The 72,089-nt window shown below is 47.2% G+C and overlaps 1 protein-coding gene and 1 pseudogene across 6 annotated transcripts; one reads left to right on the top strand and one right to left on the bottom strand.

The window, feature by feature from the left end:
- Nucleotides 1–14,511: 14,511 nt before the first annotated feature.
- On the bottom strand, nt 14,512–71,031 carry LOC135054475 (zinc finger protein ZFP2-like). Of its 6 annotated transcripts, none has more exons than XM_063957574.1 (7): nt 70,403–71,031; nt 57,738–57,861; nt 39,009–39,211; nt 36,270–36,348; nt 36,056–36,153; nt 35,025–35,898; nt 14,512–17,787 (listed from the first exon to the last, which is right to left on the bottom strand). In XM_063957574.1, exons 4-7 carry the CDS (start codon nt 36,301–36,303, stop codon nt 16,370–16,372), a joined length of 2,424 nt encoding a protein of 807 aa, XP_063813644.1. In that variant the 5' UTR covers nt 36,304–36,348; nt 39,009–39,211; nt 57,738–57,861; nt 70,403–71,031; the 3' UTR covers nt 14,512–16,369. The 6 variants fall into 6 exon arrangements, with proteins under 6 accessions (XP_063813644.1, XP_063813645.1, XP_063813643.1 ...); XM_063957575.1 differs by having other exon boundaries at nt 39,009–39,208; XM_063957573.1 differs by lacking the exon at nt 57,738–57,861.
- On the top strand, nt 25,685–25,803 carry LOC134897357 (5S ribosomal RNA; annotated as a pseudogene).
- Nucleotides 71,032–72,089: the final 1,058 nt, after the last annotated feature.

The raw sequence follows: 72,089 nt of genomic DNA, 5'->3' as shown, positions 1-72,089 counted from the left end.
CCCAGCCTGCAGCCTGACCCTAAGTGACTAACCCTAACACAGTCCCCCCTGCAGCCTAACCCTTCCTCTAGTGCCCAAACCTACACACACACACACACACACACACACACACACACACACACACAGCCTATCCCTCCCCCTCTACTCCACTAACCCTCCCAGCCCGCAGCCTGACCCTAACCCTTAGTGACTAACCCTAACAGTCCCCCCTGCAGCCTAACCCTTCCTCTAGTGCCCAAACCTACACACACACACGCACACACACACAGCCTAACCCTCCCTCTACTCCACTAACCCTCCCAGCCCACAGCCTGACCCTAACCCTTAGTGACTAACCCTAACACAGTCCCCCCTGCAGCCTAACCCTTCCTCTAGTGCCCAATCCTACTCACACACACACACACACACACACACACACACACACACACACACACACACACACACACACACAGCCTAACCCTCCCTCTACTCCACTAACCCTCCCAGCCCACAGCCTGACCCTAACCCTTAGTGCCTAACCCTAACAGTGCCCCCCTGCAGCCTTACCATTCCTCTAGTACCCAAACCTACCCACACACCCACAGCCTAACCCTATCCCTCTACTCCAACCCTAACCCTCCCAGCCCAGTCTGACCCTAACCATTAGTGCCTAACCCTAACACAGTCCCCCCTGCAGCCTAACCCTTCCTCTAGTGCCCAATCCTACACACACCACAGCCTAACCCTCCCCTTCTACTCCACTAACCCTAACCCTCCCAGCCCACAGCCTGACCCTAACCCTTAGTGCCTAACCCTAACACAGCCCTCCCTGCAGCCTAACCCTTCCTCTAGTGCCCAAACCTACTCACACACCCACAGCCTAACCCTCCCCCTCTACTTCACTAACCCTAACCCTCCCAGCCCACAGCCTGACCCTAACCCTTAGTGCCTAGCCCTAACACAGTGCCCCCTGCAGCCTATCCCTTGCTCTAGTGCCCAAACCTACCCACACACTCACAGCCTAACCCTCCTCCTCTACTCCACTAACCCTAACCCTCCCAGCCCACAGCCTGACCCTAACCCTTAGTGCCTAACCCTAACACAGCCCTCCCTGCAGCCTAACCCTTCCTCTAGTGCCAAAACCTACTCACACACCCACAGCCTAACCCTCCCCCTCTACTTCACTAACCCTAACCATCCCTGCCCACAGCCTGACCCTAACCCTTAGTGCCTAACCCTAACACAGCACCCCCTGCAGGATAACCCTTCCTCTAGTGCCCAAACCTACTCACACACCCACAGCATAACCCTCCCCCTCTACTCCACTAACCCTCCCAGCCCACAGCTGGACCCTATGTTATGATACCAGTACGTCTGACCAGAGGAGATCTTATGACGGAGGTCAGAGTACTGGAAGGGAATGCTGGTTACGGGAGCAGGAAAGCCTAGTAACCCCTGGCGCCCTAACTCCGTTGTCTCGCCCGTGTTATCAGAAATCCCCTGCGAGACTATGGTTGCTTGAGCCCATGGCAGCCGCGTTTGAAGGGCGGATTATGTCTGCCCAACTCCGATGCCCCCTCAGGTCTTAATGGGAGACAAAGGGAAATCCGAGACAGGGTGATAACAAGGGGCCCTCTGACTAAGCAACCAGGCCAGGGGCTACAAGCTAACTAACTTAAACCAGAAGTATGTGCGGACAAACCGCCAGGGAAAAGGACAACCAAAAATCCACTAATCCGTTACTCCTATCCAGCACCGCTGGATACCAGAGTGGATTTGTGGGAGCGGAATCCTCCGCAAAAGCTCCGAAACACAATACCACAAAATAATAAATAGTAAGCGGTCAAGCCGCAACACACGGCTACGCCGCGACTCACGAACACCACAGGATGTTAAAGGTGCTCGGTCTGGACTCCAGGAAAAGATGACAACTTCCGAGTATTGGACCACTGAGGACAGGAACGACCGGATAGACAGGACTGGAAAACTCTCTGCAACAGACACAGCAAACAGGAAGCTATTACCGGCGTCTGTGAGAAGTCCTGAGAGTGCTTTTAATTGGGAGCTCTCCAATCAGGAGCCAGACAGGGTAATTAACAATCATGCCGTGCAGCTGCATGCTGCACGGCCAGGATACCAATGAGGTGATTAATCTAGACCCAGCAACGGGGAACGCGGTCCGAAAGTGGCGTCCCCGTTGCTAGGGTCTGAGCGGCTCCGTGCGCCCGGCGTCTAGCGTTGCTAGGGAGCCGGCGGCTGTCCGCATGCGGCGTCCCTATTTGCTAGGTGCCGGGCCGCACTGACGGGCGGACCCTCGGCGCCTAACAGTACCCCCCCCTTGAGGAGGGGTCAAGGAACCCCTAAGGCCAGGTTTCTGAGGAAATTCTCGAAAAAATGCCTTTTTGAGCCTCGGGGCATGGAGATCCTCATCCAGGACCCAAGACCTTTCTTCTGGACCATAACCTCTCCAATGCACCAAAAAATAAAGCCGACCCCGGGACAACTTGGAATCGAGAACCTTCTCCACCAAGAACTCCTGCTGACCCTGTACATCTATTGGTGATTTCCCCTGAGAGATCTTCCGAGGAAATCTACTGGAAGAAACGTATGGTTTCAACAAGGAGCAATGGAAGGTATTTCCGATCCGGAGAGTTCTTGGTAAACGTAACCGGAAAGCAACTGGATTGATTTTTTTTATAATATGAAATGGTCCAATAAATTTAGGGCCCAATCTGGCTGAGGTTTGTCGAAGTTTAATGTTGCGAGTCGACAACCATACCCTATCTCCAACTTTAAAAGTGCACGGCCGCCGGAGCCTGTCAGAAATTTTTTTTTCCCGAAATGCCGCTTTTCTGAGAGCAAGGTGCACTTTTTTCCAAATGAGTCTGAGATGAGCGGTCAGGGTCAGTGAGGAGACAGAGGAATGTTGAAAAAAGGAATTAGCTCTGGGGTGAAAACCGAAAACTGTAAAAAATGGAGACACATTGGTGGAGGAATGACAGGCATTGTTGTAAGCAAACTACGCCAACGGAAGAAACTCGGACCAGTCATTTTGGAGTTTGGCCGAGTACAAACGCAAATATTGTTTTAATGATTGATTAACTCGCTCAGTCTGCCCGTTGGATTGGGGATGGTAGCCAGACGTTAAAGACAATTTCATCTTTAAAGAGGCACAAAAAGACTTCCAAAATTGTGCAATGAATTGTGGACCCCGATCAGAAACAATATCAGTGGGTAACCAATGGAGTCTGAAAACATGGCGGAGGAACAAAACTGCCAATCCCTGGGCAGATGGCAATCGGGGAAGAGCAATGAAATGGGCCATCTTGCTAAAACGGTCAACTACTACCCATATGACTCGGCATCCGGCTGACAGAGGGAGGTCCACCACAAAATCCATGGAAATATGAGACCATGGCCTGAGAGGAACATTCAAGGGCATAAGTTGACCGATAGGCAAGGAACGGGGAACTTTATGCTGTGCACAGACCTGACACGAAAAAACAAACTCCTTAATGTCTTTGGAAAGACCAGGCCACCATACTGAGCGGGAGACTAATTCCAAAGTCTTAGCGATCCCCGGATGCCCGGCAACTTTGCTATCATGAAACTCCGTCAAAACAGTTGCTCTCAAAAACTCAGGGACATAAAGACGACCAGCAGGAGTATTTCCAGGAGCTTGATGTTGAAGCTGCTTTAACTGGGTAAATAAATCTTGTGTGAGGCCTGCCCGAATGACTGAAGATGGAAGTATGGGAGTAACAGGACTGTTATCATGAACTGGAAGAAAACTGCGTGACAGGGCATCCGCCTTGGTATTCTTGGAACCTGGCCTGAAGGTGATAATAAACTTGAAACGAGTAAAAAATAAAGCCCAACGAGCTTGCTGGGCATTCAGCCGTTTAGCTGATTCAATGTACTGAAGATTTTTGTGATCAGTCAAAACTGAAATGGTATGTGTTGCTCCCTCAAGCCAATGCCTCCACTCCTCGAAAGCCCATTTAATAGCCAGTAATTCCCGGTTACCAACATCGTAGTTGGATTCAGCAGAAGAGAATTTCCTGGACATAAAGGCACAAGGATGTAATTCTAGAGAATCCGGATCCTTCTGAGATAGGATAGCCCCTACTCCAACCTCCGAGGCATCAACCTCAACAATGAAAGGCAATTCTGGGTTGGGATGTCTGAGGACTGGGGCTGAGACAAAGGCTTGTTTCAAGGCCTGAAAAGATAACTCAGCTTCACGTGACCAGTTGGTTGGATCCGCTCCCTTCTTAGTCAGTGCCACAATGGGAGCAACTAGGTCAGAGAAAGAGTGAATAAATCTTCTATAATAATTCGCAAACCCTAAAAAGCGCTGAATTGCTTTTAAGTTGGTGGGTTGCGCCCAACTAAGGATGGCTTGGAGCTTCTTCGGTTCCATACAGAATCCCCGAGGGAAAATAATGTACCCTAAAAAGGATACCTCCGTGACATGAAATTCACACTTCTCCAGCTTGGCATATAGGTGATTTTCACGTAATTTTTTTAGAACCTGACGCACCTGGGTAACGTGTTGTTCAATAGAGTCAGAATATATCAAGATATCGTCTAAGTAGACTACTACGAATCTTCCAAGAAAATCACGGAGCACATCGTTAATGAGATCCTGGAAAACTGCCGGAGCGTTAGACAGGCCGAATGGCATAACCAGATACTCATAGTGACCCGACTGAGTACTGAATGCCGTTTTCCACTCATCCCCTGACTTGATTCGGATGAGGTTATATGCTCCTCTCAGGTCAATCTTAGAAAAAATCACAGCCGAACGTAGCTGATCAAAGAGGACAGAAATCAGCGGCAAAGGGTAAGTATTTTTTACTGAGATTTTATTCAAGGCTCTAAAGTCAATGCAAGGTCTGAGTGATCCATCCTTCTTCTCCACAAAGAAGAAGCCTGCACTTAAAGGGGATTTAGATGGCCTGATAAATCCTTTCCCTAGGCTTTCTTTAACATACTCATTCATGGCCACAGTTTCTGGTCCGGACAATGCATATAACCTTCCCTTAGGCAAGGTGGCACCAGGAATTAGCTCAATAGCACAATCATAAGGCCGATGGGGAGGCAGAATGTCCGCATTGCCCTTGGAAAATACATCAACAAAATCCTGGTATTCCACAGGAATGGGTGCGGGAATGACAGCAGCTATTCTGATGGGAAGCGTAATACATTCCTTATTACAGATGGTACCCCATTGTGAGATCTCCCCCGACTGCCAATCAATGATGGGATTATGAAAGGCCAGCCAAGGGTGACCCAGAACCACTGGAACTGCTGGGCAATGGGTAAGGAAAAATTCAATTTTTTCGGAATGAAGAGCTCCTACCGAAAGTAGTACAGGAGGTGTACCGAGAGAAATAACCCCATTGGACAAGGGACTCCCATCTAAACCATGCATGGTGATACACCTACCCAAGGCTAACTGAGGAATACCTAAGGCCTTGGCCCACGTTAAGTCCATAAAGTTCCCTGCAGCTCCACTGTCACCAAAAGCCGACACCGAGGAACAGAGGCTGCCAAAGGAAACTTTAGCTGGGACTAACAGTGAATTATTTGAGGAGATAAGCTGCAGACCAAAGTGAACCCCCTCACAATTCACTTGGTCGAGGCGTTTCCCGACTTGTTCGGACAATTACGGGCAAAATGTCCCTTACACCCACAGTACAAACAAAGACCAGAATTTTGCCTTCTGGTTCTTTCTTCAGGAGACAACTTGGAGAGACCTATCTGCATGGGCTCCTCTATGTCCACAGGAATGGAAAAAACACAAGGAGTAGACCCGACAGGTGCTCCTTTTTCAGCCCTCCGCTCTCTGAGACGACGATCAATCTTAATAGAAAGCTCCATGAGTTTATCAAGAGTCTCAGGAGCGGGATACTGAAGGAGACTGTCTTTTATAGACTCAGATAAGCCGAGGCGAAACTGACTGCGCAGGGCTGGGTCATTCCATCCACAGTCGTTCGACCAACGGCGAAACTCCGTACAATAAATCTCTGCGGGATTCTTACCCTGTCTGAGAGCACGCAAATGACTCTCGGCGGATGCCTCTCTATCAGGGTCATCATACAATAGCCCTAAAGACCCCAGAAAGGCGTCTACAGACAACAATGCCGGATCGTCTGTTCTTAAACCAAAAGCCCAGGTCTGGGGATCCCCCTGAAGTAAAGAAATAATAATTCCGACCCGCTGAGATTCCGTACCTGAGGAGACTGGTCTTAAACGAAAATAAAGTTTACAAGACTCTTTAAAATTAAAAAACTGCTTTCTATCCCCAGAAAAACGGTCAGGCAAATGCATTTTCGGTTCAGGAACGACCCTCGGGGAAGTCCGTAACAGATCTTCCTGTGACCTCACCCGAAGGGATAGATCCTGAACCATCTGAGTAAGTTCTTGAATCTGACTAACTAGAAGCTGGCCAGGATTTGGCCCTACACCAGTGGGATTCATGAGGCCGACAAATCTTCCAAACTGAATAAGGGAAAAAATCAAATCCTGTTTAATTTTTTTAAATTTTAGTCTGGCCGGTAATAATGTTATGATACCAGTACGTCTGACCAGAGGAGATCTTATGACGGAGGTCAGAGTACTGGAAGGGAATGCTGGTTACGGGAGCAGGAAAGCCTAGTAACCCCATGCGCCCTAACTCCGTTGTCTCGCCCGTGTTATCAGAAATCCCCTGCGAGACTATGGTTGCTTGAGCCCATGGCAGCCGCGTTTGAAGGGCGGATTATGTCTGCCCAACTCCGATGCCCCCTCAGGTCTTAATGGGAGACAAAGGGAAATCCGAGACAGGGTGATAACAAGGGGCCCTCTGACTAAGCAACCAGGCCAGGGGCTACAAGCTAACTAACTTAAACCAGAAGTATGTGCGGACAAACCGCCAGGGAAAAGGACAACCAAAAATCCACGAATCCGTTACTCCTATCCAGCACCGCTGGATACCAGAGTGGATTTGTGGGAGCGGAATCCTCCGCAAAAGCTCCGAAACACAATACCACAAAATAATAAATAGTAAGCGGTCAAGCCGCAACACACGGCTACGCCGCGACTCACGAACACCACAGGATGTTAAAGGTGCTCGGTCTGGACTCCAGGAAAAGATGACAACTTCCGAGTATTGGACCACTGAGGACAGGAACGACCGGATAGACAGGACTGGAAAACTCTCTGCAACAGACACAGCAAACAGGAAGCTATTACCGGCGTCTGTGAGAAGTCCTGAGAGTGCTTTTAATTGGGAGCTCTCCAATCAGGAGCCAGACAGGGTAATTAACAATCATGCCGTGCAGCTGCATGCTGCACGGCCAGGATACCAATGAGGTGATTAATCTAGACCCAGCAACGGGGAACGCGGTCCGACAGTGGCGTCCCCATTGCTAGGGTCTGAGCGGCTCCGTGCGCCCGGCGTCTAGCGTTGCTAGGGAGCCGGCGGCTGTCCGCATGCGGCGTCCCTAGTTGCTAGGCGCCGGGCCACACTGACGGGCGGACCCTCGGCGCCTAACACCCTAACCTTTAGTGCCTAACCGTAACACAGCCCCCTGCAGCCTAACCCTTCCTCTAGTGCCCAAACCTACTCACACAACCACAGCCTAACCCTCCCCCTCTACTCTACTAACCCAAACCCTCCCAGCCCGCAGGCTGACCTTAACTTTTAGTGCCTAACCCCCCCTACAGCCCCCCTGCAGCCTAACCCTTGCTCTAGTGCCCAAACCTACTCACACACCCGCAGCCTAACCCTCCCCCTCTACTCCACTAACCCTCCCAGCCTGCAGCCTGACCCTAAGTGACTAACCCTAACACAGTCCCCCCTGCAGCCTAACCATTCCACTAGTGCCCAAACCTACACACACACACACACACACACACACACACAGCCTAACCCTCCCCCTCTACTCCACTAACCCTAACCCTCCCAGCCCACAGCCTGACCCTAACCCTTAGTGCCTAACCCTAACACAGTCCCCCCTGCAGCCTAACCCTTCCTCTAGTGCCCAAACCTATTCACACACACACAGCCTAACCCTCCCCCTCTACTCCACTAACCCTCCCAGCCCACAGCCTGACCCTAACCCTTAGTGCCTAACCCTAACAGTCCCCCCTGCAGCCTAAGTCTTCCTCTAGTGAACAAACCTACACACACCCACAGCCTGACCCTAACCCTCTACTCCACTAACCCTAGCAGCCCACAGCCTGACCCTAACCCTTAGTGCCTAACCCTAACACAGCGCCTCCTGCAGCCTAACCCTTCCTCTATTGCCCAAACCTACACACACCACAGCCTAAGCCTCCCCTTCTTCTCCATTAACCCTAACCCTCCCAGCCCACAGCCTGACCCTAACCCTTAGTGCCTAACCCTAACACAGTCCCCCCTGCAGCCTAACCCTTCCTCTAGTGTCCAAACCTACTCACACACACACAGCCTAACCCTCCCCCTCTACTCCACTAACCCTCCCAGCCCACAGCCTGACCCTAACCCTTAGTGCCTAACCCTAACAGTGCCCCCTGCAGCCTAACCCTTCCTCTAGTACCCAAACCTACCCACACACCCACAGCCTAACCCTTTCCCTCTACTCCAACCCTAACCCTCCCAGCCCACAGCCTGACCCTAACCATTAGTGCCTAACCCTAACACGGTCCCCCCTCCAGCCTAACCCTTCCTCTAGTGAACAAACCTACACACACCCACAGCCTCACCCTAACCCTCTACTCCACTAACCCTAGCAGCCCACAGCCTGACCCTAACCCTTAGTGCCTAACCCTAACACAGCACCTCCTGCAGCCTAACCCTTCCTCTAGTGCCCAAACCTACACACACAACCACAGCCTAACCCTCCCCTTCTACTCCATTAACCCTAACCCTCCCAGCCCACAGCCTGACCCTAACCCTTAGTGCCTAACCCTAACACAGCCCCCTGCAGCCTAACCCTTCCTCTAGTGCCCAAACCTACTCACACAACCACAGCCTAACCCTCCCCCTCTACTCCACTAACCCAAACCCTCCCAGCCCACAGCCTGACCCTAACTTTTAGTGCCTAACCCTAACACAGCCCCCCTGCAGCCTAACCCTTGCTCTAATGCCCAAAGCTACTCACACACCTGCTGCCTAACCCTCCCCCTCTACTCCACTAACCCTAACCGTCCCAGCCCACAGCCTAACCCTCCCCCTCTACTCCTCTAACCCTTCCAGCCTGCAGCCTGACCCTAACACAGCGCCCCCTGCAGCCTAACCCTTCCTCTAGTGCCCAAACCTACACACACACCCGCAGCCTAACCTTATCCCTCTCCGCCATACTTACGATTGGGATGCTGGCAGTGGGATTCCAAAACCTGGCGTTCCGGGCGCCAATATGCTAACTGGATCCCGTATTATCTGCAGCTGCATACAAATACCAAATGATGATGACAGTCGCCATTTCTGATTGGCTTATGCACCGCTAACACTGACTGACACTTCCTTGGCACATATTAGGAGTCGGTGAGGTTGCTTCTGCTCAGCTGCAGATGATTTTGAAATGTTACCCATGCTTAGTAACGACTGTTTTTTTACATGTACTTGAAAGTAGGCTTGTAAGTATAAGTGATGTATGCATGGCATATATCAGACGTATAGGGTACTGATGCCAGCCAGCGTTGCATCTTGTGATGTTAATAATTTCTTCTTATTTGTGCCCAATGTATGATGAGTCCAGCATGAGGCCTAGGTGTTAGTGACTTATTTTACATCACCTGGGTACCGAGCAGAAGGCTTAGGTCCAGCTCTGTGCTGAGGACATCACAGAAGAACGAGGGCGCTCTCATAAAAGCGGTTTCCGTGCCAACAAATAAATGTCTGCCACCACTACGTTATGGTGTTGCACTGGGAGCGTGGTGGCAGCTGGTCCCTCTTAAAGCTGCACTACCACCTAGGTGGGGTATTTCCGAGGTCACTCCCAGCCGGAGACTTGCGTTCAACTCTGCATCGCCCTCTGTGCATCTGGAGGTTCATCTGCCCGAACTGTGGCATCCACCTACCTCAGAAGACCTGACTTTTAAAACACATTGGGCCAAATGTAACAGAGCGAGAGTCTCAGAAAGTGAGAGATTTGGTAAGGTTTTTTTTTTTAAAAGTGGCAATCATTTACACTGCAAAACCAGGCTGTTCTTTCTGTGTAAATGATTGGCGCTTTAAAAAAACAACTGAAAAACCTTACCAAATCTCCCACTTTTTGAAACTCTCACTATCACATTTGCCCCATTATTTTTGGGGGGATTGACGGCTACCCACAAAGAAATAGTAATGGCTATATTCCCAAAGCATTACTCAGCGGGTTTAAGGTGAAACTATAAAGCAATACTAACATTAAGTGTAAAGCACACGGGGCTTTACACCTAGGGGGGAGAGGTATCAAACCTTGGAGAGGGGAGAGAGAAAAGTACCAGCCAATCAGCTTATAACTGCCATTTTTCAAACACAGCCTGTAACATGGCAGCTACTGGTTGGTACGTTTCTCCAAGGTTTCACCCGAAACCCATTGAGAAGCGGTGGCTTTTTTTGTGAATATAACCTGAAGGCTGCCGTATGTACTGCGCTGCTATTATAGCATTGGATTTGTATTATTGACCCTTTAATAACACATAATAGAAGCCTTCTTCTGTAACCTTGCATTAGGGTTGTACTCTCTTTCCATGAAAACACTGAGACAAGTTAGAGGAAGTACAATAATGTCCGGTTGTTATTTGTGTAACGGAAGCGTCACTTTCCTGACCAGAATAACCACGAAACAGCTTACTGCGTGGATCCCGCTGTGTCCAGACGAAGCCAAATGTTGTAAAATGACATCTACACAATTGTGGTGTCAGCAGCGTCCGCGCCTTCATGTCTGGACGTGTTTAGCAGGGCTCAATGTCACTGCCTTGGAAATCATGGTTACAATACACAGCAGCGATGTTAATTAAAGAAACAGTTTCAGTTCGTTAGGCTGATTCTAAGTGTATCGTAGAACAATCTAAATCTCACTGTTAAAGAGATGGTAACCTCAAAAATGTTTCTGCTTAATACTGCTTAGCGCAGGGGACTGTATATCTTTATTACATGAGGTCATAGGTTATTCCTATGTGTAGCACACTCAGAGGGCCTGACTGAGCGGGTCAGATATTCTGTCAATTCTGGCAACACTCCCAGAGCACCGGCTCCCAACTTCAATTATAACACATCTCAATAATAGGGACAGGTGAGTTTTTGGAGGTGCAGGTTTGATAATCAAGGGACAATTGATTCGAATGAAACGAAATTGTACCCTAGAAGCCACTTATCAAGAACAAGCAAATGGTCTCATGAGTACATTTTTGGAACAATGGTATCCCGAGGGAGTTGTCAAGAAAGCATATAATAAAGTTAATGAAATAGAAAGATCATCTCTGTTAAATATGAAATCATCAAAACAGAATACAAATAAAGAAAGAGATATCCGTTCGGCTAGGTTTGTTACACAATATAACGGATTTGCTAAAGAAATTAGAAATATAGTAAAAAATAACAACTTTATGCTACAAGATGATGTCCTGAAAACAGAAATCCACCCACAAGGTGGGGTTATTTTCAGGTCTGACAACCTGAAATCCAAATTGGTTCAGAGTCACTTTAAAAGAAAAAAAGAACCTATGGGTGATACTGGTTTAAATTGGCTACCAAATAAACCACCAGGATACCATAGATGTGGTAACATTAGGTGTCTAGTGTGTAAAAATACACCCAGGAAAGTAATGGAATTCACCTCCTCTGTGTCAGGAGAAAAGTTTCAGATAAAAGAATTCCTTAATTGTCAATCCTCTTATGTGATTTATATGTTGAGTTGTAAATGTGGAAAACAGTATATAGACCGAACAACACACACCTTCCACATTAGATATATGGAACATAGAAGGAAAATCTTGAGTGGCAACAAACTACATCCCCTCTCAAACCATATTGCTATGTGTCAGAATCAAGATCTTAATGGGTTATTAGCTGTAGCCATTGAACAAGTTAAAGTTACTAATAGAGGGGGGATCGATATGGAAGGCTGTGTAGAAAAGAGGCATTCTGGATCTACAGAATGAGCTCGCTCTCCCTTAACGGACTTAATGATGTTATTGAGATGAAGAACATCTGAAGCCCAATATACATCACCTCTAGTCCTCATTGTGTATTTCTCTTTTCTTTTTTGTTTTCCATCTTTATTAGTTTATTCAGTAAATTCATTTATCCATGAATAACACCACCAGAAATATATCTGGAGTAGATATACATGGAATACTGAATAAATGTATAGGAAATTATATTTAGGATAACTCTCTGTGAAAAAAATGTTTGGGACCAAATGGGGCCCAGTTCTCCTTGATGTCTAGATATGTTTTAATTATCAGAAATAGTATTATATTATGTTCTTCTCTTATGTACAGAAAGGAATAGGTCTATATTTGTATATATACTTAGTTAATATGAGTGTGCACAGAACTTTTTAGAATAAAAATTAAAGTATGTGTATTTTTATGTAAATATTCTATATATTCTCTTGTCCTGATAAGAATAGTGAGATGTATATAGATACTAATTATTTTAAAAATGAACTATTGTGGCTGCTAATATGTGGAACAAGAGAGGCGTCCACAGCGAAACAAACATGAGGTATTATGATTGAACAGGTGCGGTAATTAAAACCGCGACGAGTGCACTCCATACCAAGGAGGCTTGAGATACAGGTAGTGCGTCTGTGCGGTCAATATGCCGCGGGGTTTGAATAGCCACCAAGAGGTACAGAAGAATACTTCTGAAGAAGCCGCTGAAACCGGAAGATGGGGAAACGCGTCAATCTGCATCGGGCTATATCTTCAATTGCGCTTTGAGGTAACTCCACGCTCGGACCATCCAGTTATAGCCTCCCAGAGAAGGCTGCCATGTAAGGTTTAATAGCAGTTTTCATAAGGGGAAAAAAAGGGAAGGGAGGGAATGGGAATAGACTGCTTCTGCACAAGTTTTATTCTGTATAATGTCCCCAATTGTTCATATTGTCATTGAGTAGAATCTAGAGGATGGGGGTGCTGCCTAAGACAATAATACCAGAATACAAAAGAACGAAAGAACAAAATTGTCTTTTACATTGGCACACTTGGAGCACGTATGTTTTCAATATGATTGTTTAGTTTAAAACTTAACCTTTATTCATTATTTTCCTAAAATATCCTGTCTTATGAAATATAAACATGTATATATAAAGAATATAATTTAATAAAATAAATTACAATATCACATGGGCTCACTGTATTCTTTTTCCATTGTATTAAGTAGATATATAGTGTGACTGTATAGTTATCTGAGCTTCACGTTGAATTTTATTTCAGGGGGCAATGATTATCTATATACTGAGTTTGCTCTGAATGCATACACAAGTCCTGCTACAACTATAATATAGAAAGGTTATAGAGAGATAAATTTCATGTGAGTGTTTTCGGAACACATTATGGTTTGTACACTAAAAAAATCCTAAACAGAAAAGTCAGAATTTTTATATTCTGTTATATCCAATAAATGGACTCTTTTTCCTTACTGAAAACATTAATAAAGGAGGAGACAAAGAAAAGAGCATATCCACGCACCACGTCTATTGTGTAAACAAGTAATGTGTCCAACGTCTATTGATAAGGATATTCAATCTGCATATGAGCCTCTCTGAGGTATATCCTCTTTTATGCGTTCCAGGATACGATCTTATGCCTTATCTGGTACACAGACTAATCCCAATTGAACCCACTAATAATGATATACAGAACCCTAATGAATAATACTTGATATTCCAAGTTGCTACTTGTCACATTTAAGAAGAAAAAAAGAAAGAAGGGTCTGTATCATATTTTCATAAGTAGGTATTCTTATTCTAAATCTCTTAAACACGTTTACTGACAGTGGGTTGGAAAAATCTATTTATTTGAAAAGGTTCAATGTCTCATCCAATTGTACGTGTCACTTATATTTCAAGATGTGTATTATATCCCATCATTTCTCTCCACCAGTTCTCAAATTGCAGGTGCTGGATATTTTGTGTATTCTTTCATTCCAGAAATAAATTTCTTATTAGGATTCAGATATATATATATATATATATATATATATATATATACACACACACATATGTATTCAGTGCGGAATTAAGATCATAATAGTGATGCTAATCAGTAAGAACGGGAACAAACAGGGGTCTTTATAAATATCTCAACTATGTCTAATTTGTATCCAAATATTTCCCAATACTGCAATAGTTCTCCTGTTGATACAGTGTGAAAAGATACAGTGTGAAAAGACCTTTGTAACAATTATAAGTGAGTTGTAGATAAAAGTGTCTCCTATGTTCCATTTTTAGCTAAACATACAATGCATATTTATATAGATGCTGCTAGTAAATCGGAGCTGAGACACATAACGGACTTGTATAAACAATTCTACACTATTTGGGATTTAAATACAATTATTCACCACAGTGAGTTCAATATTATTTTAATCCTCTATTAATACAATGTAACAAAGGTTTTATAACTCTTGCAGGTCAATTAGAGGGAAATATATCCCTTATGTTTCATTAAGCAGTATGTCATAGTATCATGCTCGCAATCTGAATCTGTGTTGCCCATATGATATACAGCTGACATTCCCTCTTAACTGATAGCAAAATATCACAATATTATGCATGCAGCCTAAATATATGCTGACTATATGGTATATATCCAACATTCCTTTTCAACTAATTTGCTATGGCCCCCCCATTTTCAGTCAATATTAGTGAATTGTGCTATTACATATTGTCACATTTTTAAAAAGAAAACAACAGTGAGCCCAAGAAATGCCGGCGTGCACGTTTCACAAACAGGCTTCGTCAGGGCGAACCAGATTGCTCTCAGCAGTAGAGATTTAAAATCTCAAATAGCCAATACGAGCGGGTACAGAGGACATTTGACCATCTTATCCAATGATAACCTATCCCGGACTGACGCTCGGGATGCCGGGAGATGTAGTCTCATTCTTCTGCAGGTTTAATAGCACCAAGTAGCCAGGGAGAAGGAGTGTCTGACATTTGTGTGGAGGGTGTGTATTTTCAAGTCCCCCAGAAAAGACTGCAATTAAAAGGCACGACACCAGCAGCCGGGGAGGACGTTCTTGTGCTTCATAGCCTCAAGCCCTATTAGGGACATACAAGTTATCTTGCCAGATTAGTCCATATACTTACGTTTAAATATTGATTGAACTTGTGGACATTGGATTTTAATATAGAATTCAATTATCTACAACATCTTAAAATCCTTGGTTGTTATTATCTTTACAAGGAAGGATTCTTCTAAATACTTGTAACCAATTGGTCTTTATTTTTAATGAGATATTTCAATGTAACATATAGATTCCTGTAAAGCAGCAGGTGTGGCAATTATAATTAGCAGAGATTAAAGTGTAATAATATTGATACATTTATAAAAGCTATAAGGTAATAAAAAAATATATAAATAGAGCTTTTCCATTTTGCTACGCCTCTGGTCCAAGACATATAGTTCATATTTTGTTGAATTGTTCAGTGCGGAGATATTACCGGCCGGTGATGTGTTCTATTGTTGTTTACACATATTGTTTGAAGTATTGAATTCATTTTAAATAAAAATACTTATAAATTGAATAGAATTTTTGCTATTCCTGTGTGCTGCAATATTGTTTTGGTTAGGTAACAGCCTGGCTGCTGCATTCTGTACAAGCTACAAGCGGTGCAATTCTTTTGCTGGGAGACCCAGGTAGAGGACATTGCAGTAGTCTATGTGTGATGATACAAATACATGTATGACTGTAGGTAGATCTTCTGAGGGAAATAAGTGCTGGAGTCTGGCTATGTTCCTCAGATGCAGATCTGATTGTGGCAGAATCCAATGTCTAAGTGTCACTCCACCATCTAGGACACCAAGATTCCGCGCAGGATCAGCATTTTGTAACTCTGAACCCACAAGCGCAAGTCTGGTTGGTTTGCAAAGCTGAGATGTAGCCCTGCCCTTTGTTGGTGAGCTTCTATCATAAGGACCTGTTTCGCCAGGACTGCGTCACAGCCAACTGGCCTCACCCACACTTGGAGCTCAGCTAGAAAACCATTTAGGGTTCTCAGTACCTGGAGCAAAAGACAGGTCATCTGTATAGCAGTGGTAGATGATGGCATGACATCTGATTATTTCACCCAGTGGTAACATGTATATTGCAAAAAGCATAGGATAAGAACCTTGAAGAACGCATGGCAATGATGAGTATACTCCAGAAGATTAAAATGGTTCCTCACCTGAGTGATGTCTATTGTGTGCAACAAGAGCTGATTTATTTCTCAGAGTATAGAAATGGCCTCTCACCTGTGTGAGTTCGCTGATGTCTAACAAGATGTGATTTCTGTGTAAAACATTTGCCACACTCAGAGCAAGAAAATGGCTTCTCACCTGTGTGAGTTTGCTGATGTCTAAAAAGATGTGATTTCCGTGTAAAACATTTCCCACACTCAGAGCAAGAAAATGGCTTCTCACCTGTGTGACTTCTGTGATGTATAACAAGAAGCGATTTACTTACACAACATTTCCCACACTCAGAGCAAGAAAACAGCTTCTCACCTGTGTGACTTCTGTGATGTATAACAAGATTTGATTTGTGTGGAAAACATTTCCCACACTCAGAACATGGAAATGGTTTCTCACCTGTGTGACTTTGCTGATGTATAACAAGTTGTGATTTTTGTCCAAAACATTTCCCGCACGCAGAACATGGAAATGGCTTCTCACCTGTGTGACTTCTCTGATGTATAACAAGATTTGATTTGTCTGGAAAACATTTCCCACACTCAGAACATGAAAATGGCTTCTCACCTGTGTGACTTCTGTGATGTCTAACAAGATGTGATTTCCGTGTAAAACATTTCCCGCACTCAGAACATGGAAATGGCTTCTCACCTGTGTGACTTTTCTGATGTCTAACAAGTTGTGATTTCCCTGAAAAACATTTCCCGCACTCAGAACATGTAAATGGCTTCTCACCTGTGTGACTTCTGTGATGTCTAACAAGATGTGCTTTACTTACACAACATTTCCCACACTCAGAGCAAGAAAACAGCTTCTCACCTGTGTGACTTCTGTGATGTATAACAAGATTTGATTTGTGTGCAAAACATTTCCCACACTCAGAACATGGAAATGGCTTCTCACCTGTGTGACTTTTCTGATGTATAACAAGTTGTGATTTCCCTGAAAAACATTTCCCGCACTCAGAACATGTAAATGGCTTCTCACCTGTGTGACTTCTGTGATGTCTAACAAGATGTGCTTTACTTACACAACATTTCCCACACTCAGAGCAAGAAAACAGCTTCTCACCTGTGTGACTTCTGTGATGTATAACAAGATCTGATTTGTATGTAAAACATTTCCCACACTCAGAACATATATGTGGCCGCTCACCTGCCTTAGCTGTGTGTGGGTTAATACACTTTGTGTTCTGTGTAAAACATTTGGCATCTACAGAACACTGAAACACTGTATCTACTGTCAGAGCTGTAACAGATGCACCAATATCAGAGTGATCAGGAGAACATTTCCCAGGATCAGACGGATCAGCTGATAGAGCTGGATGTATAATTGGGGTAATGGGTTTATCTCCTGGAGAATCCTGTCTACTGTCATTATCTCCTATTTCACAATCCGGGGATAACATTAGATGTCCTTCTGAGATATTCCTGCTTGTGTGTCCATCTGCTGGAAATAAAATACATTATGGAAATGTGACATTTTCTGTAACAATATTAATCTTGTAAACAATAGGAGAAGACGACTCTCTGGGACACTTAATTGTAAGTGTGTGTGTATATTAAATCATAACTTTTAAAGAAGGCTTTATAATATTGTCTTAGATGATCATTGTGTCCAGCCTCCTGAGAACACTCACAATAACAAATGTAATAATAAGAATTTACTCACCGGTAATTCTATTTCTCGTAGTCCGTAGTGGATGCTGGGGACTCCGTAAGGACCATGGGAATAGACGCGCTCCGCAGGAGACTGGGCACTCTAAGAAAGATTTAGGACTACCTGGTGTGCACTGGCTCCTCCCCCTATGACCCTCCTCCAAGCCTCAGTTAGGACACTGTGCCCGGAAGAGCTGACACTATAAGGAAGGATCTTGAATCCCGGGTAAAACTCATACCAGCCACACCAATCACACCATATAACTCGTGATAGGAACCCCGGTTTACAGTATGATAACAAGGGAGCCTCTGAACAGATGGCTCGCAATAACAACCCGATTTGTGTAACAATAACTATGTACAAGTATTGCAGACAATCCGCACTTGGGATGGGCACCCAGCATCCACTACGGACTACGAGAAATAGAATTACCAGTGAGTAAATTCTTATTTTATCTGACGTCCTAGTGGATGCTGGGGACTCCGTAAAGACCATGGGGATTATACCAAAGCTCCCAAACGGGCGGGAGAGTGCGGATGACTCTGCAGCACTGAATGAGAGAACTCCAGGTCGTCCTCAGCCAGTGTATAAAATTTATAGAATTTTGCAAACGTGTTTGCCCCTGACCAAGTAGCAGCTCGGCAAAGTTGTAAAGCCGAGACCCCTCGGGCAGCCGCCCAAGATGAGCCCACCTTCCTTGTGGAATGGGCTTTTACAGATTTAGGCTGCGGTAATCCCACCGCAGAATGCGCCAGCTGAATAGTGCTACAAATCCAGCGCGCGATAGTCTGCTTAGAAGCAGGTGCACCTAGCTTGTTGGGTGCATATAGAATAAACAGCGAGTCAGTTTTTCTGACTCCAGCTGTCCTGGAAACATACATTTTCAGGGCCCTGACTACGACCAGCAACTTGGAATCCTCCAAGTCCCTAGTAGCCGCAGGCACCACAATAGGTTAGTTCAAGTGAAAAGCTGATACCACCTTCGGGAGAAACTGAGGACGAGTCCTCAACTCTGCCCTATCCATATGGAAAATCAGATAGGGGCTTTTACAGGACAAAGCCGCCAATTCTGACACACGTCTGGCCGAAGCCAGAGCCAACAACATAACCACTTTCCACGTGAGATATTTTAAATCCACAGTCTTAAGTGGCTCAAACCAATGTGATTTTAGAAACTCCAAAACCACATTGAGATCCCAAGGTGCCACTGGAGGCACAAAAGGAGGTTGAATATGCAGAACTCCCTTGACAAAGGTCTGAACTTCAGGCAGTGAAGCCAGTTCTTTCTGGAAGAAAATCGACAGGGCCGAGATCTGGACTTTAATGGACCCCAATTTGAGGCCCAAAGTCACACCTGCTTGCAGGAAATGTAGGAATCGACCCAGTTGAAATTCCTCCGTTGGGGCCTTCTTGGCCTCACACCAAGCAACATATTTTTGCCAAATGCGGTGATAATGTTTTGCGGTGACATCCTTCCTGGCCTTGATCAGGGTAGGGATGACTTCCTCCGGAATGCCTTTTTCCTTTAGGATCCGGCGTTCAACCGCCATGCCGTCAACGCAGCCGCGGTAAGTCTTGGAACAGACAGGGTCCCTGCTGCAGCAGGTCTTGTCTGAGCGGCAGAGGCCAAGGGTCCTCTGCAAGCATCTCTTGAAGTTCCGGGTACCAAGCTCTTCTTGGCCAATCCGGAGCCACGAGAATAGTTCTCACTCCTCGCCTTGTTATTATTCTCAGTACCTTGGGTATGAGAGGCAGAGGAGGAAACACATAAACCGACTGGTACACCCATGGTGTCACTAGAGCGTCCACTGCGATCGCCTGAGGGTCCCTTGACCTGGCGCAATACCGTTTTAACTTTTTGTTGAGGCGGGACGCCATCATGTCCACCTGTGGTTTTTCCCAACGGTTTACCAGCATTCGGAAAACTTCTGGATGAAGTCCCCATTCTCCCGGGTGGAGGTCGTGCCTGCTAAGGAAGTCTGCTTCCCAGTTGTCCACTCCCGGAATGAATACTGCTGTCAGTGCTAACACATGATTCTCTGCCCATCGGAGAATCCTTGTGGCTTCTGTCATCGCCCTCCTGCTTCTTGTGCCGCCCTGTCTGTTTACATGGGCGACCGCCGTGATGTTGTCAGATTGGATCAGTACCGGCTGGTTCTGAAGCAGGGGTCTTGCTTGGCTTAGGGCATTGTAAATGGCCCTTAGCTCCAGAATATTTATGTGAAGCAAAATCTCATGATTTGACCACAGGCCTTGGAAATTTCTTCCGTGTGTGACTGCCCCCCAGCCCCGAAGGCTGGCATCCGTGGTCACCAGGACCCAGTCCTGTATTCCGAATCTGCGGCCCTCTAGTAGATGAGCCGTCTGCAGCCACCACAGCAGCGACACCCTTGTTCTTGCTGTTGCATCTGGAGATGGGACCCGGACCATTTGTCCAACAGGTCCCACTGGAAAGTCCTTGCGTGGAACCTTCCGAATGGAATTGCCTCGTACGAAGATACCATTTTTCCCAGTACTCGTGTGCATTGATGTACCGACACCTGACAAGGTTTTAGGATGTCTCTGACCACTGGAAGAAACACTCTTTTCTGGTCTGTGTCCAGAATCATTCCCAGGAACAGAAGACGTGTCGTCGGGACCAGCTGTGACTTTGGAATGTTGAGAATCCAGCCGTGCTGTTGTAGCACTTCCCGAGAAAGTGCTAGCCCCACTACCAACTGTTCCCTGGACCTCGCCTTTATCAGGAGATCGTCCAAGTACGGGATAATTGAAAACTCCTTTCTTGCGAAGGAGAATCATCATTTCGGCCATTACCTTGGTAAAGACCCTCGGTGCCGTGGACAACCCAAACGGCAGCGTCTGGAACTGATAGTGACAGTCCTGTACCACAAATCTGAGGTACTCCTGGTGAGGAGGGTAAATGGGGACATGTAGGTACGCATCCTTGATGTCCAGGGAGACCATGTAATCCCCCTCGTCCAGGCTCGCAATAACCGCCCTGAGCAATTCCATCTTGAACTTGAACCTTTTGATATAAGTGTTCAAGGATTTTAAATTTAAGATGGGTCTCACCGAACCGTCCGGTTTCGGTACCACAAACATTGTGGAATAGTAACCCTTTCCTTGCTGAAGGAGGGGTACCTTGACAATCACTTGTTGTGAATACAGTTTTTTAATAGCCACCAACACTGCCTCCCTGGCAGAGGGAGTTGCCGGTAAGGCAGATTTTAGGAAACGGCAGGGGGGAGACGTCTCGAATTCCAGCCTGTACCCCTGAAGTACTACCTGAAGGACCCAGGGATCCACCTGTGAGAGAGCCCACTGTGCGCTGAAATTTCTGAGACGGGCCCCCACCGTACCTGGGTCCGCCTGAGCAGCCCCAGCGTCATGCTGTGGACTTACCGGACGCAGGGGAGGACTTCTGCTCTTGGGAACTAGCTGTGTGTTGCAGCTTTTTTCCTCTACCTCTGGTTTTCGGCAGAAAGGATGAGCCTCTGGCCCTCTTGCTTTTCTGGGGCCGAAAGGACTGTACCTGATAATACGGTGCTTTCTTTTGCTGTGGGGCAGCCTGTGGCAAAAAGGTCGATTTCCAAGCAGTAGCTGTGGACACGAGGTCCGAAAGACCATCCCCAAACAGTTCCACCCCCTTATAGGGCAAAACTTCCATGTGCCGCTTTGAGTCGGCATCGCCAGAGCATTGCCGAGTCCATAACCCCCTTCTGGCGGCAATTGACATAGCGCTTATTCTTGATGCCAGCCGGCAAATATCCCTCTGTGCATCACGCATGTATAAGACGGCGTCTTTTATATGCTCAATCGTCAGCAAAATATTGTCCCTATCCATGGTATCAATATTATCCGACAGGGAATCCGACCACGCAGCAGCAGCACTGCACATCCAAGCTGATGCAATCGCTGGTCGCAATATAATGCCCGTGTGTGTGTGTATATAGCTTTTAGGGTAGCTTCCTGCTTTCTATCAGCAGGTTCCTTCAGGGTGGCCGTATCCGGAGACGGTAGTGCCACCTTCTTTGATAAGCGTGTCAGCGCTTTATCTACCCTAGGGGGTGTTTCCCAACGTGACCTATCCTCTAGCGGGAAAGGGTACGCTGCCAATAACCGTTTTGAAATTATCAATTTCTTATCTGGGGAAGTCCACGCTTCCTCACACACCTCATTTAATTCTTCAGATGCAGGAAAAACTACAGGTAGTTTTTTCTCACCAAACATAATACCCTTTTTTGTGGTACCTGGGGTATTATCAGAAATGTGTAAAACATTTTTCATTACCTCAATCATGTAACGGGTGGACCTATTGGAGGGTACACTAGTCTCATCATCGTCGACACTGGAGTCGGTATCCGTGTCGACGTCTGTATCTGTCACCATGAGGTAGCGGGCGTTTTAAAGCCCCTGATGACATTTGAGACGCTGGAACAGGCACAAGCTGTGTAGCCGGCTGTCCTATGTCGTCAAACCTTTTGTGCAAGGAGTTGACACTTTCACGCAATCCCTTCCATAAGTCCAACCACACAGGTGTCGACCCCTCAGGGGGTGACATCACATTCACAGGCATTTGCTCCGCCTCCACATCATTTTCTTCCTCATACATGTCGACACAGCAGTACCGACACCCAGCAGACACACAGGGAATGCTCTTACAGAGGACAGGACCCCACAAAGCCCTTTGGGGAGACAGAGGGAGAGTATGCCAGCACACACCAGAGCGCTATATATCACAGGGATATCACCCATAGAAACGTGTTTTCCCCTTATAGCTGCATAAATATACTTATACTACGCCTAATTTGTGCCCCCCCTCTCTTTTTTACCCTTTTCTGTAGTGCAGGACTGCAGGGGAGAGCCAGGGAGCTTCCTTCCAGCGGAGCTGTGAGGGAAAAATGGCGCCAGTGTGCTGAGGGAGAAGGCCCCGCCCCTTTTTCGGCGGGCTTTCTCCCGCTATTGTAAAAGATCTGGCAGGGGTTAATAAGCACTTATATAGCCTCTGGGGCTATATATGGTGCCAGTTTGCCAGCCAAGGTGTTAGTATTGCTGCTCAGGGGGCCCCCCCCCCCAGCGCCCTGCACCCATCAGTGACCGCAGTGTGTGGTGTGCATGAGGAGCAATGGCGCACAGCTGCAGTGCTGTGCGCTACCTTGGAGAAGACAGAAGTCTTCAGCCGCCGATTTTCCGGACCACCTTCTTGCTTCTGGCTCTGTAAGGGGGACGGCGGTGCGGCTCCGGAAACGGATGACGAGGTCGGGTCCTGTGTTTGATCCCTCTGGAGCTAATGGTGTCCAGTAGCCTAAGAAGCCCAAGCTACCACCACTTAAGTAGGTTCGCTTCTTCTCCCCTTAGTCCCTCGTTGCAGTGAGCCTGTTGCCAGCAGGTCTCACTGAAAATAAAAAACCTAAACTATACTTTCTTTCTAGGAGCTCAGGAGAGCCCCTAGTGTGCATCCAGCTCGGCCGGGCACAGAAATCTAACTGGGGCTTGGAGGAGGGTCATAGGGGGAGGAGCCAGTGCACACCAGGTAGTCCTAAATCTTTCTTAGATGTGCCCAGTCTCCTGCGGAGCCGTATTCCCCATGGTCCTTACGGAGTCCCCAGCATCCACTAGGACGTCAGAGAAATTATAATAAGACTTAGATATATCTCTCTCTTGTACTGGTAACTAACCATGAAGTATATATGGAGATATAGTCACTCGTTAAGTCCTATGTCAGCACCAATGTAAAACAATGGATGGGGAACATATCGTATGAATTGGAGATTCTAGATGAACAATAACATCAGTCATATGAGCTGATGGATCAGGGAAATGTCTCCTAACGTTACTCCTGGAAGCATTGGTAAGGTAGCATTCCTTTATGTGTGTGCTCATACGCTGGTAAGCCTGTACATGTGTTACTCACCCTTATATAAGGTATATTGCTACAGCAGAGCAGGTGTGGAACAAGGTACTTTACATGCAATACACCATATAATACACTGCAAGCATCATCTGCTAGGTTATAATCTACTTTCTCTTACATCCTAGAGGATGCTGGGGTCCATTTAGTACCATGGGGTACAGACGGGTCCTTTGGGAGCCACTGGCACTTTAAGAGTTTAATAGTGTGGGAATGCCCCTCCTTCTATGCCCCTCCTACCAGACTCAGTTTAGAAAATGTGCCCGGAGGAGCCGGTCACAGCTAGGGGAGCTCCTAGGACTTTTCTTAGTTTTTTATTTTCTAGAGTTAGTTAGGTTACAGGAAGGCTGCTGGCAACAGCCTCCCTGCTTCGTGGGACTTAGGGGAGGAAGTAGGAACCAACTTCCTGAAGAGTTAATGGTTCCCTAGTCCGCTGACAGGGCACTGAGCTCCTGAGGGTGCTGATCGCAAGACCACGAGGCGACTGCTCACTCCCGCAGCACTGCCGCCACCCCCTAACAGAGCCAGAAGAAAGAAAAGTGGGGAGTACAGCGCCAGCGTCCCGGTTAGCGGGTCACTGGCGGGTATGACGGCACAAGGGTGGGAGCGCAGCTCTGACAGGCTGTGCTCCAGGAAGGCTCAGCAACACACAGTGTAGGAGCTTTAAGGGGCGTCCTGAGCCAGTGCAGATAAACCCTACACTGGTCACGCAGATAACAGGCGCTAATCCTCCTGTTATCACTAAAATCCTCAGGCCAGTATAAACAATTAGTGCAGGAAGCCATGCGCCATTACAAGGGGCGGGGCTTCCTCTCAGAGTGGAACCAGCACTCACCAGCGCCATTTTTTCTCTGCAGATCATAGGAACTAGGACACTGACAGGGAGCGCTGCCCTCCCTATTAAGGTTAGTCAGCACCGGGCTTTTATCATAATAACTGCCTATATCATGTGATCAAGCTCTCGGAGCGAAACGCGTATCACTTCCGGTCCTGGCGCCCGAACTTCCGGTCGCATGGACCACGGCCGCCGGAGCCTCACTCATCGAATCCTGCCTCGTCCACCAGTCTGAAGGTCTCCTGAAGGGGTGGGGTAAGACAGCGATCGGCTGTTGGCCGAAAACGGGCTTTCCCTGCTCAGCTACGGCTCTCCGCCTTCTCCCATAAGGTTTACCATGCACCTCCCCACCTAACAGAGGAAAGTGGTCAAATTTGTGTTGCATGATATATCCATATATCTATATATTTATGATCATTTTGCTCAACATTTCCTTTGGTGCATAACTACTGGGTAACTTTTAGGTAAAGGTGAAGGAGGAACCCTCTCACAATGGACAGGTGTCATTTGCAATTACCATATATGCTCTAATTAACAGGGTTATTATTATATTGTAGATACATTTGCTATTGTCCTTATTATTGTGGAGATTATAAAACCCTCTTGTTGCTTGGGCTGTTTTGGGAGCACATTTGCAATAGAGCTTCCATTTATTGTGCCATTTGAGGGCACCATAAAGCCCTCCTACCGCTCAGGCTGTTTTTGGGTACACAATTGTAAAGAGATTAAAAAAAATTGTTTTTGGTAACATTCATTTCAAGATCCCAGAATCAGCATCAATATTTGAAGTTAGAATACCACTGACCAGATCTCTCAACAAGAATCTGTAAATCCACCATATTATCACTATTCACTATTATTTTTTCCTAATATCCATTTATTCTGTGATTGATCCTGGGTCCTAACATAATCGGTAAACAGTGCGCCTAGGAGACAGACTTACCTATGGTCAGACCGCACTGAGTATGCCCAAACTCGTCTGATCTTGGAACCCAAGCACTGCAGGGCCTGGTCAGTACCTGGATGGGGAACCACCAGGGAATACTAGGTACCGTAGGTATTTTACTCTCCAGCAGTTAAAGCAACTTGGGACCCACTATCAACCGGATCTCAGGCCAATAGCAATTGTCAGATCATATCGGACTCGATGTAGTGACCCACATTCATATAAATTCCTGATTACAGAGGATGTATATGAATTCTCTCTATGAATGAGGATTTGCTTATTTTCGCTCACCTATATCACCAGTTTGCCCATAATAGGTATAACGGTACTGGCAAACACTTATGCTCTTTAATTATGGATGCCAGCTCTCGCCCTTTTTCTTAAAGTATATATCAATAAAAGTTAATTTTTAATAAATTCATCATTTCAATTTTCTAAAGTGTGCCCAGGAAAAGGCCTATAGTTCCTTTTTTGGTCCTTTGTCTTCTCTTAAGGACCATACCCATTGTTATATAGTTGTCATAACTATTTTTCTGGAGCACCACCAACTATTTGCTGAAGCTATTATTTAAGTAGGCCTTTATGTTGGTTTAATAACAGTACTTCTAAATTTACTAAACCGAAATTGTTACATCCTGTGCAGATTTACTTCTTTTTGCTAAGACTCTCTGAAGGTACTCTGGGGGGAACTGTGTCTGACATTTTCCTGTGTGTGTGTATCCACATTACCATGTCTAAGGACTCTGTGTCCTGTGCTGCAGTGTGTATCTTCTCCTGAGGAGTCTTTTCCATGTACTCAGGACTGCAATGTGCTGTCTCGGCATTCTGAATCCGAACCTCCATGGGTGGATTCTTTAAGGGAAATGATATCCCAGATTTCAACAAGGATGTCACATACTGAGAAAGAGACGCAGGTTTTGAGACAATCTGTGGTGGGTTTGAAGTATTCAGCTCCCACTACTTCATCTAAAACCCCACCTACATACCCCCAAAAAACGTACACTTGCCCAGATAATGAAAGCTGACACTGATACCGACAGAGGACAATGATGGGGATATGCAAGGGGGGGGGGGGGGGGGGGTAGCCCTTGCTAAAGGGGTGCAGCTACTGACTGAAGCCATTAGGGATGTTTTGCATATTTCTGAGAAAGTTCCGGAACAAGTAGAGGAATCTTATTTTACAGTAAATAAGAAGTCCTCGCCTACCTTCCCTGCTTCTAAGGAGTTAAACTCCTTGTTTGAAAAATCCCGGGAAAACACAGAGAAAAAATTCAAGATCCCTAAAAGAATTCTCATTGCTTTCCCTTTCCCTGAAGTGGATAGGAAGAAGTGGGAAAATCCACCTATAGTAGACGCTTCTGTATCTAGGCTGTCTAAAAAGGTGGTTTTATCCGTCGCTGGTTCAACCGCCTTAAAGGAGCCGACTGATCGCAAGATTGAAACTACGCTCAAATCACTATACACAGCTACAGGCGTGGCTTTAAGGCCCACTATTGCTTGTGCGTGGATTTCTGAAGCCATAGTAAAGTGATCAGGCACCTTACTAGAGGACTGAGATACTATGGATAGGAGTGACATTGACTTGTTTTTACAGGATTCTGCAGGTTTCATGGTGGAGGTCATGAAGGACATTGGCCTGCTACTTCCATGGCTGTCTCGGCATGCAGAGGACTCTGGCTACGCCAATGGACTGCGGATGCAGTATCCAAGAAAAGTGTGGAGAAGCTGCCATTCACAGGTCAGGCACTATTTGGGGACGCACTGGATGCGTGGATTTCCACGGCGACTGCGGGTAATTCAACATTTCTTCCCTCCGCAGCACCACCAGCTAGGAAATCTTATCATACACCTACACTGCAGTCCTTTTGGACCGCAAAATTTTTAAAATCCAAACCCTCTCCAAACCTTCTTTAAAGGAGGTTGGGGAAGATCTAAAAAACCTCACCAACAGGTTCCCAGGAATAGAAACCAGGTCCTGCTTCCTCCAAATACTAAGAATGACGGTGGACCTCTCAGCCTGGAGATCAGGCAGGTGGGAGCGAGACTAAAAGATTTCAGTCACATCTGAGCGTCATCATGCCTAGACCCCTGGGTGATGGATATTGTTACCCAGGGGTACAGACTGGAGTTTCAGGAACACCTACATCACAGATTCTTCAAATCAGGCTTACCAGCTTCGCTGACAGAAAGTGCTATCCTACAGGAAGCCATTCAAAAATTGTACGAACAAATGTCATTGTTCCAGTTCCACCTCACCCAAAAACCAAGGGTTATTACTCAAACCTGTTTGTGGTACCAAAACCGGACGGTTCGGTAAGGCCTATATTGAACCTGAAGTCGTTGAACCCCTAACTTGAGGGTTTTCCAATTCAAGATAGAGTCTCTGAGAGTGGTGATCTCAGGTCTGGAGGAGGGGGAATTCCTAGTATCCCTGGATATCAAGGATGCGTACCTTCACATTCTGATCTGGCCACCTCACCAGGCCTATCTATGGTTTGCACTACAGGACTGTCACTATCAGTTCCAGACATTGTCATTTGGCCTATCCACAGCACCGAGGGTGTTCACTAAGGTCATGGCGGAGATAATGTTCCTCCTACGCAAACAGGGAGTGAACATAATTCCATATCTGGATTATCTGCTGATAGAGGCATCTTCCAAAGAGAAGCTGTCGCAGAGTATTGCGCTCTCAACTCAACTACTCTGGGATCATGGGTGGATCCTGAACCTTCCAACGTCACATTTGGAACCGACAAGGAGACTGCCCTTCCTGGGGCTGATACTCAACACGGAAATGCAGAGGGTGTTTCTACCGGTGGAGAAAACGTTGGTGATCCAATCAATGGTCAGGGATGTCTTGAAACTTCCCCGGGTATCTGTTCAGGGCCGTCTTTTCGTATGGCTCAATGGTCTCTTGCCAAAGGGCCCCAGGAGTAAAAGGGCCCTAGGCTGATAGCTGAGGGTCCCCTCTTTCCAAGGTTACCAGATTTTTGAAAAATCGGCACTGGGGAACCGGAGATATCTGACTTCAAAACAGTGGTCCCCATCCAAGCCATTTAATTGTCCTTCCCAGCAAGATATCTCGGGTTCTGTCTGACTTAGATTTTTTCTGAGGGTATACGCAAAAAGCTGTGACTCTCCCCTTTTGGTGAACACTGGCAGCTTGTCTCTACTATGCCCAGAACCAGGGATATCAGCCTTCAAGCAGCTTGTCTCTGCTCCAGCTCCACACGCCTGGTATGCAATTTTATATTTTTTTGTTGGTGGATTGCTCTGGCACCTGAACTCTGATCCCCAAGTCCCCATTACCTCCTGGGACTCTAGTTTTTTGCATCCCATTAAAGTTAAGAAATCTATTTCCAGGAACTGAAGATATCTGCAGTCAAGCAAGCTGTCCTCCGGGCAGAAAATTATTAATATTAAGCCCACTCCACTATCAACCCCTCCCCTACGTATTAAACATTCCCTACCAACCTGAAAGTCATGTACCAGGGCCCCGTCATTCAGCCCAATGTCCCCTTCTACAGTTTAGTGTTCTCATTCCTGCCCCTTCTGTGCAGTAAAGGAGTAATTAGCAGAAATTATTTCTACAGGTCTTACATGCTGAGCAAAAAATAGAACACCCCCTATCGCCCGTGGGACATCAAAGCTGCCGCTGACAGCACCCCCACCCCTACTGCTGGAGGATGGGTAGGGGCCCCACTGCATTGCTGTGCCCAGGGGTGTACACTGCTGTTAAGATAGCTCTGTATCTGTTCATCAGTGTATTCACCTTCTGGGGAATACACTATGGAAGAATCCATGCACGGTTCTTCCAGCTGGATCTCCTGGACAAGTGGTCGGGATCGCATCTTCACATGCACCAGCGGATATGCCTGTCGCCGAAAGCCAGAATTTCACTACTCTGGTGGCTGCAAACTTCTCACCTGCTCGAGGGCCGCAGGTTCTGGATTAAGAATTGGATTTTTCTAACCACGGATGCAAGCCTCAAAGGTTGGGAGCAGTCACACAGGGGGAAAACTTCCAAGGAAAGTGGTCAAGCCAGGAATCGGTCCTTCCAATAAAATTCTGGAACTAAGGGTCATATACAATGGCCTTCTACAAGCGGCTCATCTTCTGCAAGATCGAGCCATTCAGGTTTAGTTGGACAACGTCACAGCGGTGTCCTACATAAACAGGCAGGGTGGAGTGAAGAGCAGGGCTGCAATGTCAGAGGTTACAAGAATCCTCCTCTGGGCAGAAAGACACGCGCTGGCGCTGTCGGCGATCTTCATTCCGGGAGTGAACAACTGGGAAGCGGACTTCCTCAGCAGATACGATCTCCATCCAGGAGAGTGTGGACTTCATCAAGAAGTATTTGCAGACGTAACGTGTCTTTAGGGAACTCCTCAAACAGACATGATGGCGTCACGCCTCAACATAAAGCTTCAGAGGTATTGTACCAGGTCTCGGGACCCTCAGGCAGTAGCAGTAGACGCTCGGGTAACACCGTGGGTGTTCAAATCGGTCTACACGGAACGATTGCCTGTCATCACTCCAGCATTGTTCCGGCATTTTCCTCCTCTCCTCCTAACCCATGGTGCTACGGGTGAATCTGGTGGAACTGTGAAATATAGAGGACATACACGTGGGGTTCCTGTGCAGCCAGATATGCTACCCTGTGCCACTGCATCCTAGTACCCTCTCCTCTCCTGCCTTATTACTGACCTGGTTCACCCGCCCAGTTTTTTCTGATTTGGGCTTCCCTGCCAGAAGTGGTCATCTTCAAAACTGGCAATATAGCCACATGCCCTCCTCAAACCAACCGCTTGTCTGGGAGCTACAGACACTGCCAGCCCATGATCAGTGCCCTTCACTACAGTCTTGGTGATTTCCGGCAGGGACTTCCGAATGAAGACAGCCGACAGAGCGCTTACGTGATTTTCCGCCCAGCGAAGAATCCTGGTGGCTTCCGCCATCGCGACTCTGCTTCTTGTCCCGCCTTGGCGGTTCACATGAGCCACTGCTGTGACATTGTCTGATTGAATCAGAACCGGTAGGTTTCGAAGAAGACTATCCGCTTGTCGAAGGCCGTTGTAAATGGCCCTGAGTTCCAACACAGTGATGTGTAGACAGGACTCCTGGTCTGACCACAGTCCCTGAAAAGGTCTTCCTTGTGTGACTGCTCCCCATCCTCGGAGGCTCGCGTCCGTGGTAACCAGGATCCAATCCTGAATTCCGAACCTGCGACCCTCCAGCTGGTGAGTACTTCGCAACCACCACAGGAAAGACACTCTGGCCCCTGGGGACAGTTATTTTCCGATGTAAGTGCAGATGGGACCCCGACCACTTGTCCAGAAGGTCCCATTGAAAAGTCCTTGCATGGAACCTTCCGAAGGGAATGGCCTCGTAGGCCGCCACCATTTTCCCAGAACTCGAGTGCATTGGTGAACTGACACCCTTTTCATTTTAGCAGGTCTCTGACCATGTTCTGGATGTCATGGGCTTTCTCCAGTGGGAGGAAGAGCTTCACTTGTTCCGTATCCAGTATATACCTAGGAACGTTAGTCGAGTTGTCGGAATCAACTGTGACTTCGGTAGATTCAGAATCCAACCGTGTTGCTGGAGCACTCTCAGAGAGAGCGCCACACTGCTCAGCAATTTCTCTCTGGATGTCGCTTTTATTAGGAGATCGTCCAAGTATGGGATAATTGTGACTCCATGCTTGCGCAGGACCACCATAATTTCCGCCATTATCTTGGTGAAAATCCTCGGAGCCGTGGAAAGCCCAAACGGCAACGTCTGAAATTGGTAATGACAATCCTGTACAGCGAATCTCAGGTATTCCTGTTAGGGAGGGGGGAGGGGGGGTTATATGGGGACTTGAAGGTACGCATCCTTTATGTCCAGAGACCCCATAAACTCCCCCTCCTCCATATTGGCTATTATCGCTCTGAGTGATTCCATTTTGAATTTGAATCTTTTTATGTACAGGTTTAGGGATTTCAGATTCAAAACAGGTCTGACCGAACCGTCCGGTTTCGGGACCACAAAGAGGGTTGAGTAGTAACCTCTTCCCTGCTTGGTCAGGGAAACCCTGATTATTACTTGCTGTAGACACGGCATTTGAATTGCAGCTAACACTACATCCCGTTCCGATGTGGAAGCTGGTAGGGACGACTTGAAAAATCGGCACGGGGCCACCTCCTCGAATTCCAGTTTGTAACCCTGGGACACTATTTCCAACACCCAAGGATTCAGGTCTGAGCTGACCCAGGCCTGGCTGAAAAGTCGAAGACGTGCCCCCACCGGTGCTGACTCCCTCAGGGGAGTCCCAGCGTCATGCTGTGGGTTTTTGAGTAACCGGGGAGGACTTTTGTTCCTGGGCCTCTGCTCTTACCTCTGGCGAGGAAGGAGGATCTCCGACCTCTTCTGGACTTGTGCGACCGAAAGGACTGCATCTGATAGGGTGGTACTTTCTTTTGCTGTTGGGGAATAAATGGTAAAAAGTTTGATTTACCTGCTGTAGCTGTGGAAACCAGGTCCGTCAGCCCATCCCCAAACAATACATCTCCCTTATAGGATAGAACTTCCATATGTTTTTTGGAATCTGCATCACCCGTCCATTGGCGAGTCCATAAGGATCTTCTCGCTGAGATAGACATGGCATTGGCCCTAGAAGCCAGCAATCCAATGTCCCTTTGAGCATCACTCATAAATAAGACTGCGTCTTTAAAATGGGCTAGAGTTAAGAATATAGTATCCTTATCCATATTATCAAAATCAGCTGTCAGCTCATCTGTCCAAGCTGAAATCGCGCTACACACCCATGCCGACGCAATTGTCGGTCTAAGGACTGCTCCAGTATGAGAATAATTACACTTTAAGGTAGTTTCCTGCCAGCGATCTGCAGGGTCCCTAAGGGCAGCTGTGTCATGAGACGGTAGCGCCACTTTCTTGGACAAGCGCGTCAGGGCCTTGTCCACAGTGGGAGGTGATTCCCAACGCTCCCTGTCCTGTTTAGGGAAGGGGTATGCCATATAAATTCTTTTGGGTATCTGCTGTCTCTTTTCCGGAGTCTCCCAAGCTTTTTCAAAGAAATCATTTCGTTAATGAGATGTGGGAAAGTTAATAATCTGTTTCTTTCCCTTAAACATGTGCACCCTTGTGTCGGGGGCCGAGGGTTCATCCACAATATGCAACACATCCCTTATTGCCGCAATAATACACTGAATGCTTTTTGTCACCCTAGGGTGCAATTTCACTTCGTCATAGTCGACACTGGAATCAGAGTCCGTGTCGGTAGTAGTGTCTTGTGTTAAGGGACGCTTTTGAGACCCCGACGGGCCCTGTGAGTCGTCCAATCTGAGGATTGACCCCCTGATGTCCCCCCTAATTCAGCCTTATCAAGCCTCTTATGTAAGGATGCCACACTTGCATTCAACATATGCCACATATCCATCCATTCCTGAGTCGGCACAACCGACGGGGACACACTACTCATTTGCTCCACCTCCTCCTTACAAAAGCCTCATGGTCCTTACGGAGCCCCCAGCATCCCCTACGGACTAGGAGAAATAGATTTACCGGTAGGTTTAAAATCTTATTATCCAAATGTTATCCTGTGGATAACCTATACACCCTGCCAGAGAAAGATATACATATCTATCTAAGAGGATAGAATTTGATCGGTGTTGTTGCACTGTTTTGTTGGCAGGTTACTTGATACTTTCGTCCTCATTGCTTACAATAGGTCACGTGGACGAGGTTCACTCGTATCCCCGGACATAGCGCGTGTCAGATGACGTCATTTGATGCGCTGGAGTGAGCGACGGATGGCGACATGGACGGTTCCACCGGGTATATTAACGACACAGGACGTGCACATGTGTGTAGATGGTGACACTAAAACTACTGGATGATCATTGTGAATGTCTGAGGTATTGATACGATGCAAATTTGTTGAGATATTGTTTCTTTTTCAGATGGAACCATGGGTCGTGCACGTGATGCGACTGGCAAAAGGGAGCCATTGGTTTTGGCAGAGACCGGCATTTGTTTGTTGGTGATCCCTTGTAGACAGTGAGTAGTATCCATCTACAGTGGAAGAAGTATGGACACCAAGAATCTCAGTGGAGGAACAGTAGGCGAAAATAGATCATGACAAATCGGGACCACAGGCATTTAGGGCGCCTAGCAACCACCAATCGTTACAAACCAATCAGGAACTGCACCAACAGTACAATGCCGGACCCAGCCAAACAGTCCCACATCTGGTGAATTGGAGGGCCACGTGAGATGTGGTGGCACGTCAGACATGTGCTCTGAAAACCAATCCAAGCCTTCCGGCAACTATTCCGCCGCTGAGAGCATACCTAAAGTTTAACACTAATGTGATAGCTGTTTTTATGGTAATTATTTTTTAGCAATAGAGTAGCACCTGCAGTATAGTGGGGTCCCTTGTCGGGGGCTGCAGGCTTAAATGCACTGAGCAATACATGAACTAAAACTCCACTGTTTATTATTGTTAGTTAAAATACTGAGTGCAAGACACATTTATGTATGTAGTAAGGCTACTGGGAGACCTTAGATTGAGCAATATTGGATGTGGCTATTACACTCCCTAAAGTCATAACCTCAGAACTGCACAGAGCAGGAACTATTATTCACAAGTAATTAGGAATGTGTTCATCATGAACAAGTCCACAATTACTGTCTGAAGGTTACACAATTGATATTTGAGGATAAAGCCTTTAACAGAAAACACCCCTGAAGAAGTCACTATTGACGAAACACGTTGGATGACACCCAATTTGGATTTAGAGTGAATTGGAGTGGATAAGAACAAGCCAGCCCATGCAAGGGTGACAACAAGTGCAAAACGCTTGTCTTATGATTATACAGATATGTACTTGTGATAAGCTTTTACTCTGTTTTACTTGAAGTTCTAGATTCAAATTTCATTTTTTTTCTGAATCTTATACGAATTATATTTGGTGAGCTCAGGTCTACAGTATAGTAGGAAATATCTCATACCTGCATCATCTAACAAAATGCATATAAATTAGGCACTATACAAAAAACAATACTAATTATATACATATATATATATATATATATATATATACACATTTATAGATAATCGCTAATTATAAACTTCTGCTTGTTACTTTTAATAACATTATAGTGTTGTGTGTAATATCTCTCTACATGTGATATTTGTCATGGATAGCCTTGTGTTAGAAACACCCAACTGAGAACAGGGCTGATGGCAGAGGAGGGTGTAGGATAAGAGATTGCTGTAGTGACTGAGCAATGAGAATATGTGACTTCTGTAATAAGTGTTTATTACTCACCTGTGCTGATATCTGTAGGGATCTCCTCCTCCTTACACTGCTGATCACCTCTCACATACGTCTCTTCTTCTCCCTCTATATCTTCTGCCTTCATATCACTCACATACGTCTCTTCTCCTTTCATATCAGTCACATACGTCTCTTCTTCTACTTCTGTATCTTCTGCCCTTATATCAGTCACATTCGTCTCTTCTCCTTTCATATCAGTCACATACGTCTCTTCTTCTCCCTCTATATCTTCTGCCTTTCTATCAGTCACATACGTCTCTTCTTCTACTTCTGTATCTTCTGCCTTTATATCAGTCATATTCGTCTCTTCTCCTTTCATATCAGTCACATACGTCTCTTCTTCTCCCTCTATATCTTCTGCCTTTCTATCAGTCACATACGTCTCTTCTTCTACTTCTGTATCTTCTGCCTTTATATCAGTCACATACGTCTCTTCTTCTCCCTCTATATCTTCTGCCTTTATATCAGTCACATACGTCTCTTCTTCTCCCTCTATATCTTCTGCCTTCATATCAGTCACATACGTCTCTTCTTCTCCCTCTATATCTTCTGCTTTTATATCAGTCACATACGTCTCTTCTTCTCCCTCTGTATCTTCTGCCTTTATATCAGTCACATACGTCTTTTCTTTTCCCTCTATATCTTCTGCCTTTTTATCAGTCACATAGGTCTCTTCTTCTACTTCTGTATCTTCTGCCTTTATATCAGTCACATACGTCTCTTCTTCTCCCTCTATATCTTCTGCCTTTATATCAGTCACATACGTCTCTTTTTCTCCCTCTGTATCTTTTGCCTTTATATCAGTCACATACGTCTCTTTTTCTCCCTCTGTATCTTCTGCCTTTATATCAGAGAGACGTTCTTCCTAAATAACCCAATAAATAATACAATGGCATTTGCATACAGTCAGATTAAACTGAGGTGAAACAGTATAATATCAGTGTATAAGACACACAGCTCCTCTACAGTTCATATAGTGACAGTCACTTTGGTATATTGGTGAGACCCTAAATCCCACCTACCTGATCCTCCTGTGGGATCCTGTGATTCTCCTCTGTACAATCCTGGGAATACAGAGGACGGGGACATCTCTCTGGGGTATCTCTGTTACTGGGTCCATCTGTAGGAGACACAGTGACTGAGTACAGTGTATATATGTGATTATCAGATGATGTGTGTATATAGGGGCCCCCATACCTGCTCTCCCCTGTACAATACATGACAGTGTCCTCTTACCCAGTGATGTGAGGGGCCGGTGATTCTCCATCATCACGTCCTTGTACAGACCCCTGTGTTCCTCTATATACTACCCCTCCTGCATGGAGACATAGACAGTGACACCCTGACACCTTATAGGAACCTAACACACACAGTGATACAGTCATCACCCAGACACATCCCCTGGTGTTACTGTATAATGCCCCATTCCCAGCAGTCACCTCTCCAGTCACCACCCAGACACGTCCCCTGGTGTTACTGTATAATGCCCCATTCCCAGCAGTCACCTCTCCAGTCATCACCCAGACACGTCCCCTGGTGTTACTGTATAATGTCCCATTCCCAGCAGTCACCTCTCCGGTCATCACCCAGACACGTCCCCTGGTGTTACTGTATAATGTCCCATTCCCGGCAGTCACCTCTCCAGTCAACACCCAGACACATCCCCTGGTGTTACTGTATAAATGTCCCATTCCCAGCAGTCACCTCTCCTGTCATCACCCAGACACGTCCCCTGGTGTTACTGTATAATGTCCCATTTCCAGCAGTCACCTCTCCAGTCATCACCCAGACACATCCCCCGGTGTTACTGTATAATGCCCCATTCCCGGCAGTCACCTCTCCAGTCATCACCCAGACACGTCCCCTGGTGTTACTGTATAATGTCCCATTTCCAGCAGTCACATCAACAAGTCATCACCTGACACGTCCCCAGGTGTTACTGTATAATGTCCCATTCCCCAGCAGTCACCTCTCCAGTCAACACCCAGACACATCCCCTGGTGTTACTGTATAATGCCCCTTTCCCAGCAGTCACCTCTCCAGACATCACACAGACACGTCCCCTGGTGTTACTGTATAATGCCTCATTCACAGCGGTCACCTCTCCAGTCATCACCCAGAAACGTCCCTCTGTGTTACTGTATAATGTCCCATTCCCGGCAGTCACCTCTCCAGTCATCACCCAGACACGTCCCCTGGTGTTACTGTATAATGCACCATTCTCAGGAGTCACCTCTCCAGTCATCACCCAGACATGTCCCCCGGTGTTACTGCATAATGCACCATTCCCAGCAGTCACCTCTCCAGTCATCACCCAGACATGTCCCCCAGTGTTACTGCATAATGCCCCATTCCCAGCAGTCACCTCTCCAGACACGTCCCCTGGTGTTACTGTATAATGCCCCATTCACAGCAGTAACCTCTCCAGTCATCACCGGACACGTCCCCTGGTGTTACTGTATAATGCCCCATTCCCAGCAGTCACCTCTCCAGTCATCACCCAGACACATCCCCAGGTGTTACTGTATAATGTCCCATTCCCAGTAGTCACCTCTCTAGTAATCATCCAGACACGTCCCCTGGTGTTACTGTATAATGTCCCATTCCCAGCAGTCACCTCTCCAGTCATCACCCAGACGCATACCTTGGTGTTACTGTATAATGCCCCATACCAAGCAGTCACCTCTCCAGTCATCACCCAGACACGTCCCCTGGTGTTACTGTATAATGTCCCATTCCCGGCAGTCACCTCTCCAGTCATCACCCAGACACGTCCCCTGGTGTTACTGTATAATGCACCATTCTCAGCAGTCACCTCTCCAGTCATCACCCAGACATGTCCCCCGGTGTTACTGCATAATGCCCCATTCCCGGCAGTCACCTCTCCAGTCATCACCCAGACACGTCCCCTGATGTTACTGTTTAATGCACCATTCCCAGCAGTCACCTCTCCAGTCATCACCCAGACATGTCCCCCAGTGTTACTGCATAATGCCCCATTCCCAGCAGTCACCTCTCCAGACACGTCCCCTGGTGTTACTGTATAATGCACCATTCCCAGCAGTCACCTCTCCAGTCATCACCCAGACATGTCCCCCGATGTTACTGCATAATGCCCCATTCCCAGCAGTCACCTCTCCAGTCATCACACAGACACATCCCCTGGTGTTACTGTATAATGCCCCATTCACAACAGTAACCTCTCCAGTCATCACCCAGACACATCCCACGGTGTTACTGTATAATGTCCCATTCCCAGCAGTCACCTCTCCAGTCATCACCCAGGGGTCTGGGACTCAGGGTCGACAGCACAAAGGTCGACACACTTTAGGTCGACACCAATTGGTCGACACACATTAGGTCGACAGGGTCAAAAGGTCGACAGGGTCAAAAGGTCGACAGGAACAAGGTCCACATGGAAAAAGGTCGACATGAGTTTTTTATGTTTTTTTGGTGTCGTTTTCTTCGTAGAGTGACCGGGAACCCGAATTAGTGCACCGCTTCGCTCGCCATGCTTCGGGCATGGTGCCTTCGCTCCGCTACCGCTTCGCTCGGCACACTTTACCGTTCCAATCGTAGTCCACGTGGATCGTTAAGTATGAAAAGGTTCAAAAAAAGAAAAAAAAACATGAAAAACTGATGTCGACCTTTTTCCATGTCGACCTTGTTCCTGTCGACCTTTTGACCATGTCGACCTTTTGACCCTGTCGACCTAATGTGTGTCGACCAATTGGCGTCGACCTAAAGTGGGTCGACCTTTGTGCTGTCGACCTGGAGTCCGGATACCATCACCTAGACACGTCCCCAGGTGTTACTGTATAATGTCCCATTCCCAGTAGTCACCTCTCTAGTAATCATCCAGACACGTACCCCGGTGTGACTGTATAATGTCCCATTCCCAGCAGTCACCTCTCCAGTCATCATCCAGACACGTCCCCTGGTGTTACTGTATAATGCCCCATTCCCAGCAGTCACCTCTCCAGTCAGCAGCTGAATGACTTTGTTGGTGAGTTCCAGGATCTTCTGGTCATTGTGTCTCTTATGTATCAGTGAGTCAGTGAGTGAGGTGGAGGCACTGTGATGGGGCTCTAGGTCCTGCTTAGTCCACCTGCAACACGAGGATGGCTGCTGGGGGTCTCACGCTCACCGGATGTCTTCTTTACTATGGTGTAATCCTGCTAGATGGGAGACATCAATATCACTGTAAATACTCCCAGATGCCCTCGCCTCCCCAGTCATGTCCCTGTATTATTACTATAGATATAAGTGATGTCACTGTGACACCCCCAGACCCCCTCACCTCCGCAGTCATGTCCCTGTATTATTACTATAGATATGTGATGTCACTGTGAAATTCCAAGATCCCCCTCACCTCCCCAGTCATGTCCCTGTATTATTATTATAGATATAAGTGATGTCACAGTGACACTACCAGGTCCCCTCACTTCCCCAGTCATGTCCCTGTATTATTACTATAGATATAAGTGACGTCACTGTGACACCCCCAAATCCCCTCACCTCCCCAGTCATGTCCCTGTATTATTATAGATAGAAGTGATGTCACAGTGATACTCCTAGATCCCCTCACCTTCCCAGTCATGTCCCTGAATTATTATTATAGATATTAGTGATGTCACTGTAACACTACCACATCCCCTCACTTCCCCAGTCATGTCCTTGTATTATGACTATAGATATGTGATGTAACTGTAACACTCCCAGACCCCCTCACCCCCCAGTCATGTCCCTGTATTATTACTATAGATATGTGATGTCACTGTGAAATTCCAAGATCCCCCTCACCTCCCCAGTCATGTCCCTGTATTATTACTAGAGATATGTAATGTCACTGTGACGCTTCTAGATCCACTCACCTCCCTAGTCATGTCCATGTATTAATACTATAGATAAAAGTGAGGTCACTGTGACATTTCCAGATCCCCATACCTCCCCAGTCATGTCCCTGTATTACTATAGATATAAGTGATGTCACTGTGACGTTCCCAGTTCCTCTCACCTCCCAAGTCATGTCCCTGTATAATTACTAAAGATATAAGTGATGTTACTGTGATGTTCTCATATTCCCTCACCTCCCCAATCATGTCCATGTATTGTTACTATAGTTACAAGTGATGTAAATGTGACACTCCTAGATCCCCCTCACCCCCTAGTCATGTCACTGTATTATTACTATAGATATAAGTGATGTCACTGTGACGCTCCCAGATCCCCTCACCTCCCCAGTCATGTCCTTGTATTATTACTATAGATATAAGTGATGTCACTGTGACTCTCTCAGATCCCCTCACCTCCCCAGTCATGTCTATGCATTATTACTATAGATGTAAGTGATGTCACTGTGACATTCCCAGATGTCCTCACCTTCCCAGTCATGTCCATGTATTATTATTATTATTATTATAAATATAAGTGATGTCACTGTGATGTTCTCATATTCCCTCACCTCCCCAATCATGTCCATGTATTGTTACTATAGATATAAGTGACGTCACTGTGACACCCCCAAATCCCCCCACCTCCCCAGTCATGTCCCTGAATTATTACTATAGATATAAGTGATGCTACCAGATGGCCTCACCTCACCATGTCCCTGTATTATTACTGTAGTTATACGTGAAGTAAATGTGACGTTCCCACATTTCCTCACCCCCCAGTCATGTCCCTGTATTATTAATCAATATAAGTGATGTCACTGTGACATTCCTAGATGCCGTCACCTTCCCAGTCATGTCCCTGTATTATTACTATAGCTATAACTGAGTCAGTCAAATTCCCAGATCCCCTCACCTCCCCAGTTATGTCCCTGAATTACTATAGATATAAGTGATGCTACCAGATGCCCTCACCTCCCCAGTCGTGTCCCTGTATTATTACTATAGATATGTAATGTCATTGTATCACTACCAAATCCCCTCACCTCCCCAGCTATGTCCCTGTATTATTACTATAGCTATAAGTGATGTCACTGTGATGTTGCCAGAACCCCTCACCCCCCCAGTCATGTTCCTGAATTATTATTATTATAATTATATATATAAGTGATGTCACTATGATGTTCCCAGATCCCTGAAACTCCCCAGTCAAATCTATGTATTACAACTAGAGATATAAATTATGTTACTGTGACATTCCCAGATCCCCTCAGCTCCCGTCTTGTCCCTGTATCATTACTTTAGATATGTAATGTCACTGTAACACTCCGAGATCCCCTCACCTTCCCAGTCATGCCCCTTAGTGTACAAAGCTAGGCTGTTTTAGCAGGGCGCCGCACCTTGCCCTATTATTTAAGGGCAAAATCCACTCTGCCCTTCCTGCGGCACCCTGCTAAAACTGCTGTCCGCTTCCTGCCCTCTCAGCGTGTAAAGATGTCTTGCACGTGCGCGTTTGGACGGCATCCATTCATGCTAGGAGAGCTTGGGGAAAGCCAAGCACATCATAGGTGCTGGGCACGTCTCCAACAGTGAAGCCGCCGGCCGCCCACGACCCCTGCAGTAACATCTGATGGCCGCACCACCCACTTAAAATAAGAATTTACTTACCGATAATTCTATTTCTCGGAGTCCGTAGTGGATGCTGGGGTTCCTGAAAGGACCATGGGGAATAGCGGCTCCACAGGAGACAGGGCACAAAAAGTAAAGCTTTAGGATCAGGTGGTGTGCACTGGCTCCTCCCCCTATGACCCTCCTCCAAGCCTCAGTTAGGATACTGTGCCCGGACGAGCGTACACAATAAGGAAGGATTTTGAATCCCGGGTAAGACTCATACCAGCCACACCAATCACACTGTACAACCTGTGATCTGAACCCAGTTAACAGTATGATAACAGCGGAGCCTCTGAAAAGATGGCTCACAACAATAATAACCCGATTTTTGTAACTATGTACAAGTATTGCAGATAATCCGCACTTGGGATGGGCGCCCAGCATCCACTACGGACTCCGAGAAATAGAATTATCGGTAAGTAAATTCTTATTTTCTCTATCGTCCTAGTGGATGCTGGGGTTCCTGAAAGGACCATGGGGATTATACCAAAGCTCCCAAACGGGCGGGAGAGTGCGGATGACTCTGCAGCACCGAATGAGAGAACTCCAGGTCCTCCTTAGCCAGGGTATTAAATTTGTAGGATTTTACAAACGTGTTCTCCCCCGACCACGTAGCCGCTCGGCAAAGTTGTAAAGCCGAGACCCCTCGGGCAGCCGCCCAAGATGAGCCCACCTTCCTTGTGGAATGGGCATTTACATATTATTGGCTGTGGCAAGCCTGCCACAGAATGTGCAAGCTGAATTGTACTACACATCCAACGAGCAATAGTCTGCTTAGAAGCAGGGGCACCCAGCTTGTTGGGTGCATACAGGATAAAACAGCAAGTCAGATTTCCTGACTCCAGCCGACCTGGAAAACTATATTTTCAGGGCCCTGACAACATCTAGCAACTTGGAGTCCTCCAAGTCCCTAGTAGGCGCAAGGCACCACAATAAGCTGGTTCAGGTGAAACACTGACACCACCTTAGGGAGAAAACTGGGGACGAGTCCGCAGCTCTGCCCTGTCCGAATGGACAAACAGATATGGTCTTTTTTGAGAAAAAAACCACCAATTTGACACTCGCCTGGCCCAGGCCAGGGCCAAGAGCATGGTCACTTTCCATGTGAGATGCTTCAAATCCACAGATTTGAATGGTTTTAAAACAATGTGATTTGAGGAATCCCAGAACTACGTTGAGATCCCACAGTGCCACTGGAGGCACAACAAAGGGGTTGTATATGCAATACTCCCTTGACAAACTTCTGGACTTCAGGAACTGAAGCCAATTCTTTCTGGAAGAAAATTGACAGGGCCGAAATTTGAACCTTAATGGACCCCAATTTGAGGCCCATAGACACTCCTGTTTGCAGGAAATGCAGGAATCGACCGAGTTGAAATTTTTTCGTGGGCCCTTCCTGGCCTCACACCACGCAACATAATTTTTGCCACATGTGGTGATAACGTTGTGCGGTCACCACCTTCCTGGCATTGACCAGGGTAGGAATGACCTCTTCCGGAATTCCTTTTCCCCTAGGATCCAGCGTTCAACCGCCATGCCGTCAAACGCGGCCGCGGTAAGTCTTGGAACAGACATGGTACTTGCTGAAGCAAGTCCCTTCCTAGCGGCAGAGGCCATGAGTCCTCTGTAAGCATCTCTTGAAGTTCCGGGTACCAAATCCCTCTTGGCAAATCCGGAGCCACGAGTATAGTTCTTACTCCTCTACGTCTTATAATTCTCAATACCTTGGGTATGAGAGGCAGAGGAGGGAACACATACACCGACTGGTACACCTACTGTGTTACCAGAATGTCCACAGCTATTGCCTGAAAGTCTCTTGACCTGGCGCAATACCTGTCCCGTTTTTTGTTCAGGCGGGACGCCATCATGTCCACCTTTGGTATTTCCCAATGGTTCACAATCATGTGGAAAAACTTCCTGATGAAGTTTCCACTCTCCCGGGTGGAGGTCGTGCCTGCTGAGGAAGTCTGCTTCCCAGTTTCCATTCCCGGAATGAACACTGCTGACAGTGCTATCACATGATTTTCCGCCCAGCGAAAAGTCCTTGCAGTTTTTGCCATTGCCCTCCTGCTTCTTGTGCCGCCCTGTCTGTTTACGTGGGCGACTGCCGTGATGTTTTTCCCACTGGATCAATACCGGCTGACCTTGAAGCAGAGGTCTTGCTAAACTTAGAGCATTATAAATTTACCCTTAGCTCCAGTATATTTATGTGGAGAAAAGTCTCCAGACTTGATCACACTCCCTGGAAATTTTTTCCTTGTGTGACTGCTCCCCAGCCTCTCGGGCTGGCCTCCGTGGTCACCAGCATCCAATCCTGAATGCCGAATCTGCGGCCCTCTAGAAGATGAGCACTCTGTAACCACCACAGGAGAGACACCCTTGTCCTTGGATATAGGGTTATCCGCTGATGCATCTGAAGATGCGATCCGGACCATTTGTCCAGCAGATCCGACTGAAAAGTTCTTGCGTGAAATCTGCCGAATGGAATTGCTTCGTAGGAAGCCACCATTTTTACCAGGACCATTGTGCAATGATGCACTGACACTTTTCCTGGTTTTAGGAAGTTCCTGACTAGCTCGGATAACTCCCTGGCTTTCTCTTCCGGGAGAAACACCTTTTTCTGGACTGTGTCCAGAATCATCCCTAGGCACAGCAGACGTGTCGTCGGGATCAGCTGCGATTTTGGAATATTTAGAATCCATCCGTGCTGTTGTAGCAGTATCCGAGATAGTGCTACTCCGACCTCCAACTGTTCCCTGGACTTTGCCCTTATCAGGAGATCGTCCAAGTAAGGGATAATTAAGACGCCTTTTCTTCGCAGAAGAATCATCATTTCGGCCATTACCTTGGTAAAGACCCGGGGTGCCGTGGACAATCCAACGGCAGCGTCTGAAACTGATAGTGACAGTTCTGTAACACGAACCTGAGGTATCCTTGGTGAGAAGGGCAAATTTGGGACATGGAGGTAAGCATCCCTGATGTCCCGGGACACTATATAGTCCCCTTCTTCCTGGTTCGTTATCACTGCTCTGAGTGACTCCATCTTGATTTGAACCTTTGTAAGTGTTCAAATTTTTCAGATTTAGAATAGGTCTCACCTAGTCTTCTGGCTTCAGTACCACAATATAGTGTGGAATAATACCCCTTTCCTTGTTGTAGGAGGGGTAATTTGATTATCACCTGCTGGGAATACAGCTTGTGAATTGTTTCCCATACTGCCTCCTTGTCGGAGGGATACATTGGTAAAGCAGACTTCAGGAGCCTGCGAGGGGGAAACGTCTCGACATTCCAATCTGTACCCCTGGGATACTACTTGTAGGATCCAGGGGTCCTGTACGGTCCCAGCGTCATGCTGAGAGTTTGGCAGAAGCGGTGGAGGGCTTCTGTTCCTGGGAATGGGCTGCCTGCTGCAGTCTTCTTCCCTTTCCTCTATCCCTGGGCAGATATGACTCTTATAGGGACGAAAGGACTGAGGCTGAAAAGACGGTGTCTTTTTCTGCAGAGATGTGACTTAGGGTAAAAACGGTGGATTTTCCAGCAGTTGCCGTGGCCACCAGGTCCGATGGACCGACCCCAAATAACTCCTCTTCCTTTATACAGCAATACACCTTTGTGCCGTTTGGAATCTGCATCACCTGACCACTGTCGTATCCATAAACATCTTCTGGCAGATATGGACATCGCACTTACTCTTGATGCCAGAGTGCAAATATCCCTCTGTGCATCTCGCATATATAGAAATGCATCCTTTAAATGCTCTATAGTCAATAAAATACTGTCCCTGTCAAGGGTATCAATATTTTTAGTCAGGGAATCCGACCAAGCCACCCCAGCTCTGCACATCCAGGCTGAGGCGATCGCTGGTCGCAGTATAACACCAGTATGTGTGTATATACTTTTTATGATATTTTCCAGCCTCCTGTCAGCTGGCTCCTTGAGGACGGCCCTATCTATAGACGGTACCGCCACTTGTTTTGATAAGCGTGTGAGCGCCTTATCCACCCTAAGGGGTGTTTCCCAACGCGCCCTAACTTCTGGCGGGAAAGGGTATACCGCCAATAATTTTCTATCGGGGGAAACCCACGCATCATCACACACTTCATTTAATTTATCTGATTCAGGAAAAACTACAGGTAGTTTTTTCACATCCCACATAATACCCTCTTTTGTGGTACTTGTATCAGAAATATGTAACACCTCCTTCATTGCCCTTAACAAGTAACGTGTGGCCCTAAAGAGAAATACGTTTGTTTCTTCACCGTCGACACTGAAATCAGTGTCCGTGTCTGTCGACCGACTGAGGTAAAAGGACGTTTTAACGCCCCTGACGGTGTTTGAGACGCCTGGACAGGTACTAATTTGTTTGCCAGCCGTCTCATGTCGCCAACCGACCTTGCAGCGTGTTGACATTATCACGTAATCCCTTAAATAAGCCATCCATTCCGGTGTCGACTCCCTAGAGAGTGACATCACCATTACAGGCAATTTGCTCCGCCTCCTCACCAACATCGTCCTCATACATGTCGACACACACGTACCGACATATAGCACACACACACACAGGAAATGCTCTGATAGAGGACAGGACCCCACTAGCCCTTTGGGGAGACAGAGGGAGAGTTTGCCAGCACACACCAAAGCGCTATATTTTACAGGGATAGCCTTATAATAAGTGCTCCCTTATAGCTGCTTTTATAAAATCACAATTTCGCCAAATTTTGCCCCCCCCTCTCTTGATTTAACCCTGTTTCTGTAGTGCAGTGCAGGGGAGAGCCTGGGAGCCTTCCTGACCAGCGGAACTGTGTGAGGAAATGGCGCTGTGTGCTGAGGAGATAGGCCCCGCCCCCTTTTCGGCGGGCTCGTCTCCCGCTTAAAAATGGATTCTGGCAGGGGTTAAATATCTCCATATAGCCCCGGAGGCTATATGTGAGGTCTTAAGAAGACTGAGGAGTCTTCTGCCGCCGATTCTTCGATGCAGTGATCCTGTTGCCAGCAGGACTCACTGTAAAATAAAAAACCTAAACTAAACTTTTCTAAGCAGCTCTTTAGGAGAGCCACCTAGATTGCACCCTTCTCGGCCGGGCACAAAAACCTAACTGAGGCTTGGAGGAGGGTCATAGGGGGAGGAGCCAGTGCACACCACCTGATCCTAAAGCTTTACTTTTTGTGCCCTGTCTCCTGCGGAGCCGCTATTCCCCATGGTCCTTTCAGGAACCCCAGCATCCACTAGGACGATAGAGAAATTATGTGTTATGGCCACAAACCCCATTTTACATAGTCACAAACCCTTTTCAGATGCGTGCGTGGCTTTGCCGTGCGCCCACACATATGCCACCACAGTCCAGGGTCCTGCCTAACATTATTTCTAGAGTGAACACTATCCCTGTATTATTACTACAGATAAGTTATGTAACTGTGATGCTCCCCGATCCCCTCAACTCCCCAGTCATGTCCCTGTATTATTAGTATAGATACAAGTGAGTCACTGTGATATTCCCATATCCCCTCACCTTCCCAGTCATGTCCCTGTATTATTACTAGAGATATAAGTGATCTCACTGTGACGCTCCCAGATCCCCTCACCTCCCCAGTAATGCCCCTGCATTATTACTAGAGATATAAGTGATCTCACTGTGACGCTCCCAGATCCCCTTACCTCCCCAGTAATGCCCCTGTATTATTACTAGATATAAGTGATCTCACTGTGACGCTCCCAGATCCCCTTACCTCCCCAGTCATGTCCTTGTATTATTACTATAGTTATTAGTGATGTCACAGTGATGCTCCCAGATCCCCTCACCTCCCAAGTCATGTCCCTGTATTATTAGTATAGATATAAGTGAGTCACTGTGACACTCCCAGATCCCCTCACCTCCCCAGTCATGTCCTTGTATTATTACTAGAAATATAAGTGATGTCACTGTGAGATTCCCAGATCCCCTCACCTCCCCAGTCATGTCCCTGTATTATTATAGATATAGCTGATGTCACTGTGACACTTCCAGATCCCCTCACCTCACCAATCATGGCCCTGTTTTATTACTAGAGGTATAAGTGATCTCACTGTGACGCTCCCAGATACCCTCACCTCCCCAGTCATGTCCCTGTATAATCTCTATATATATGTAATGTCACTGTGACTCTCCCAGACCTCCTTACCTCCCCAGTCATGTCCCTGTATTATTACTATAGATATAAGTGATATCACTGTGATGCTCCCAGATCCCCTCACCTCCCCAGTCATGTCCCTGAATTATTATTATTATAATTATAGATCTAAGTGATGTCACTATGATGCTCCCAGATCCCCCTCACTTCATCCAGTCATGTCCCTGTATTACTACTATAGATATAAGTAAAATCACTGTGATATCACCACCACTCCCAATGTATAATAATAATAAAAATACCAGGACACCACAAGCTGCTGTCCCTGTATAATAATAGAAAGGGGAATAATAGAAGCGCTCTTAAAACTATAAACATTGAAATCCCTGAAAAAGATTTTACTACCAAAGGAGTCAAAAGGCAATTCAAAATGTATGTATGTATGTATGTATGTATGTATGTATGTATGTATGTATATATATATATATATATATATATATATATATATATATATATATATATATAAATATAAATATATAAAAAAAAACACTGTATGCTGTCCCTATTTCCACTAGAAGGTCACGATATAACAATATAGAAAATTCATATGAATGCACTATAAAGCAAATGAATAAACATATAAACTGTTAAATAGATTGAATGATTGGTCACAGTATGAAAAAGAAAAAAGGGCTCCTCCCCTTATCCACTGGACTGATTACACGATTTTGGCATCATCTACAATTACCTCTCTCCTTCTGATTTATCAGCGGACGGCACACGTCCATAGAGAGGTGTTTTATCCACAGCGGTATCCGTGCGGCTACAGCAAGCCGACAATTTATATCAGCCTCTCTCCCACCAATTACCTGCGGATGGTGCACGTCTATAGAGAGGTGTTTTATCCACAGCGGTATCCGTGCGGCTGCAGCAAGCCGACAATTTATATCAGCCTCTCTCCCTCCAATTACCTGCGGATGGTGCACGTCTATAGAGAGGTGTTTTATCCACAGCCGTATCCGTATTTATATCAGCGTCTCTCCCTCCAATTACCTGCAGACGGTGCACGTCTATAGAGAGGTGTTTTATCCACAGTGGTATCCGTGCGGCTGCAGCAAGCCGACAATTTATATCAGCCCCTCTCCCTCCAATTACCTGCGGACGGTGCACGTCTATAGAGAGGTGTTTTATCCACAGCGGTATCCGTGCGGCTGCAGCAAGCCGACAATTTATATCAGCCTCTCTCCCTCCAATTACCTGTGGACGGTGCATGTCTAAGGAGAGAAAGAGATGATCTATATACAGCGGGTCGCTCGCAGCTGCAGCAAGCCGACAATTTATATCAACCTCTCTCCCACCAATTACCTGCGGACAGTGCACGTCTATAGAGAGGTGTTTTATCCACAGCGGTATACATGCGGCTGCAGCAAGCCGACAATTTATATCAGCCTCTCTCCCTCCAATTACCTGCGGATGGTGCACGTCTATAGAGAGGTGTTTTATCCACAGCGGTATCCGTGCGGCTGCAGCAAGCCGACAATTTATATCAGCCTCTCTCCCTCCAATTACCTGCGGACGGTGCATGTCTAAGGAGAGAAAGAGATGATCTATATACAGCGGGTCCCTCGCAGCTGCAGCAAGCCGACAATTTATATCAACCTCTCTCCCACCAATTACCTGCGGACGGTGCACGTCTATAGAGAGGTGTTTTATCCACAGCGGTATCCATGCGGCTGCAGCAAGAAGACAATTTATATCAGCCTCTCTCTCTCCAATTACCTGCGGACGGTGCACGTCTATGGGCCCTCATTCCGAGTTGTTCGCTCTGTATTTTTCATCGCATCGCAGTGAAATTCCGCTTAGTGCACATGCGCAATTTTCGCACTGCGACTGCGCCAAGTATCTTTGCTATGAAGATAGTATTTTTACTCACGGCTTTTTCATCGCTCCGGCGATCGTAATGTGATTGACAGGAAATGGGTGTTACTGGGCGGAAACACGGCGTTTTATGGGCGTGTGGATGAAAACGCTACCGTTTCCGGAAAAAACGCAGGAGTGGCCGGAGAAACGGGGGAGTGTCTGGGCGAACGCTGGGTGTGTTTGTGACGTCAAACCAGGAACGAGAAGCACTGAACTGATAGCACAGGCAGAGTAAGGTTGAAGTTACTCAGAAACTGCTAAGTAGTTTGTAATCGCAATATTGCGAATACATCGGTCGCAATTTTAAGAAGCTAAGATACACTCCCAGTAGGCGTAGGCTTAGCGTGTGTAACTCTGCTAAATTCGCCTTGCGACCGATCAACTCGGAATGAGGGCCATAGAGAGGTGTTTTATCCACAGCGGTATCCGTGCGGCTGCAGCAAGCCGACAATTTATATCAGCCTCTCTCTCTCCAATTACCTGTGGACGGTGCATGTCTAAGGAGAGAAAGAGATGATCTATATACAGCGGGTCCCTCGCGGCTGCATCTAGCCGGCTAACACACCTGCTCCCCTACTTCTGAATTTGCAGCGGGCTACGTACGCCCCAGAGAGTGTGAGGAGACCTTCGGCTGCGGGATCCCTGTGGACATTCAGCTGGCACACAAGCCACACTCTCCAGCACCATCACAGATTGGGTACACGGTGGATTTATAAGCATTATGCCACAGTGATTTATGGTAGTTGCAACTACCCCCTTTTTTATTTTATATATATATATATATATATATATATATAGATATATATACATATAGATATATATACATATACAGAGAGAGAGAGAGAGAGAGAGAGAGAGAGAGAGAGAGAGAGAGAGAGAGAGAGAGAGAGAGAGAGAAGCAGAGGAACCGGCGCTAGGGTACTATTCGTGGTACTAGACTTTAATTAACACGTGTATACACCTAAAGCTAAAATCTAACACTCCTCATAGTTTACATGAGTGGCAGCTTGTGAAACAGAAAACTGTGTTTGTTAGACACATGCAGTGGATAATGAGATTTTACTCACCGGTAAATCTATTTCTCGTAGTCCGTAGTGGATGCTGGGACTCCGTAAGGACCATGGGGAATAGCGGCTCCGCAGGAGACTGGACCCAAACTAAAGAAAGCTTTAGGACTACCTGGTGTGCACTGGCTCCTCCCACTATGACCCTCCTCCAGACCTCAGTTAGGATACTGTGCCCGGAAGAGCTGACACAATAAGGAAATGATTTTGAATCCCGGGTAAGACTCATACCAGCCACACCAATCACACCGTACAACTCATTATACTATACCCGAGAAATAGACTTACCGGTGAGTAAAATCTTATTTTCTCTGACGTCCTAAGTGGATGCTGGGACTCCGTAAGGACCATGGGGATTATACCAAAGCTCCCAAACGGGCGGGAGAGTGCGGATGACTCTGCAGCACCGAATGAGCGAACTCTAGGTCCTCCTCAGCCAGGGTGTCAAACTTGTAGAATCTTGCAAACATATTTGACCCCAACCAAGTAGCTGCTCGGCAAAGTTGCAACGCCGAGACCCCTCGGGCAGTCGCCCAAGAAGAGCCCACCTTCCTCGTGGAATGGGCTTTCACAGATTTAGGATGCGGCAGTCCAGCCGCAGAATGCGCCAACTGAATTGTGTTACATATCCAGCGAGCAATAGTCTGCTTTGAAGCAGGAGCAACCATCTTTTTGGGTGCATACAGGATAAATAGCGAGTCATGTTTTTCTGACTCCAGCCGTCCTGGAAACATATATTTTCAAGGCCCTGACTACGTCCAGTAACTTGGAGTCCTCCAAGTCCCTAGTAGCCACAGGCACCACAATAGGTTGGTTCACGTGAAACGCAGATACCACCTTAGGGAGAAACTGGGGACGAGTCCTCAATTCTACCCTATCCATATGGAAAATCAGATAAGGGCTTTTACATGACAAAGCCACCAATTCTGACACATGCCTGGCCGAAGCCAAGGTCAACAACATGACCACCTTCCACGTGAGATATTTCAAATCCACGGTCTTAAGTGGCTCGAACCAATGTGATTTTAGGAAACTCAACACCACGTTGAGATCCCAAGGTGCCACTGGGGGCACAAAAGGGGGCTGAATATGCAGCACTCCCTTAACAAAAGTCTGAACTTCAAGCAGTGAAGCCAGTTCTTTCTGGAAGAAAATCGACAGAGCCGAAATCTGGACCTTAATGGAACCCAATTTTAGGCCCATAGTCACTCCTGACTGTAGGAAGTGCAGAAAACGGCCCATCTGAAATTCCTCCATTGGGGCCTTCCTGGCCTCACACCAGGCAACATATTTTCGCCATATGCAGTGATAATGTTTTGCTGTAACATCTTTTCTAGCTTTAATCAGCGTAGGAATGACTTCCTCTGGAATGCCCTTTTCCTTTAGGATCCGGTGTTCAACCGCCATGCCGTCAAACGCAGCGGCGGTAAGTCTTGGAACAGACAGGGCCCCTGCTGCAGCAGGTCCTGTCTGAGCGGCAGAGGCCATGGGTCCTCTGATACCATCTCTTGAAGTTCTGGGTACCAAGCCCTTCTTGGCCAATCCGGAACCACGAGAATAGTTCTTACTCCTCTCCTTCGTATTATTCTAAGCACCTTGGGTATGAGAGGCAGAGGAGGGAACAAATAAACCGACTGGTACACCCACGGTGTCACTAGAGCGTCCACAGCTATCGCCTGAGGGTCACTTGACCTGGCGCAATATCTTTTTAGCTTTTTGTTGAGGCGGGAAGCCATCTTGTCCACCTGTGGCCTTTCCCAACGATTTACAATCATTTGGAAGACTTCTGGATGAAGTCCCCACTCTCCCGGGTGGAGGTCGTTCCTGCTGAGGAAGTCTGCTTCCCAGTTGTCCACTCCCGGAATGAACACTGCTGACAGTGCTAACACGTGGTTTTCCGCCCAACGGAGAATCCTTGTGGCTTCTGCTATCGCCATCCTGCTTCTCGTGCCGCCCGGTCGGTTTACATGAGCGACCGCCGTGATGTTGTCTGACTGAATCAGTACCGGCTGGCCCTGAAGCAGGGGTCTTGCTTGACTTAAGGCATTGTAAATGGCCCTTAGTTCCAGAATATTTATGTGTAGGGAAGTCTCCTGACTTGACCATAGCCCTTGGAAATTTCTTCCCTGTGTGACTGCCCGCCAGCCTCGAAGGCTGGCATCCGTGGTCACCAGGACCCAGTCCTGTATGCCGAATCTGCGGCCCTCTTGAAGATGGGCACTCTGCAGCCACCACAGCAGAGACACCCTGGTCCTTGGAGACAGGGTTATCAACAGATGCATCTGAAGATGCGATCCGGACCACTTGTCCAACAGGTCCCACTGAAAAGTTCTTGCATGGAACCTGCCGAATGGAATTGCTTCGTAGGAAGCTACCATCTTTCCCAGGACTCGCGTGCAGTGATGCACCGACACCTGTTTTGGTTTCAGGAGGCCTCTGACTAGAGATGACAGCTCCTTGGCTTTCTCCTCCGGGAGAAACATTTTTTTCTGGTCTGTGTCCAGAACCATCCCCAGGAACAGTAGACGAGTCGTAGGAACCAGCTGTGACTTTGAAATATTTAGAATCCAACCGTGCTGTTGTAGCACCTCCTGAGATAGTGCTACCCCGACCAACAACTGCTCCGTGGACCTCGCCCTTATCAGGAGATCGTCCAAGTACGGGATAATTAAAACTCCCTTCCTCCAAAGGAGTATCATCATTTCGGCCATTACCTTGGTAAATACCCTCGGTGCCGTGGACAGACCGAACGGCAACGTCTGGAATTGGTAATGTGAATCCTGTACCACAAATCTGAGGTACTCCTGGTGAGGATGGTAAATGGGGACATGCAGGTAAGCATCCTTGATGTCCAGTGATACCATGTAATCCCCCTCTTCCAGGCTTGCAATAACCGCCCTGAGCGATTCCATCTTGAACTTGAATTTTTTTATATATGTGTTCAAGGATTTCAATTTTAAAATGGGTTTCACCGAATGGGTCTCACCGAACCGTCCGGTTTCGGTACCACAAACATTGTGGAATAGTAACCCCGTCCTTGCTGAAGGAGGGGCACCTTGACTATCACCTGCTGGGAATACAGCTTGTGTATTGCCTGTAACACTGCTTCCCTGCCTGAGGGAGTTGTTGGCAAGGCAGATTTGAAGAAACGGTGGGGGGGGGGAGATGTCTCGAATTCCAGCTTGTACCCCTGAGATCCTACCTGAAGGATCCAGAGGTCCACCTGTGAGCGAGCCCACTCATAGCTGAAGTTTTTGAGACGGGCCCCCATCGTCATGCGGTGGACTTAGCGGAAGCGGGGGAGGACTTTTGCTCCTGGGAACTGGCTGTATGTTGCAGCTTTTTCCCCCTACCTCTGCCTTTGGGCAGAAAGGACGCGCCTCTAACCCGCTTGCCCTTATGGGGCCGAAAGGACTGTACCTGATAATACAGTGCTTTCTTTGGTTGTGAGGGAACCTGGGGTAAAAATGCTGACTTCCCAGCTGTTGCTGTGGAAACAAGGTCCGAAAGACCATCCCCGAATAACTCCTCACCCTTATAAGGCAGAACTTCCATGTGCCTTTTAGAATCTGCATCCCCTGTCCACTGCCGAGTCCATAAACCCCTCCTGGCAGAAATGGACATTGCACTAATTTTTTATGCCAGCCGGCAAATATCCCTCTGTGCATCTCTCATGTACAAGACAGAGTCTTTTATATGCTCTATGGTTAGCAAAATAGTGTCCCTGTCTAGGGTATCAATATTTTCCGATAGGGAATCGGACCATGCAGCAGCAGCACTGCACATCCATGCTGAAGCAATAGCTGGTCTCAGTATAATACCAGTATAGGTATATACAGATTTCAGGATCGCCTCCTGCTTCCTATCAGCAGGCTCCTTTAGGGCGGCCGTATCCGGAGACGGTAGTGCCACCTTCTTTGACAAGCGTGTGAGCGCTTTATCTACCCTAGGGGGTGTTTCCCAACGTGACCTATCCTCTGGCGGGAAAGGGTACGTCAGTACGTCATTAGTAACCTTTTAGAAATTACCAATTTCTTATCGGGTGAAGCCCACGCTTCCTCACACACTTCGTTTAATTCCTCAGATGAGGGAAAAACTACTGGAAGTTTTTTCTCCCCAAACATAATACCCTTTTTTGTGGTACCCGGGGTAGTATCAGTAATGTGCAACACATTTTTCATTGCCTCAATCATGTAACGTGTGGCCCTATTGGAAGTTACATTAGTCTTATCATCGTCGAAACTGGAGTCAGCATCCGTGTCGACATCTGAGGTAGCGGGCGTTTTAGAGCCCCTGATAGCTTTCGAGACGCCTGGGCAGGCACAGGCTGAGAAGCCGACTGTCCCATATTTGGCATGTCGTCAAACCTTTTATGTAGGGAGTCGACACTATCACGTAATTCCTTCCATAAATCCATCCACTCAGGTGTCGGCCCCGCAGGGGGTGACATCACAGTTACCGGCACTTGCTCCGCCTCCACATAATTTTCCTCATCATACATGTCGACACAGCCGTACCGACACACAGCACACACACAGGGAATGCTCTGATAGAGGACAGGACCCCACAAAGCCCTTTGGGGAGACAGAGAGAGAGTATGTCAGCACACCCCAGAGCGCTATATACACTGGGATATCACTAAGAGTGTTTTCCCCTATAGCTGCTTAATATATTTATATTGCGCCTAAATTTAGTGCTCCCCCTCTCTTTTTTACTCTATTGTATGCAGGACTGCAGGGGAGAGCCAGGGAGCGATCCTTCCAGCGGAGCTGTGAGGGAAAAATGGCGCCAGTGTGCTGAGGGAGAAGCCCCGCCCCCTTTTCAGCGTTTTTTCTCCCGCTTTTTCTGGAAATCTGGCAGGGGTTAATTTACACCTATATAGCCTTTTGGACTATATATGGTGTATATTTACCAGCCAAGGTGTCTTATTGCTGCTCAGGGCGCCCCCCCCCCAGCGCCCTGCACCCATCAGTGACCGCAGTGTGTGGTGTGCATAAGGAGCAATGGCGCACAGCTGCAGTGCTGTGCGCTACCTTGGAGAAGACAGAAGTCTTCAGCCGCCGATTTTCCGGACCTTCTTGCTTCTGGCTCTGTAAGGGGGACGGCGGCGCGGCTCCAGGACCGGACAATCGAGGTCGGGCCCTGTGTTCGCGGTCCCTCTGGAGCCAATGGTGTCCAGCAGCCTAAGAAGCCCAAGCTAGCTGCAAGCAGGTAGGTTCGCTTCTTCTCTCCTTAGTCCCTCGTTGCAGTGAGTCGGTTGCCAGCAGATCTCACTGAAAATAAAAAACCTAATTCTAACTTTCTTTCTAGCAGGCTCAGGAGAGTCCCCTAGTGTGCATCCAGCTCAGCCGGGCACAAAAATCTAACTGAGGTCTGGTGGAGGGTCATAGGAGGAGGAGCCAGTGCACACCAGGTAGTCCTAAAGCTCTCTTTAGTTGTGCCCAGTCTCCTGCGGAGCCGCTATTCCCCATGGTCTTTGCGGAGTCCCAGCATCCACTTAGGACGTCAGAGAAATAGGAAATAGAGGACACAAGCGCCCAAATGTGTTTTACATATATAGAAAAGGTGAAAAAGCCGGTGTATGGGATGATAAGATGTGACTGGATCACTTACCTGGTCTAGGTAGACATTGATCTGTCAGCCATCATTTGGGATTCAGTACATGAAAATAAAGAAACAGCAAAACCTAGTGTGTACCATTCATAGACAACTTATTTATCACTGTCTGGATGTGAACGGCATGTTTAGGGAACTGGCATATTCCCATTTATAATCAATTGGCAGCCTCAGCAGTAGATACATTTAAAAAAAGACATAAATGTAATAAAATAACATAGAAATGTCTGAATGACACACGTACAAGAATTAAAAACATATAGAGCTTATCTGTCCATGTGAGAGGTATCAGCAAAGCGTCCCATATAGGAGGTATCGGCAAAAGCGTCCCATATAGGAGGTATCGGCAAAAGCGTCCCATATAGGAGGTATCGGCAAAGCGTCCCATATAGGAGGTATCGGCAAAGCGTCCCATATAGGAGGTATCGGCAAAGCGTCCCATATAGGAGGTATCGGCAAAGCGTCCCATATAGGAGGTATCGGCAAAGCGTCCCATATAGGAGGTATCGGCAAAGCGTCCCATATAGGAGGTATCGGCAAAGCATCCCATATAGGAGGTATCGGCAAAGCGTCCCATATAGGAGGTATCAGCAAAGCGTCCCATATAGGAGGTATCGGCAAAGCGTCCCATATAGGAGGTATCGGCAAAGCGTCCCATATAGGAGGTATCAGCAAAGCGTCCCATATAGGAGGAATCAGCAAGATGTCCCAACGCGTTTCGTCCGTCAGTGTAGCAGCCCCTTGTTGGATAGAGTGCCCCTGGAAGACACAGCAGCCCCTTCATGGCCAGTCAAAGAACACCTGATCGGACACGTGAAAATAAGTGAGCTTGCTTTGGAAAGTACAGCGATCCCAGGGAATAAAGGTCCACCATCCGGAGACTCCTGTAGCCAGGACTCATTTCAGGGGTGCTGCTGCGTTCTCCATCAGGAGGCTGGGGCCGCTGCGTCCGATCAGGTGTTCTCTGACTTTATTTTCAAGTACTGAATCCCAAATGATGGCTGACAGATCAATGTCTACCTAGACCAGGTAAGTGATCCAGTCACATCTTATCCCATACACCGGCTTTTTCACCTTTTTTATATATTTAAAACACATTTGGGCGCATGTGTCCTCTAATATATATATATATATATATATATATATATATATATATATATATATATATATATATATATATATATATATATATACTTATATTGGCCGGCACTCCGAAGGCTTCTGCAGGCTTACTCGCTCAGGTGCCATCCTTTGAGGTATCACCTCCATCCATATCCCATAAAGAAGGCGGCACTCAGAGACTTTGTTGAAATCACACAATTCTTTAGTGAAAACACTGCACGGTTACATCACATCAACGTTTCGGGGCGTGTAGCCCCTTCATCAGGATAACCCCACACCAACAAACAACAGGTATATATAGGTGCACTCACCCCTCCATGCTGTCCCCCACTGGCTGCCGCCGCCGCCGTGTCCCAGGCCCGGCGTCCGTCCGCCCGAGCAGAGCACTTCCGCCGGAAGTGACGTCACGGGTCCCGGTCACGTTGCCGCGGCAACCTAACAAACAAAACATACAGTGTCTCTATGTGAGTAAAACGATCTGCGCCTCCACACTAGGTTAACCTGAAACTGAGTTTGGTGCTGTGTCTCATCTCCAGCCTTATGTACATAAAGTGCTAAGTGCATGTGTGCTTGTTCCAGACACAATACCGCCAGCGGTGTGAGCAATAAAAATAGAAAAACCCTTTACCATCGTGTCTATGGTCTATGGGGCCATGTTAACAGCATAACAGCAGTTATCAGTTTCTGCAAAAGATGGATAGCAGTGCTGAATAAATGTTCCATGGACCTTCTTTTATTGGTCATAGAGGAAACAACTCGGGAACATAATGTGACTATGGAAAAGATTAAGCAGTATGAAGTGGAACATCATGAGCTTCTTGCAGCGGAAGCAGTTAAAATGTCCACATTAGCTGAGCAAGTGGAGAAGTACCACAGCGATCTGCTGAAATTTAAACGGGAGAAATTGCTCAAGGTCCAACAGGACTATGCCCAACATCGGGTATATCCCTGGTTGGGCAATATGGGCAATCATGGACCTGCGTACAATGTACCCAGGTTCCGACGCAGGAGACCATTCACACGCAGTGGTACGACATCAGCGAGTGATTCGGATGATCAAGCCAGACCAAGAAGACAAGGGCCATTGGAGGTAACCCCTTTAGGGGTCAGGACTCGGGCTATTCCAGCGGCCCGAGAAGGAGACCCACCAGACGGGGGGGACAAACAAGAAGGCAAACGAAGAGGTCGCCCACCCAGGGCAAAAAAGACTTGATCTTTAATTTGTCCTCGAGCCTGCTGTCACCTGCAGAGGTAAGCGTATTGGAGAAAGGCCTAACGTTTGTCCCTACCAACAGACCTAATAGGTTCCAATGGAAACTTGACTCATTTAGACTGCACCGCACTTTAAAACTTAAAGAACATTTTTCTAAAGACTCTAGTCCACCAAGTATGAGTGATGTTCCTGCTAGAGTGTTAAAATTGGGTCCCTCATCTAAATTTGACCCGGTTTCAAATAATCCATCGGTGAAAACTTTCAGCAGGCTATTAGAGGCAGCCGGCAGTAATCCTAGTCCCCTGGTATATAGTAATCTGTCGAGGGAAGAGCAAGTGGCCTTAAAGGCCCTGAGTAAGAGACAAGATATTATTATAAGGGGGGCGGATAAAGGGGGTTCTATAGTCATTCTTAATACCAGTGATTATATTGCTGAATGTTACCGTTTACTGAATGATACAGAGACCTACTGTTTGCTAGAGAGAGACCCTACGGGTGTCTATGTGGAGCATTTGACCGGTATTCTGAAAAGAGCATGTGAACAGGGGGTGTTATCTAAGAATATGTTTCAGAAATTATTAAACACACACCCGGTGGTACCGGTGTTTTACACACTCCCGAAAATACACAAGCACGCACAGAGACCGCCTGGGAGACCGATTGTGTCAGCCCGGGGGTCTCTGTGTGAACCACTGGCTATCTTTCTTGATTCCTATTTGCAACCATGCATCCAGCAAACGTTTACACACTTAAAAGACTCCAACGTGTTGTTGGAGAAATTTCTACACATTGATCAGGTACCATCTAATTTACTGATGGCCACTATTGATGTAACCAGCCTGTACACATGCATTCCGCATGCAGGAGGGCTACAGGCGGTAAGAAGGTTAATCACAGGTAATACAACATACACAGGCCCAGATGTGGACCTTTTCATTGAACTACTGGAGTTCACCCTCACGCACAACTATTTTCTGTTTGAGGACAAATTCTTCAGGCAGATAACGGGTTGTGCGATGGGGTCTGCGGTGGCGCCGGCCTTCGCAAACACCTTTATGTGGGAAACCGAGAGGGGACTGTTTTTTGAAAATCCGGATGTGGCTGAGCAAATTTATCTGTATTACCGTTATATAGACGACTTGCTCATCTTCTGGAAAGGGGATGAGCAGTCTCTATTAGATATTATATCTAATCACAACAGCACAGATAGTACCATTAAGCTCACAATGCAATGCAGTCACACCCACATTGATTTTTTGGATATTTCTATCCGAATCAATGAAGGGAGGATTGACACAGACCTATATTCCAAACCCACTGATAGAAACATGCTTTTGAGCCACAAGAGTTTTCATCCTGCTCCTACCGTACACGGTTTACCCTACTCCCAATTTCTACGGGTGTGCAGGATTACAAACACTGCCGCTAATCGTGAGAAACAACTCGATATTATGGAAGCCAAGTTTGTGGAGAGGGGGTACCCGGTACCTTTATTAAAATAAGATTTTACTTACCGATAAATCTATTTCTCGGAGTCCGTAGTGGATGCTGGGGTTCCTGAAAGGACCATGGGGAATAGCGGCTCCGCAGGAGACAGGGCACAAAAAGTAAAGCTTTTACAGATCAGGTGGTGTGCACTGGCTCCTCCCCCTATGACCCTCCTCCAGACTCCAGTTAGGTACTGTGCCCGGACGAGCGTACACAATAAGGGAGGATTTTGAATCCCGGGTAAGACTCATACCAGCCACACCAATCACACCGTACAACTTGTGATCTAAACCCAGTTAACAGTATGATAACAGCGGAGCCTCTGAAAGATGGCTTCCTTCAACAATAACCCGAATTAGTTAACAATAACTATGTACAATTATTGCAGATAATCCGCACTTGGGATGGGCGCCCAGCATCCACTACGGACTCCGAGAAATAGATTTATCGGTAAGTAAAATCTTATTTTCTCTATCGTCCTAGTGGATGCTGGGGTTCCTGAAAGGACCATGGGGATTATACCAAAGCTCCCAAACGGGCGGGAGAGTGCGGATGACTCTGCAGCACCGAATGAGAGAACTCCAGGTCCTCCCTAGCCAGAGTATCAAATTTGTAAAATTTTACAAACGTGTTCTCCCCTGACCACGTAGCTGCTCGGCAGAGTTGTAATGCCGAGACCCCTCGGGCAGCCGCCCAAGATGAGCCCACCTTCCTTGTGGAGTGGGCCTTTACAGATTTAGGCTGTGGCAGGCCTGCCACAGAATGTGCAAGTTGGATTGTGCTACAGATCCAACGAGCAATCGTCTGCTTAGACGCAGGAGCACCCATCTTGTTGGGTGCATACAATATAAACAACGAGTCAGATTTTCTGACTCCAGCTGTCCTTGCAATATATATTTTTAATGCTCTGACAACGTCCAGTAACTTGGAGTCCTCCAAGTCACTTGTAGCCGCAGGCACTACAATAGGCTGGTTCAGATGAAATGCTGACACCACCTTAGGGAGAAAATGCGGACGAGTCCGCAGTTCTGCCCTGTCCGAATGGAAAATCAGATATGGGCTTTTGTAAGATAAAGCTGCCAGTTCTGACACTCTCCTGGCCGAAGCCAGGGCTAGAAGCATGGTCACTTTCCATGTGAGATATTTCAAATCCACCTTTTTTAGTGGTTCAAACCAATGAGATTTTAGAAATTCCAAAACCACATTGAGATCCCACGGTGCCACTGGAGGCACCACAGGCGGCTGTATATGCAGCACTCCCTTAACAAAGGTCTGGACTTCAGGGACTGAAGCCAATTCTTTTTGAAAGAAAATCGACAGGGCCGAAATTTGAACCTTAATAGATCCCAATTTGAGACCCATAGACAATCCTGATTGCAGGAAATGTAGGAATCGACCCAGTTGAAATTCCTCCGTCGGAGCACTCCGATCTTCGCACCACGCAACATATTTTCGCCAAATTCGGTGATAATGTTGCACGGTTACTTCCTTCCTCGCTTTAATCAAAGTAGGAATGACCTCTTCCGGCATGCCTTTTTCCTTTAGGATCCGGCGTTCAACCGCCATGCCGTCAAACGCAGCCGCGGTAAGTCTTGAAACAGACAGGGACCCTGCTGAAGCAAGTCCCTCCTTAGAGGTAGAGGCCACGGATCTTCCGTGATCATCTCTTGAAGTTCCGGGTACCAAGTCCTTCTTGGCCAATCCGGAACCACTAGTATCGTTCTCACTCCTCTTTGCCGTATAATTCTCAATACTTTTGGTATGAGAGGCAGAGGAGGAAACACATACACCGACTGGTACACCCAAGGCGTTACCAGCGCGTCCACAGCTATTGCCTGCGGATCTCTTGACCTGGCGCAATACCTGTCCAGTTTTTTGTTGAGGCGAGACGCCATCATGTCCACCATCGGTCTTTCCCAACGGGTTACCAGCATGTGGAAGACTTCTGGATGAAGTCCCCACTCTCCCGGGTGAAGATCGTGTCTGCTGAGGAAGTCTGCTTCCCAGTTGTCCACTCCCGGGATGAACACTGCTGACAGTGCTATCACATGATTCTCTGCCCAGCGAAGAATCCTTGCAGCTTCTGCCATTGCACTCCTGCTTCTTGTGCCGCCCTGTCTGTTCACATGGGCGACTGCCGTGATGTTGTCCGACTGGATCAACACCGGTTTTCCTTGAAGCAGAGGTTCTGCCTGGCTTAGAGCATTGTATATTGCTCTTAGTTCCAATATGTTTATGTGAAGAGACGTTTCCAGGCTCGTCCATACTCCCTGGAAGTTTCTTCCTTGTGTGACTGCTCCCCAGCCTCTCAGGCTGGCGTCCGTGGTCACCAGGATCCAATCCTGTATGCCGAATCTGCGGCCCTCCAATAGATGAGGACTCTGCAACCACCACAGAAGAGACACCCTTGTCCTTGGAGACAGGGTTATCCGTAGGTGCATCTGAAGATGCGACCCTGACCATTTGTCCAACAGATCCCTTTGGAAAATTCTTGCGTGGAATCTGCCGAATGGAATTGCTTCGTAAGAAGCCACCATTTTTCCCAGGACTCTTGTGCATTGATGTACAGACACCTTTCCTGGTTTTAGGAGGTTCCTGACAAGCTCGGATAACTCCTTGGCTTTTTCCTCCGGGAGAAAAACCTTTTTCTGAACCGTGTCCAGAATCATCCCTAGGAACAGCAGACGAGTTGTCGGCATTAACTGGGATTTTGGAATATTCAGAATCCACCCGTGCTGTTTTAGCACTTCTTGAGACAGTGCTAATCCCATCTCTAGCTGTTCTCTGGACCTTGCCCTTATTAGGAGATCGTCCAAGTATGGGATAATTAATACGCCTTTTCTTCGAAGAAGAATCATCATCTCGGCCATTACCTTTGTAAAGACCCGAGGTGCCGTGGACAATCCGAACGGCAGCGTCTGAAACTGATAGTGACAGTTTTGTACAACGAACCTGAGGTACCCCTGGTGTGAGGGGTAAATTGGAACGTGGAGATACGCATCCTTGATGTCCAAGGATACCATAAAGTCCCCCTCTTCCAGGTTCGCTATCACTGCTCTGAGTGACTCCATCTTCAACTTGAACTTCTTTATGTACAGGTTCAAGGACTTCAGATTTAGAATAGGCCTTACCGAGCCATCCGGCTTCGGTACCACAAAAAGAGTGGAATAATACCCCTTCCCTTGTTGTAGAAGAGGTACCTTGACTATCACCTGCTGAGAGTACAGCTTGTGAATGGCTTCCAAAACCGTCTCCCTTTCGGAGGGGGACGTTGGTAAAGCAGACTTCAGGAAACGGCGAGGTGGATCTGTCTCTAATTCCAACCTGTACCCCTGAGATATTATCTGCAGGATCCAGGGATCTACTTGCGAGTGAGCCCACTGCGCGCTGTAATTTTTGAGACGACCCCCCACCGTCCCCGAGTCCGCTTGAGAAGCCCCAGCGTCATGCTGAGGCTTTTGTAGAAGCCGGGGAGGGCTTCTGTTCCTGGGAAGGAGCTGCCTGTTGCTGTCTCTTCCCTCGACCTCTGCCTCGTGGCAGATATGAATAGCCCTTTGCTCTCTTATTTTTAAAGGAACGAAAGGGCTGCGGTTGAAAGGTCGGTGCCTTTTTCTGTTGGGGAGTGACTTGAGGTAGAAAGGTGGATTTCCCGGCTGTAGCCGTGGCCACCAAATCTGATAGACCGACTCCAAATAACTCCTCCCCTTTATACTGCAAAACTTCCATATGCCGTTTTGAGTCCGCATCGCCTGTCCACTGTCGCGTCCATAAAGTTCTTCTGGCCGAAATGGACATAGCACTTACCCGTGATGCCAGTGTGCAGATATCCCTCTGTGCATCACGCATATAAAGAAATGCATCCTTTATTTGTTCTAACGACAGTAAAATATTGTCCCTGTCCAGGGTATCAATATTTTCAATCAGGGACTCTGACCAAACTACCCCAGCACTGCACATCCAGGCAGTCGCTATAGCTGGTCGTAGTATAACACCTGCATGTGTGTATATACTTTTTTGGATATTTTCCATCCTCCTATCTGATGGATCTTTAAGTGCGGCCGTCTCAGGAGAGGGTAACGCCACTTGTTTAGATAAGCGTGTTAGCGCCTTGTCCACCCTAGGAGGTGTTTCCCAGCGCTCCCTAACCTCTGGCGGGAAAGGGTATAATGCCAATAATTTCTTTGAAATTATCAGCTTTTTATCAGGGGCAACCCACGCTTCATTACACACGTCATTTAATTCTTCTGATTCAGGAAAAACTATAGGTAGTTTTTTCACACCCCACATAATACCCTGTTTAGTGGTACCTGTAGTATCAGCTAAATGTAACGCCTCCTTCATTGCCAAAATCATATAATGTGTGGCCCTACTGGAAAATACGGTTGATTCGTCACCGTCCCCACTGGAGTCATCGCCTGTGTCTGGGTCTGTGTCGACCGACTGAGGCAAAGGGCGTTTCACAGCCCCTGACGGTGTTTGAGTCGCCTGGACAGGCACTAATTGATTGTCCGGCCGTCTCATGTCGTCAAACGACTGCTTTAGCGTGTTGACACTATCCCGTAGTTCCATAAATAAAGGCATCCATTCTGGTGTCGACTCCCTAGGGGGTGACATCCTCATATTTGGCAATTGCTCCGCCTCCACGCCAATATCGTCCTCATACATGTCGACACACACGTACCGACACACAGCAGACACACAGGGAAAGCTCCTAACGAAGACAGGACCCACTAGCCCTTTGGGGAGACAGAGGGAGAGTTTGCCAGCACACACCAAAAGCGCTATATATATATATATCAGGGATAGCCTTATAATAAGTGCTCCCTTATAGCTGCTTTGTTATATCAAAATATCGCCATAAATTTGCCCCCCCTCTCTGTTTTACCCTGTTTCTGTAGTGCAGTGCAGGGGAGAGACTTGGGAGCCGTCCTGACCAGCGGAGCTGTGAGAGGAAATGGCGCCGTGTGCTGAGGAGATAGGCCCCGCCCCTTTTCTGGCGGGCTCGTCTCCCGCTATTTAGAGAAATCAGGCAGGGGTTAAATATCTCCATATAGCCTCTGGGGGCTATATGTGAGGTATTTTTAGCCTTTATATAGGTTACATTTGCCTCCCAGGGCGCCCCCCTCCCAGCGCCCTGCACCCTCAGTGACTGCCGTGTGAAGTGTGCTGAGAGGAAAATGGCGCACAGCTGCAGTGCTGTGCGCTACCTTTAGAAGACTGCAGGAGTCTTCAGCCGCCGATTCTGGACCTCTTCTGACTTCAGCATCTGCAAGGGGGCCGGCGGCGCGGCTCCGGTGACCATCCAGGCTGTACCTGTGATCGTCCCTCTGGAGCTTGATGTCCAGTAGCCAAGAAGCCAATCCATCCTGCACGCAGGTGAGTTGACTCCTTCTCCCCTCAGTCCCTCGCTGCAGTGATCCTGTTGCCAGCAGGAATCACTGTAAAATAAAAAACCTAGCTAAACTTTTTCTAAGCAGCTCTTTAGGAGAGCCACCTAGATTGCACCCTTCTCGGCCGGGCACAAAAATCTAACTGGAGTCTGGAGGAGGGTCATAGGGGGAGGAGCCAGTGCACACCACCTGATCTGGAAAAGCTTTACTTTTTGTGCCCTGTCTCCTGCGGAGCCGCTATTCCCCATGGTCCTTTCAGGAACCCCAGCATCCACTAGGACGATAGAGAAAACAAGCTAGAGCAAAAGCGTGTGCTCAGGATAGAGGGGACCTTCTCACTAAAACCAGGACATGCAAGAAACAGAATAAATTACCCTGGGTTAACACATATGATACTAACAGCCGGTATACTAATAGGAAGGCCAAGACGTTGTGGCCCATCATCACCACAGACCCTGAACTTAAGATACTGAAGAATACACAAATTATGTCCAGCTATAGAAGGGGTCGGAACATTAAAGACCTGGTAGTGAAAACAGACCTCAGTAAATTTAAAAAACCAACTCCTGCACATTTTCTGAGCAGACTAAATGGCTGCTATAGATGTATTGGTTGTACCACCTGCAGTTACATGTCCCCGAGGGCTAGCATTGTACATCCACATTCTGCTAAAAAATATACCATCAATTACCCGTTATCTTGCAATTCAAAATTTGTAATTTATGTAATTATGTGCCCTTGTGGCCTATATTACGTGGGCAAAACAGAATGTTTATTCAAAATAAGGATGGCCCAACACAGACAGGCCATCAGGGCGGCGTTGGCCACAGGTAGCAGTGACCAGCCGGTGGCGCGTCATTTCGCAAAAATGAAACATGGTATGGCGACCTTAAAATACCGCATCATCGATCAGATGCCAGAATCCATCAGGGGGGGTAACAGAGCATTAAAATTGCTACAGCTGGAGTCCCGGTGGATTTTCAGACTTGATACCATTAGACCTAGGGGTTTGAATGAGTCTCTGGGTCTGAGTAATTTTTTGTAAGTAATTTGTTTGTAAATTCCTGTAATCTGTTATAATCTTTTAGCAATGTTGGAGAACTTTTTGTAATTTTGTACAAGTGTTTAGTAACTACGTGGGAACTGTGCATTGTACTTAGACCTTGGAGTAAAAGGTGGTTTCCCAAGGATAGTCTGGTTTGATAGGACACACCAGACGACTTATGTATGAATATCCATGGTTAATCGTGGTTAATCATTGGATAATTTGAAGGATTAAACGGGGGGAGGTCCATTGAATATTGCTGCTAACATGTGCTCCTTGTCTAGTTTTTATTCTATATTTGATGTTTTTTAGATGTATATATACACAGAATCATGTATTGGAATTGAAGGTGACATACCATGGGATTGCTGACTATAGATGTATTTGAGATGACGATCTGTATCATAACTCACACGGGGCACACTGAAACTGAGAAATTGGTCCCATGTTAGCACAGGGGACTTCTATATATTTCTTTATCACATTTTTTTCACATTTTTTTTACAGCAGCCTAGAACATCTGGCGTTCTAAGGTAGAGTAAGAGGAGGAATGATGGAGCACCGGAGGTCATGTTTTTTTAAGCTATAGGTGCTGTTAACATGGCCCCATAGACCATAGACACGATGGTAAAGGGTTTTTCTATTTTTATTGCTCACACCGCTGGCGGTATTGTGTCTGGAACAAGCACACATGCACTTAGCACTTTATGTACATAAGGCTGGAGATGAGACACAGCACCAAACTCAGTTTCAGGTTAACCTAGTGTGGAGGCGCAGATCGTTTTACTCACATAGAGACACTGTATGTTTTGTTTGTTAGGTTGCCGTGGCAACGTGACCGGGACCCGTGACGTCACTTCCGGCGGAAGTGCTCTGCTCGGGCGGACGGACGCCGGGCCTGGGACACGGCGGCGGCGGCAGCCAGTGGGGGACAGCATGGAGGGGTGAGTGCACCTATATATACCTATTTGTTGGTGTGGGGTTATCCTGATGAAGGGGCTACACGCCCCGAAACGTTGATGTGATGTAACCGTGCAGTGTTTTCACTAAAGAATTGTGTGATTTCAACAAAGTCTCTGAGTGCCGCCTTCTTTATGGGATATATATATATATATATATATATATGTAAATACTGGCTGCTTTATTTTTACAATGCAATTTAGATTGCAGATTGAACACACCACACCCAAATCTAACTCTCTCTGCACATGTTACATCTGCCCCACCTGCAGTGCACATGGTTTTGCCCAACTGCTAACAAATGTCCTGCTGCGATCACCTCAGAATTAGGCCCCTGTGTTACTTACTATCTCTTTTTTAAAATAAAAATACTTTTTGAGCCTTTTGACTCATTTGGTTGCAAAATCTTTTCAGGGATTTCAATATTTATAGTGTTACGAGAGCTATTATTCCCCTTTCCTGAGTTTTTTTATTCTTAGGAGTATCACACAACTCCTTATAGAAGTGTACGTGCACCTAACATTACCTGTATAATAGCCATACACAGAAACCTGCTACCCCAGTATTATACTAATAACGGGTTCACTACGATATGCCGGCGGTCGGGCTCCCTGCGACCAGCATACCGGTTTACCATCAGGGTGGCGAGCGCAAATGAGCCCCTTTGCCGGTATACTGTGCGCCGGGATCCCGTCAGTCGGCATACTGAAGACCACCCCTAATAACAACAGGACACCCCATTCTGCTCTCCCTTTATAGTAAAAATAACATGACACCACAGGCTGCTCCCTCTGCAAAAAAAAAAAAATTATAATAATAATACATAACAGGCTGCTCCCCTGTATAATAATAAGAATAACAACAACAATAACAATAACTGCACACCACAGGCTACTCCCCCTGTATAATAATAAAAATAACAACAACAACAACAACAACAACTGCACACCACAGGCTACTCCCCCTGTATAATAATAAAAATAATAATAACAACAATAACAGAACACCACAGGCTACTCCCCCTGTATAATAATAATAACAACAACAACAGACCACAGGCTACTCCCCCTGTATAATAATAAAAAAAAGAATAATAAAGCTTCCCCTGTATAATAATAACAGGATCCACAGAGATGTCTCTAACTAGTGCTCAGTATTTATTGATACTCAAACTCCAAATAAATCTATGTTGTGACGTGTTTGTACTCATCTCATTTGATCCTCTAATCCAGGGGTGTCAAACTCAAATTCATCGGGGGCCGCATCAGCAGTTTGGTCCCCATCAAAGGGCCGGTTGTATCTGTAGGTCTATCCAAAATTTACCGCTCCACCTGCCTTATATGTGCCCAGCCATGTGCCCCCTTTTATAGTGCCCAGCCATGTGCCCCCTTTTATAGTGCACAGGTCCCCATTTTACACATTGTGGCAGGCACAGGTCCCCATTTTACACATTGTGGCAGGCACAGGTCCCCATTTTACACATTGCGGCAGGCACAGGTCCCCATTTTACACATTGCGGCAGGCACAGGTCCCCATTTTACACATAGCGGCAGGTACAGGTCCCCATTTTACACATTGTGGCAGGCACAGGTCCCCATTTTACACATTGTGGCAGGCACAGGTCCCCATTTTACACATTGTGGCAGGCACAGGTCCCCATTTTACACATAGCGGCAGGTACAGGTCCCCATTTTACACATTGTGGCAGGCACAGGTCCCCATTTTACACATTGTGGCAGGCACAGGTCCCCATTTTACACATTGTGGCAGGCACAGGTCCCCATTTTACACATTGCGGCAGGTGGTGGAAGGAGGGAGAGAGAGAGAAAGAGAGGAAGGGAGAGGGGCTGACTTACATTTGAAGCGGTTCTCGCCGCTCTTCAGCCGCCTCTCCCTCCTCGTCTGCGCGGCTCCCTTCTCCCTCCTCCGACGGGGTTTCGTTGAATGACGCGTTTGCGCCGTGACGTCACGACGCAATCGCGTCATTCCACGAAACCCCCCCCCCCCCCCCGAGCTGGGCACTCGGGAGAAGGGGGTTTCATGGCGGCGGCACCGCGGGCCATCAGACGAGGTCTGGCGGGCCGGATTTGGCCCGTGGGCCTTGTCTTTGACACCCCTGCTCTAATCATTCAAATAAGCGCAGAGTGAATTTGTTCTTTAATAATAACAGGACACCACATGCTGCTCCTCCTGTATAATAACAGGACACCACAGGCTGCTCTTATTGTATAATAATAATAACAATAATAATAACAACAACAACAACAGGACACCACAGGCTGCTCCCCCTGTATAATAATAACAGGACACCACATGCTGCTCCTCCTGTATAATAACAGGACACCACAGGCTGATCCTCCAGAATAATAATGATAATAACAACAACAGGACACCACAGGCTGCTCCCCCTGTAGAGTAGGATGCCACAGGCTGTTCATCCTGTCTATTATGACAATACAGGCAGCTACCCATGTATATTATTGCAACACAGGCTGCTCCTCCTGTACACTATGACAAAACAGGCCGCTCCCTCTGTACAGCACAATGCCACAAGACACAACACCTGCAATGTCCCGTGTATAGAATTACGGTAACAGTGGGGTCTGCGCCACCTGTATTACGGTAACGGCGGGGTCTGCGCCACCTGTATTACGGTAACGGCGGGGTCTGCGACACCTGTATTACGGTAACGGCGGGGTCTGCTCCACCTGTATTACAGTAATAGGACACTAGAGTGTCAGCCACCTGTACAGGGATAATGCAGCACCAGAGGCTGCTCCAGCTGCACTATAACAAGGCACCAGAGGCTGCTCCCCCTGTAGTACAGAACCTGACACCAGAGCTGCTCAGCCTATAGAATAATAATAATAATATCATTACCTGCTGCCAGACACAGCAATGGCTGCTCTCTGCTCCTGCTGCCTTGTGGGAATGATAGAAGGAAGGCGGAGCTCAGACCAGGGGAAAATGGCCGCCGCTCCTGACGTCACTACACGGCCAGGGAACCATTGCGGTTGGTTCTATATCGGAGTGGGAGAAGGGACCTTCTGACGTTTCAAGTGGATCAGGGGGAGGAGTTACGGCCGAACAGGGTGCCCGAAAAGTACGCTCGCCACCTAATTACTAAAGGTAATAGTTGGTGGCGTGGATAGTAGAGGAACTATCCCGCTGGCCTGGCTCCTCCCCCTTGAGTCGTAAAAGGTCCGTTACGCCCCTTGGATCTAGCATCTACCTCCCACTATCCTGCCCATTGGCCGTCGTATCCTAACACTCTCCTGCCCATAGGTCGCAGCTTCCAGTCAGTTACAGCCAGCCCCGCCCTCTCTCGCTCTCATAGGCTACAATGCTCCGTCACTCATTTACCTCCTCATTTCTCTCTGCCCATAGGACGCATCGTTCGTCACAGAATTACACTGCCCCGCCCACTATCTCGCCTATTGGCTGCCGTATCCTATCACTCTCCTGCCTAGTCACCGAGGCCACGTCAGCTTCCAGTCAGTTACAGCCAGCCCCGCCCTCTCTCCTTCTCATAGGCCGCAATGCTCCGTCACTAAATTACCTCAAGCCCCGCCCGCTCACTGCCCATAGGACGCAGTGTCTCGTGAGACAACCGCCTGCCCCGCCCATTATCCCGCACATTGGCCTCTGTATTCTATCACTCTCCTGCCCTTTAGCTGCGGCCACGCCCACTCTTCTGCTCATAGGCCGTAGTTTCCAGTCACTGTCACACCCTGCCCCGCCCTCTCTCCCTCTCATAGACCGCAATGCCCCGTCACTCAACTACCTCCAGCTCCGCCCACAGTATACATCTCAGTCTCCTCTGCTGCCGCCTCCTCCTCCAGGTAATGGCCGCCGCCCCCTCTCCTGTCTCTTCCCTGTCTCCTGCCGGGCAGGGTGTATGTGCTGCAGTGTGTGGTGCATGGAGTGTATATTACCATACCCTCCAACATGACCCGCCCCACTAGGTACAAAATGCTCTGTTTCTGGACTTCCCTCTTAATTTATTATTGCCATCACCTGTGAAGAAACAGCTTTCTTATCATTTAACTAGTTCAACACAGGTGATGGAAATCATAAATTAAGAGGGAAATCCAGAAACAGAGCATTTTGTACCTAGTGGGGCGGGTCATATTGGAGGGTCTGTATTACCAGTGTAATACACACACATCACTGCACACACTGATGTCACTGGTGATACAAGGTTGTTACACATAGGGGGTGGTATATACACATGGGGGGGGGGGGGGGGGCGGTATATACACATAGGGGGTGGTATATACACATATGGGGCGGTATATACACATTGGGGCGGTATACACACATATGGGGGCGGTATATACACATAGGGGGCGGTATATACACATAGAGGGGCGGTATACACACATAGGGGGGCGGTATACACACATAGGGGGCGGTATATACACATAGGGGGCGGTATACACACATAGGGGGCGGTATATACACATAGGGGGCGGTATATACACATAGGGGGCGGTATACACACATATGGGGGCGGTATATACACATATGGGGGCGGTATATACACATAGGGGGCGGTATACACACA

This window comes from Pseudophryne corroboree, chromosome 3 (assembly GCF_028390025.1).
Source record: "Pseudophryne corroboree isolate aPseCor3 chromosome 3, aPseCor3.hap2, whole genome shotgun sequence".
NCBI classification, from domain to species: domain Eukaryota; kingdom Metazoa; phylum Chordata; class Amphibia; order Anura; family Myobatrachidae; genus Pseudophryne; species Pseudophryne corroboree.
The sequence above is the reverse complement of the archived record's forward strand: the minus strand, read 5'-3'. Positions and strand labels throughout refer to the sequence as shown.

Bases quoted from the DNA above. Each gene is read 5' to 3' on its own strand.
- LOC135054475 (XM_063957574.1), bottom strand. From the start codon at position 36,303: ATGATGGAGAATCACCGGCCCCTCACATCACTGG. The intron at 35,899-36,055 runs GTAGGTGGGATT...TGGGTTATTTAG, and splicing joins GGATCCCACAGGAGGATCAG to GAAGAACGTCTCTCTGATAT. The intron at 17,788-35,024 runs GTGAGTAATAAA...TTTTATTTCCAG, and splicing joins CCCTACAGATATCAGCACAG to CAGATGGACACACAAGCAGG.